Source organism: Oncorhynchus masou, chromosome 29 (assembly GCF_036934945.1).
Source record: "Oncorhynchus masou masou isolate Uvic2021 chromosome 29, UVic_Omas_1.1, whole genome shotgun sequence".
Taxonomy (NCBI): Eukaryota; Metazoa; Chordata; class Actinopteri; order Salmoniformes; family Salmonidae; genus Oncorhynchus; species Oncorhynchus masou.
Window position 1 is genome coordinate 85134306 of NC_088240.1, and position 58530 is coordinate 85192835.

Below are 58530 nucleotides of genomic sequence, written 5' to 3' on the forward strand. Positions count from 1 at the left end.
CATCATTAAACTGAAGATGACTCTTTATCAAAAATTCTCTGTAATTATTATTACGTGATTAAACTACTTAATCATGTAACTGTAATTAACTAGGAAATCGGGGCACCAAGGAAAATATTCAGATTACAAAGTTATAATATTCCTAATATAACTTTCAGATATTTTAATATCTGATCAATTAGTCTTCTGATTAATGAATTATTCTTTACCTCACATTGTCACGCCCTAAGCTTAGAGTCTCTTGTTTGGTTTGGTCAGGGTGTGATTTGGGTGGGCATTCTATGTTCCTTTTTCTAGGTTTTGTATTTCTTTGTTTTGGCCGGGTATGGTTCTCAATCAGGGACAGCTGTCTATCGTTGTCTCTGATTGGGAACCATACTTAGGTAGCTTTTTCCCACCATTGTTTTGTGGGTAGTTATTTTCTGTTTGGTGTTTTCTGCACCAGGCAGGACTGTTTTGTTTATTTCTCTATATTATTTTGTTATAGTGTTCAGCTACAATAAAAAGGCATGAACACTTACCACGCTGCGCTTTGGTCCGATTCCTTGTCATGCAGTCAATATGCTGTTCTGACCTTGTGTGCAAAGTCAAATGGCACGGACAAATCAATACGAAAATAGATATGTTCTTTCAGTAAATTGTTGGTTATCTGCACGAACCCAGTCTTCACCATGAGTCATCCATACATCAATCGTCTTAAAATCATGAAAACTAATTCACAGAAATGCATAACACAAAGAAAGTAGACATGGTTACAAAGAAATGATAGGGGAGTGTGCCCTAGTGGGCTAAACCGGCATGGGGGCTTGTTAGACAGAGGGACTGATAAGGGCGCGAAAGATAAGAGACACTATAAAGTTGATCATTATAACAATTGAAATGCCAATCCTTTGCACATGAACGCTCACTCATTTAGGAAATAATTGCAATCACTATATATATTTACGCTCAGTGTGTCGTCGGGATCTCTGTTGGAAAGTTTGTTTCTGTTGGAGAGTTTGTCTTCCCTCTCTCTCTCTCTCTCTCTCTCTCTCTCTCTCTCTCTCTCTCTCTCTCTCTCTCTCTGTCTCTCATTTACATTACATTTACATTTAAGTCATTTAGCAGAAGCTCTTATCCAGAGCGACTTACAAATTGGTGAGTTCACCTTCTGACATCCAGTGGAACAGCCACTTTACAATAGTGCATCTAAATCATTACGGGGGAGGGGGGGGGGGGTGAGAAGGATTACTTATCCTATCCTAGGTATTCCTTGAAGAGGTGGGGTTTCAGGTGTCTCCGGAAGGTGGTGATTGACTCCGCTGTCCTGGCGTCGTGAGGGAGTTTGTTCCACCATTGGGGGGCCAGAGCAGCGAACAGTTTTGACTGGGCTGAGCGGGAACTGTACTTCCTCAGTGGTAGGGAGGCGAGCAGGCCAGAGGTGGATGAACGCAGTGCCCTTGTTTGGGTGTAGGGCCTGATCAGAGCCTGGAGGTACTGCGGTGCCGTTCCCCTCACAGCTCCGTAGGCAAGCACCATGGTCTTGTAGCGGATGCGAGCTTCAACTGGAAGCCAGTGGAGAGAGCGGAGGAGCGGGGTGACGTGAGAGAACTTGGGAAGGTTGAACACCAGACGGGCTGCGGCGTTCTGGATGAGTTGTAGGGGTTTGATGGCACAGGCAGGGAGCCCAGCCAACAGCGAGTTGCAGTAATCCAGACGGGAGATGACAAGTGCCTGGATTAGGACCTGCGCCGCTTCCTGTGTGAGGCAGGGGCGTACTCTGCGGATGTTGTAGAGCATGAACCTACAGGAACGGGCCACCGCCTTGATGTTAGTTGAGAACGACAGGGTGTTGTCCAGGATCACGCCAAGGTTCTTAGCGCTCTGGGAGGAGGAAACAATGGAGTTGTCAACCGTGATGGCGAGATCATGGAACGGGCAGTCCTTCCCCGGGAGGAAGAGCAGCTCCGTCTTGCCGAGGTTCAGCTTGAGGTGGTGATCCGTCATCCACACTGATATGTCTGCCAGACATGCAGAGATGCGATTCGCCACCTGGTCATCAGAAGGGGGAAAGGAGAAGATTAATTGTGTGTCGTCTGCATAGCAATGATAGGAGAGACCATGTGAGGTTATGACAGAGCCAAGTGACTTGGTGTATAGCGAGAATAGGAGAGGGCCTAGAACAGAGCCCTAGGGGACACCAGTGGTGAGAGCGCGTGGCGAGGAGACAGATTCTCGCCACGCCACCTGGTAGGAGCGACCTGTCAGGTAGGACGCAATCCAAGCGTGGGCCGCGCCGGAGATGCCCAACTCGGAGAGGGTGGAGAGGAGGATCTGATGGTTCACAGTGTCGAAGGCAGCCGATAGGTCTAGAAGGATGAGAGCAGAAGAGAGAGAGTTAGCTTTAGCAGTGCGGAGCGCCTCCGTGATACAGAGAAGAGCAGTCTCAGTTGAATGACTAGTCTTGAAACCTGACTGATTTGGATCAAGAAGGTCATTCTGAGAGAGATAGCGGGAGAGCTGGCCAAGGACGGCACGTTCAAGAGTTTTGGAGAGAAAAGAAAGAAGGGATACTGGTCTGTAGTTGTTGACATCGGAGGGATCGAGTGTAGGTTTTTTCAGAAGGGGTGCAACTCTCGCTCTCTTGAAGACGGAAGGGACGTAGCCAGCGGTCAGGGATGAGTTGATGAGCGAGGTGAGGTAAGGGAGAAGGTCTCCGGAAATGGTCTGGAGAAGAGAGGAGGGGATAGGGTCAAGCGGGCAGGTTGTTGGGCGGCCGGCCGTCACAAGAAGCGAGATTTCATCTGGAGAGAGAGGGGAGAAAGAGGTCAGAGCACAGGGTAGGGCAGTGTGAGCAGAACCAGCGGTGTCGTTTGACTTAGCAAACGAGGATCGGATGTCGTCGACCTTCTTTTCAAAATGGTTGACGAAGTCATCTGCAGAGAGGGAGGAGGGGGGGGAGGGGGAGGAGGATTCAGGAGGGAGGAGAAGGTGGCAAAGAGCTTCCTAGAGGCAGATGCTTGGAAGAGGCAGATTAGAGGCAGATGCTTGGAATTTAGAGTGGAAGAAAGTGGCTTTAGCAGCAGAGACAGAGGAGGAAAATGTAGAGAGGAGGGAGTGAAAGGATGCCAGGTCCGCAGGGAGGCGAGTTTTCCTCCATTTCCGCTCGGCTGCCCGGAGCACTGTTCTCTCACGTGGTTAGAATGGATAGTTCAGAGTGACGATGTTTCTGCGGTTGTCGGCTCAATGATACCGAATTCCTAGCTGCAGACTAGTATTTAATATCAAAGAGTTGTTCTTATTCTGTCCGTATCGATAGTCTAAGAGTTTAACCACGTGGGATGGTTAAAAGATTCAGCAATCTGTGCCCCTGGAGGCACGGACAGGTGAAACTTTAAACAGAAATACAATTCTCTCACATTAACATCATTACATAGCATCACATCATTTCACAAATAGTATCATCTTTACTCATTCATCTTATACAACAATTAGATGTAATCCTCATAACTGAGGCTATTGTATAAACAGCGTTGTGGTAATGTGGCCGTATTGTCTCCCGTGAGTTTCACAAAATTGTACCAAACGGACCAGTTCGTAGCTGGATTCTTCATCGATCTTTTATACATTCTCCAGGACATAAATATTGTTCGGACCTCCCATTCTGTGAGGTGGAAGAAATTCCTTTGTTCTCTCTATGAAAACTCACTCTCTCTATACTGTCTGGCCCTGAGGCAGGATTCTCCTCCAGGAATTTACAACCTCTCTCACCACAGCAGCCTGGGTGTGGGAGACAGAGGTAGGGGGGTGGTGCAGAGGTAGGGGGAATAGCTTGCACATTATTAGAACATTTGAAAGGAAAAATGTTTTTCCTAATTTTCCAAAGTTTGGTTTTGGAATATGTTGGGAGCTGCAAAGACGATTTTAAAAAATGTTATTATTTAACATTTTTACCCCCTTTTCTCCCCAATTGTTATTAATTAGTAATCATCGTTACAACTCCCGTACGGGCTTGGAAGAGATGAAGGTCACACTGCTTCCTAACACAGCGCACCTCCAACCCAGAAGCACCAATGTCAGAGGAAACACTGTGCACCTGGCCACCTTGGTTAGCGCGCACTGCGCCCAGCCCGCCACAGGAGACAAGGATATCCCTACCTACCAGCCAAACCCTCCCTAACCCGGACGACGCTAGGCCAACCCCAGAGTCGAACCCAGAGTCTCTGGTGGCACAGCTAGCACTGTGATGCAGCGTCCTAGACCACTGTGCCACCTGAGAGGCCCCACAAAGATGATTTTAATCTATACATAGACATTAATGAACCATCAGTACTGGACAATTTGATTAATCATACCTGGGAATTAAACTTTAAATTAACCTGGGAAGTTGGTTCATCTAGGTTACAATTGCAAAGTTTAAGATGTACAATTTAATTGGAAGAACCTAGAAAAGTATGTTCAACAATTTAAATAAATAAATTGAATGAGACGATGATACCCAAGCAATTTAGATTGCTGGATTATCATAAAGGTAATGTTAGGTCCATTCACCACTATGGTTCACTTTCCCCTCAGGCCATTTACCACTATGGTTCACTTTCCCCTCAGGCCATTCACCCCTATGGTTCACTTTCCCCTCAGGCCATTCACCACTATGGTTCACTTTCCCCTCAGGCCATTTACCACTATTGTTCACTTTCCCCTCAGGCCACAGCCATATGGGATTCCCACTGGGGACGGGACTGATTGATTGTGCTTCGCAAAAGCAGATTTTACTGATTGATCAAATCTAATGAATAATCAAACCTGTATAGGCCATCTGGGAATTAAACTTTAAATTAACCTGAGAGCTTTGCTTCATCTAAGTTAATGTGGAAAAAAATCATATTGTCTCATTGTAGAAGCCCAATCAATTTGGATATTATTTAAAATATCCACTTAAATCAGGCAATTTCACTTGTTAGTTAAATTGTATGAGACGTCGATATTCAGTCAATTGCGATTGGCTGGATGTCTTAACGTGATCCAAGTTTGGATTTCCCCTACTTCTTTTAAGAGATGTACTTGCGATTCTTCACCACCAGTGATGCAGAATGCTGAAATCAAACGGAAGTACAAAGGGCGGGACTTCCGTTGCGCAAGGCGGAGAAATTTAAACGGGACACAGGAAGAGAAAATATTGTTTCCTTTTTTTAGCTTAGCCTCTCGTGCAAACTAATCCTACTTTGTTCAGAAATATCACTTCCAAGGACAAAATTGGGTTAATGTGAGAAGACCCTTTCGGCATACTTTGCTAGCGCCAGCGTCTTGTTACTGAAGGTAAGAGACTGATGGGGTTTCCTTCTCTTGTTGTGCTTATTGTCTGATGTTATGGGGGAGGATTATTGAATGACACCTCGCTCTACAGCTCAAAAGAACCGACAGAATCTACCTGTGAATCCACTCTAAATTCCTGTCAATCATGGTAAGTTCTTTCTATCATTGCATGTTATGTATGAGGAATTATAAATTACTTTAGGTTATTTTATTATCCAGAGATCTAGAGGGTTAATGACCTATCACCTCCACATGTTAAAATGTGTCAGTTCACTTTGCTAGTTCTTCATATTTAATGTTTAGACGGTTTGATGAAAGGCCTATGTTTTATTGCCCTCGGTCTGTGTCTATGTATCCTGTGTGTGTATATTCTCTTCATTGTGGTCAGAAAGTACTGTAAATGTAGCCTACTTGGAGAATAAAGGTGCTTCTGATAACATATGCTCTTTTCTTCTTTCTCCCCGGGAAGAGGTCCTTGGCTGTAGCTGTAATGCTGTGTGCACTGCTGCCACTGTTCCATGCTGGCTGCTGGTTTGAACAAGCTAAACCAGGTAAAGGACAAAGATAACCAGCTGTTAACACACACACACACACAACCATAGGGCTCTGGGCAAAAGTAGTTGGTGTTGTACCGCACACACACACACACACACACACCCCTGTACATTTATCAATTTAATAAAATAACCACTTGTACCAAATCATTATGTGATTTTAGTGTTTTATATTTGTATTTTATGACCTGTAAAGAGCATATAATTTCATATTGTTATGCAATTATGTTTCTAAACACTTGAATCTCATTGAAAAGACAACAAACACAGTGATATCTTATATTGTTTCCTTGTTTAGGCATGAGGCAGTGTCTCTACGACAAGGATGGGACGTGGCATGATATCGGGTCCCGCTGGAGGACCAGTGATTGCATGAACTGCTATTGTCAAGCCAACGGGGACATGCAATGCTGCCAGGCGTGAGAACCATACACAGCTTTTTTTATTCTAGCACCCACTAAATGTCTGGTCAATAAAACCCTCAGCCTTCCCAGTCTGTACCACCACACTGGTTCATATAACCCTCAGCCTTCCCAGTCTGTACCACCACACTGGTTCATATAACCCTCAGCCTTCCCAGTCTGTACCACCACACTGGTTCATATAACCCTCAGCCTTCCCAGTCTGTACCACCACATTGGTCAATAAAACCCTCAGCCTTCCCAGTCTGTACCACCACACTGGTCAATAAAACCCTCAGCCTTCCCAGTCTGTACCACCACACTGGTTCATATAACCCTCAGCCTTCCCAGTCTGTACCACCACACTGGTCAATATAACCCTCAGCCTTCCCAGTCTGTACCACCACACTGGTTCATATAACCCTCAGCCTTCCCAGTCTGTACCACCACACTGGTTCATATAACCCTCAGCCTTCCCAGTCTGTACCACCACACTGGTTCATATAACCCTCAGCCTTCCCAGTCTGTACCACCACACTGGTTCATAAAACCCTCAGCCTTCCCAGTCTGTACCACCACACTGGTCAATAAAACCCTCAGCCTTCCCAGTCTGTACCACCACACTGGTTCATATAACCCTCAGCCTTCCCAGTCTGTACCACCACACTGGTTCATATAACCCTCAGCCTTCCCAGTCTGTACCACCACACTGGTCAATAAAACCCTCAGCCTTCCCAGTCTGTACCACCACACTGGTTCATATAACCCTCAGCCTTCCCAGTCTGTACCACCACACTGGTTCATATAACCCTCAGCCTTCCCAGTCTGTACCACCACACTGGTTCATATAACCCTCAGCCTTCCCAGTCTGTACCACCACACTGGTTCATATAACCCTCAGCCTTCCCAGTCTGTACCACCACACTGGTTCATAAAACCCTCAGCCTTCCCAGTCTGTACCACCACACTGGTTCATATAACCCTCAGCCTTCCCAGTCTGTACCACCACACTGGTTCATATAACCCTCAGCCTTCCCAGTCTGTACCACCACACTGGTTCATATAACTATCCCTCAGCCTTCCCAGTCTGTACCACCACACTGGTCAATAAAACCCTCAGCCTTCCCAGTCTGTACCACCACACTGGTCAATATAACCCCAGCCTTCCCAGTCTGTACCACCACACTGGTCAATATAAGCCTCAGACCTTCCCAGTCTGTACCACCACACTGGTTCATATAACCCTCAGCCTTCCCAGTCTGTACCACCACACTGGTTCATATAACCTCAGCCTTCCCAGTCTGTACCACCACACTGGTTCATATAACCCTCAGCCTTCCCAGTCTGTACCACCACACTGGTTCATAAAACCCTCAGCCTTCCCAGTCTGTACCACCACACTGGTTCATATAACCCTCAGCCTTCCCAGTCTGTACCACCACACTGGTTCATATAACCCTCAGACAGTTCCCAGTCTGTACCACCACACTGGTTCATATAACCCTCAGCCTTCCCAGTCTGTACCACCACACTGGTTCATATAACCCTCAGCCTTCCCAGTCTGTACCACCACATTGGTCAATAAAACCCTCAGCCTTCCCAGTCTGTACCACCACACTGGTCAATATAACCCTCAGCCTTCCCAGTCTGTACCACCACACTGGTTCATAAAACCCTCAGCCTTCCCAGTCTGTACCACCACACTGGTTCATATAACCCTCAGCCTTCCCAGTCTGTACCACCACACTGGTTCATATAACCCTCAGCCTTCCCAGTCTGTACCACCACACTGGTTCATATAACCCTCAGCCTTCCCAGTCTGTACCACCACACTGGTCAATATAACTATCACAGTGCTCATTATTTCCATCTCTACGAGCAGTGGTTTAAGTCTTCACTGACATTTTCAACCTCTAACTGACCCAGTCAGTCTGTAATACCTCCATGTTTCAAGCAGACCACCATAATCCCTGTGCCCAAGACCGCCAAAGTAACCTGTCTAAATGACTATCGACCCATAGCGCTCACATCTGTAGTGTTCTCCATGAAGTGCTTTGAAAGGCTGGTCATGACTCACATCAACACTATCATCCCAGAAAGCCTAGACCCACTCCTCTCCCTCAACATGAACAAGACAAAGGAGCTGATCGTGGACTACAGGAAAAGGAGGGCCGAACAGGCCCCCATTCACATCGACGGGGCTGTGGTGGAGCTCGAGAGCTTCCAGTGTCCACATCACCAACAAACTATCATGGTCCAAACACACCAAGACAGTCGTGATGACTATTCCCCCCAGGAGATGGAAAAGATTTGGCATGGGTCCTCAGATCCTCAAGTAGATACAGCTGCACCATCGAGAGCATCTTGACTGTCTGCATCACCGCTTGGTATGGCAACTGCTCGGCCTCTGACTAAAATGCGCTACAGAGGGTGGTGCGTACGGCCCAGCAAGCTCCCTGCGATCCGAGACCTCTATACCAGGCCGTGTCAGAGGCCCAAATTTGTTTTCAAAGACTCCAGCCACCCAAATCATTGACTATTCTCTCTGCTATCGCACGGCAAGTGGTACCAGAACGCCAAGTCTAGGTCCAAAAGGCTCCTTAACAGCTTCTACCCCAAAACCATAAGTCTCCTGAACAATTAATCAAATGGAGGCCCGAACGGTGTTTAATCTATGCATAGTCACTTTTCCTCCACATACAGTGCCTTGCGAAAGTATTTGGCCCCCTTGAACTTTGCGACCTTTTGCCACATTTCAGGCTTCAAACATAAAGATATAAAACTGTATTTTTTTTGTGAAGAATTAACAACAAGTGGGACACAATCATGAAGTGGAACGACATTTATTGGATATTTCAAACTTTTTTAACAAATCAAAACTGAAAAATTGGGCGTGCAAAATTATTCAGCCCCCTTAAGTTAACAGCTACATCTGAATTCGAGAGCACATGACAAATAATATTTGATTTGAGAATGAGTGAGTGAGTGATAGTCCATACATTTTTTACCAAAGCATTTGCTGATGTTGATTGTTTGATTGCAGGTATTCTGAGCCCACAAGATTTCCTGATGATTGCATGAAGGAGTTTGACCAAAAGGCATGTAAATACAACGTGTTCAAGAAGACTGACCGCTCCACTCCATGCCCTATCTACGGCGGTAAGGGGAAGTGAAGGCTTTTCTTCCCTGTGCTCTCAGAGAATGAAAGGGAAAATGACAGTAATTGTTTTATAGATTTAATTAACATAATTGTTAGCTTAGCTCAGCCGTACTGTCGGGTAACATTCTGTTACTTTAATGATTGAAAAGCCATACTGTAATGTGTCTATCATTGAAGATCTGTTATCATCTGCGCTGACTGTGTCATGAGAAGAACCTGGGTTCAAATACTATCTGAAACTGTGAGCGTTTGATCTGTCCTGCCTGGAGTGCCAGATGGGCGGAGTTTGTTATTTTGGGACAATTCTATTGGTTCACAAAGCCAGTGTTTCCTGACCCTGGACCTCCAGTACCCCCAACAGTACAAATGTTTACTGTAAACCTGGACAAGCACACTTGATTCAACTTGTTAACTAATCATAAAGCCTTCAACGAGTTGACTGAGGTGTGTTTGTCCAGGGCTACAGTTATGTGTTCTGTTGGGGGTACTGGAGGACCAGGGGTGGGCTGTTGGGGGTACTGGAGGACCAGGGGTGGGCTGTTGGGGGTACTGGAGGACCAGGGGTGGGCTGATGGGGGTACTGGAGGACCAGGGGTGGGCTGTTGGGGGTACTGGAGGACCAGGGGTGGGCTGTTGGGGGGGGGTACTGGAGGACCAGGGGTGGGGGGGTACTGGAGGACCAGGGGTGGGCTGTTGAGGGGGGTACTGGAGGACCAGGGGTGGGCTGTTGAGGGGGGTACTGGAGGACCAGGGGTGGGGGGGTACTGGAGGACCAGGGGTGGGCTGTTGGGGGGGGGTACTGGAGGACCAGGGGTGGGCTGTTGGGGGGGTACTGGAGGAGGACCAGGTCAATTAAGATGAAATGATTTCAAATAGTATTTGAACCCAGGTCTGTTAAAGACACACAGGCTGCATAATGTACATGCAGTGTTGATATATAACCGTGAATAATAATACTGTTTGTCAATGCTTTCTTATTAGTCCATAGCCATAACAGTGGATATTGATATGCTGTTTCTCCTATGGTTCCCGACCCACAATGCAGTTGCTTTGGATACATTCTGTCATTTAATGTCAATAAATCTATACAATCAAGGTTGTCTTGTCCTTGGGGCTTATGTGTAGAAACTCCAAAACCCTGGTCACATGACATAGGAGCTGACTTCCCCTTCCTCTGTGGTGTCACATGGAGTAGTTCACTCTGAGCAGGTTTGGTGAAATATTGCAGGCTCAGTTGAACATTTCCTGAATTAACTAAGGGGTCATTATTATGGTTAACTACTACTAACTAGGGCCACCAATGGGGCCAACCACCAACCACACTCCAGTTAGCTCTACTACATGTATTTGCATCACAGGAGGTTGGTGGCACCTTAATTGGGGAGGGTGGGCTCATGGTAATGGCTGGAGTGGAATTAGTGGAATGGTATTAAATACATCAAACATTCCATTAGTTCCGTTCCAGCCATTATTATGAGCCTTCCTTCACTCAGCAGCCTCCTGTGATTTATACGTGAGTCACCCTGCCTGCCCCCTGTGTTTCTGAATCTGTGCTACATGTCCGGACATGTCTACAACTGGGTTTAGGGAGAGTTAATGGTGCGGTTCTGCTGGGAGTAGACTGTTAATTAAGAGGAGAGTTAAAGGTAATGTCCTGCTGGGAGTAGACTGTTAAGAGGAGATTTAAAGGTGCTTTCCTGCTGGGAGTAGACTGTTAATTAAGAGGAGAGTTAAAGGTAATGTCCTGCTGGGAGTAGACTGTTAATTAAGAGGAGATTTAAAGGTAATGTCCTGCTGGGAGTAGACTGTTAATTAAGAGGAGAGTTAAAGGTAATGTCCTGCTGGGAGTGGACTGTTAAGAGGAGAGTTAAAGGTAATGTCCTGCTGGGAGTAGACTGTTAATTAAGAGGAGATTTAAAGGTGCTGTCCTGCTGGGAGTAGACTGTTAATTAAGAGGAGATTTAAAGGTAATGTCCAGCAGTGTGTGCATATATTGCAGTGTGGTGCAGGGAGTAGACTGTTAATTAAGAGGAGAGTTAAAGGTAATGTCCTGCTGGGAGTGGACTGTTAAGAGGAGATTTAAAGGTAATGTCCTGCTGGGAGTGGACTGTTAAGAGGAGATTTAAAGGTAATGTCCTGCTGGGAGTGGACTGTTAATTAAGAGGAGAGTTAAAGGTAATGTCCTGCTGGGAGTAGACTGTTAATTAAGAGGAGATTTAAAGGTAATGTCCTGCTGGGAGTAGACTGTTAATTAAGAGGAGAGTTAAAGGTAATGTCCTGCTGGGAGTAGACTTATATTCAGACAGGAGATTTAAAGGTGCTGTCCTGACAGGACAGACTGTTAATTAAGACAGGACAGAGTTAAAGGTAATGTCCTGCTGGGAGTGGACTGTTAAGAGGAGATTTAAAGGTAATGTCCTGCTGGGAGTAGACTGTTAATTAAGAGGAGAGTTAAAGGTGCTGTCCTGCTGGGAGTAGACTGTTAATTAACAGGAGAGTTAAAGGTAATCAGGACAGACAGTGTGGTGTCCTTGTGCATATATTCAGACAGGGAGTAGACTGTTAAGAGGAGAGTTAAAGGTAATGTCCTGCTGGGAGTAGACTGTTAATTAAGAGGAGAGTTAAAGGTAATGTCCTGCTGGGAGTAGACTGTTAAGAGGAGATTTAAAGGTGCTGTCCTGCTGGGAGTAGACTGTTAATTAAGAGGAGAGTTAAAGGTGCTGTCCTGCTGGGAGTAGACTGTTAATTAAGAGGAGAGTTAAAGGTAATGTCCTGCTGGGAGTATTCAGACAGGACAGACCGTGTGGTGCATATATTCAGACAGGACAGTGTGGTGCATATATTCAGACAGGACAGACAGTGTGGTGCATATATTCAGACAGGACAGACAGTGTGGTGCATATATTCAGACAGGACAGACAGTGTGGTGCATATATTCAGACAGGACAGACAGTGTGGTGCATATATTCAGACAGGACAGACAGTGTGGTGCATATATTCAGACAGGACAGTGTGGTGCATATATTCAGACAGGACAGACAGTGTGGTGCATATATTCAGACAGGACAGACCGTGTGGTGCATATATTCAGACAGGACAGACAGTGTGGTGCATATATTCAGACAGGACAGTGTGGTGCATATATTCAGACAGGACAGACAGACAGTGTGGTGCATATATTGTGGTGCATATATTCAGACAGGACAGACAGTGTGGTGCATATATTCAGACAGGACAGACAGTGTGGTGCATATATTCAGACAGGACAGACAGTGTGGTGCATATATTCAGACAGGACAGACCGTGTGGTGCATATATTCAGACAGGACAGACAGTGTGGTGCATATATTCAGACAGGACAGACAGTGTGGTGCATATATTCAGACAGGACAGACCGTGTGGTGCATATATTCAGACAGGACAGACAGTGTGGTGCATATATTCAGACAGGACAGACAGTGTGGTGCATATACAGACAGTGTGGTGCATATATTCAGACAGGACAGACAGTGTGGTGCATATATTCAGACAGGACAGACAGTGTGGTGCATATATTGCATATATTCAGACAGGACAGACAGTGTGGTGCATATATTCAGACAGAGGACAGACAGACAGTGTGGTGCATGTATTCAGACAGGACAGACAGTGTGGTGCATATATTCAGACAGGACAGACAGTGTGGTGCATATATTCAGACAGGACAGACAGTGTGGTGCATATATTCAGACAGGACAGACAGTGTGGTGCATATATTCAGACAGGACAGACCGTGTGGTGCATATATTCAGACAGGACAGTGTGTGGTGCATATATTCAGACAGGACAGAGTGTGGTGCATATATTCAGACAGGACAGACCGTGTGGTGCATGGCAAGTTCCTATATAATAACAGGTTTTATTCTATAGTATTTCAGGAATGTAGTACTGAAATCATCTCTGCTTCTCATGTCTCACTGCTGTTTGAACTTTAAAGGTTAAGGAGAAGACACCACGCGGTATTTCCTTTGAGGAAACTGGTCACTTTGGAGCGACTGATCTGTTCTCAACGTGGAGAAGACATATCACAGTTTTACACACTTAAGGTGAGTTGAATACCTAAATGTGAGATACCTCAAAGCGTCCCAAATGACAACCTATTCCCTATGTAGTGCGTTACATTTGACCAGAAGCCCGCCCTAGAGGGTATTATTTAGGACACAACCCATTAATGCCACTTAAGGCCAGAGTGGAAAAAAACAAAGTGTTGGGGATTAAATTCTATTATTTTGTGATGGAGTTCTCTCAGTTCCGGGAGGAGGTGGGTCTGTCTATATGCCCTATTAGTGATGGAGTTCTCTCAGTTCCGGGAGGAGGTGGGTCTGTCTATATGCCTTATTAGTGATGGAGTTCTCTCAGTTCCGGGAGGAGGCGGGTCTGTCTAGATGCCCTATTAGTGATGGAGTTCTCTCAGTTCCGGGAGGAGGCGGGTCTGTCTAGATGCCCTATTAGTGATGGAGTTCTCTCAGTTCCGGGAGGAGGTGGGTCTGTCTATATGCCCTATTAGTGATGGAGTTCTCTCAGTTCCGGGAGGAGGTGGGTCTGTCTATATGCCCTATTAGTGATGGAGTTCTCTCAGTTCCGGGAGGAGGTGGGTCTGTCTATATGCCCTATTAGTGATGGAGTTCTCTCAGTTCCGGGAGGAGGTGGGTCTGTCTATATGCCCTATTAGTGATGGAGTTCTCTCAGTTCCGGGAGGAGGTGGGTCTGTCTATATGCCCTATTAGTGATGGAGTTCTCTCAGTTCCGGGAGGAGATGGGTCTGTCTAGATGCCCTATTAGTGATGGAGTTCTCTCAGTTCCGGGAGGAGATGGGTCTGTCTAGATGCCCTATTAGTGATGGAGTTCTCTCAGTTCCGGGAGGAGGTGGGTCTGTCTATATGCCCTATTAGTGATGGAGTTCTCTCAGTTCCGAGAGGAGATGGGTCTGTCTAGATGCCCTATTAGTGATGGAGTTCTCTCAGTTCCGGGAGGAGATGGGTCTGTCTAGATGCCTTATTAGTGATGGAGTTTCTCTAGTTCCGGGAGGAGGTGGGTCTGTCTAGATGCCTTATTAGTGATGGAGTTCTCTCAGTTCCGGGAGGAGGTGGGTCTGTCTAGATGCCCTATTAGTGATGGAGTTCTCTCAGTTCCGGGAGGAGGTGGGTCTGTCTAGATGCCTTATTAGTGATGGAGTTCTCTCAGTTCCGGGAGGAGGTGGGTCTGTCTAGATGCCTTATTAGTGATGGAGTTCTCTCAGTTCCGGGAGGAGATGGGTCTGTCTAGATGCCTTATTAGTGATGGAGTTCTCTCAGTTCCGGGAGGAGATGGGTCTGTCTATATGCCCTATTAATGATGGAGTTCTCTCAGTTCCGGGAGGAGGTGGGTCTGTCTAGATGCCCTATTAGTGATGGAGTTCTCTCAGTTCCGGGAGGAGGTGGGTCTGTCTAGATGCCCTATTAGTGATGGAGTTCTCTCAGTTCCGGGAGGAGATGGGTCTGTCTATATGCCCTATTAGTGATGGAGTTCTCTCAGTTCCGGGAGGAGATGGGTCTGTCTAGATGCCCTATTAGTGATGGAGTTCTCTCAGTTCCGGGAGGAGATGGGTCTGTCTATATGCCCTATTAGTGATGGAGTTCTCTCAGTTCCGGGAGGAGGCGGGTCTGTCTAGATGCCTTATTAGTGATGGAGTTCTCTCAGTTCCGGGAGGAGGTGGGTCTGTCTAGATGCCCTATTAGTGATGGAGTTCTCTCAGTTCCGGGAGGAGGTGGGTCTGTCTAGATGCCTTATTAGTGATGGAGTTCTCTCAGTTCCGGGAGGAGGTGGGTCTGTCTAGATGCCTTATTAGTGATGGAGTTCTCTCAGTTCCGGGAGGAGGTGGGTCTGTCTAGATGCCCTATTAGTGATGGAGTTCTCTCAGTTCCGGGAGGAGGTGGGTCTGTCTAGATGCCTTATTAGTGATGGAGTTCTCTCAGTTCCGGGAGGAGGTGGGTCTGTCTAGATGCCTTATTAGTGATGGAGTTCTCTCAGTTCCGGGAGGAGATGGGTCTGTCTAGATGCCTTATTAGTGATGGAGTTCTCTCAGTTCCGGGAGGAGATGGGTCTGTCTATATGCCCTATTAGTGATGGAGTTCTCTCAGTTCCAGGAGGAGGTGGGTCTGTCTATATGCCCTATTAGTGATGGAGTTCTCTCAGTTCCGGGAGGAGGTGGGTCTGTCTATATGCCCTATTAGTGATGGAGTTCTCTCAGTTCCGGAGGAGGCGGGTCTGTCTATATGCCCTATTAATGATGGAGTTCTCTCAGTTCCGGGAGGAGGTGGGTCTGTCTAGATGCCCTATTAGTGATGGAGTTCTCTCAGTTCCGGGAGGAGGTGGGTCTGTCTAGATGCCCTATTAGTGATGGAGTTCTCTCAGTTCCGGGAGGAGATGGGTCTGTCTAGATGCCCTATTAGTGATGGAGTTCTCTCAGTTCCGGGAGGAGATGGGTCTGTCTAGATGCCCTATTAGTGATGGAGTTCTCTCAGTTCCGGGAGGAGATGGGTCTGTCTATATGCCCTATTAGTGATGGAGTTCTCTCAGTTCCGGGAGGAGGCGGGTCTGTCTAGATGCCCTATTAGTGATGGAGTTCTCTCAGTTCCGGGAGGAGATGGGTCTGTCTATATGCCCTATTAGTGATGGAGTTCTCTCAGTTCCGGGAGGAGGCGGGTCTGTCTAGATGCCCTATTAGTGATGGAGTTCTCTCAGTTCCGGGAGGAGGCGGGTCTGTCTAGATGCAATATTAGTGATGGAGTTCTCTCAGTTCCGGGAGGAGGCGGGTCTGTCTAGATATATTAAAGGTAAAGTTGTGTAACATGCCACAACAAAACAGCCATGGTTCTCCCGGTGATGACGAGGTGAAAGGTGTGAAAAAGGAAATGAGAAAATGTGAAAATAAAGTATTCATGGTGATTGTATATATATATGTGTGTGTGTATGTATAGAGAGAGAGAGAGAGATGACTAGCTAGGCCTTGAAATAGAAGAATAGCCCACGTCACAGAAAGGCTGCGTAGATACGGAACAGGGAAGGAAATGCTTGTTGACAGACCATTTTTATGTCCACAGTAACTGGTTCAACTGTGCCCGTCGTTGGACATAGTCCCATGTTAGTTTAGAGGTCATTAAAGATCCCATGGCACTTATCATAGGAGTAGGGGTGTTAACCCTGGTGTCCTGGCTAAATTCCCAAATCTGGCCCTCAAACCATCACGGTCGCCTAATGATCCCCAGTTTGTCACAAGCTCTCTCTCTCTCTCTCTCTCTCTCTCTCTCTCTCACTCTCTCACTCTCTCACTCTCTCACTCTCACACACACCTACCTTTCTCATGGTAACAATGATGAATTTTCTGTGAACATCATCCACAGACAGATCCAAGTCACCCTTGTTCACACATGTTGCCTGGTAAAGTCCGTACATATGTAGTTTGACCCTGCAGGAGCCATAGAAGTTGCTATTGTAGCAGCTACAGTAGACCTTTTAGTATAGCAACGTCCCCAATGGCATCCTATTCCCTGTATACTGTAGGGCACTACTTTGGACCAGAGCACTATAGGCCTATAATGGGAAAGGCACCATTTAGGACACAGATGTGTTTTAGTGAAAATATTCAACCCTCATAACATTTGTGGCTGTGGGATGTCAGGGGTGTGTGTGTTAGGGTGCTGAGGAGGGTGTATGTGTGTGGGGGGGGTATGGGTGTTTGTGGGGGGGTATGGGTGTGTGTGGGGGGGGTATGGGTGTGTATGTGGGGGGGGTATGGGTGTGTGTGTGGGGGGGGGGGTATGGGTGTGTGCATGATTGAAAGGTACATCTACAATCCCCATACATGGACATGGAGGAAAGATATGGGAGGTCTGGGGAGAGCTAGGGGAGGTCTGGGGAGAGCTAGGGGAGGTCTGAGGAGAGCTAGGGGAGGTCTGGGGAGAGCTAGGGGAGGTCTGGGGTAGAGCTAGGGGAGGTCTGGGGAGAGCTAGGGGAGGTCTGGGGTAGAGCTAGGGGAGGTCTGGGGTAGAGCTAGGGGAGGTCTGGGGAGAGCTAGGGGGTCTGGGGAGAGCTAGGGGAGGTCTGGGGGAGATCTAGAGGAGGTCTGGGGGAGAGCTAGGGGAGGCCTGGGGAGAGCTAGGGGAGGTCTGCGGAGAGCTAGGGGAGGCCTGGGGAGAGCTAGGGGAGGTCTGGGGGAGATCTAGAGGTGGTCTGGGGAGAGCTAGGGGAGGCCTGGGGAGAGCTAGGGGAGGTCTGCGGAGAGCTAGGGGAGGCCTGGGGGAGAGCTAGGGGAGGTCTGGGGAGAGCTAGGGGAGGTCTGGGGAGAGCTAGGGGAGGCCTGGGGAGAGATGCCCTCTTATCCCCTCCCCCCTCTCTTCCTTCCTTCTCTCCTGGTCTGGGGAGAGCTAGGGGAGGTCTGGAGGAGAGCTAGGGGAGGCCTGGGGGAGAGCTAGGGGAGGTCTGGGGAGAGCTAGGGGAGGTCTGGGGAGAGCTAGGGGAGGCCTGGGGAGAGATGCCCTCTCTCTCCCTCCTCCCTCCTTCGTGTGTGAGCGTAGTCTGGTGTGTGTGTGTGTGTGTGTGTGTGTGTGTGTGTGTGTCTGTCTGTACAAGCTATTCACTTACTTTCTATCTTCCACCCATCCCTCTTTTATCCCCTCCCCCTCTCTTCCTTCCTTCTCTCTCTGTCTCCTCCCCCCTCTCTCCCTCCTCCCTTCTCTCTGCCTCCTCCCTCTCTCCCTCTCTTCCTCCCTTCTCTCTCTGTCTCCTCCCTCTCTTCCTCCCTTCTCTCTCTGTCTCCTCCCTCTCTTCCTCCCTTCTCTCTCTGCCTCCTCCCTCTCTCCCTCTCTTCCTCCCTTCTCTCTCTGCCTCCTCCCTCTCTTCCTCCTTTCTCTCTCTGCCTCCTCCCTCTCTCCCTCTCTTCCTCCCTTCTCTATCTGTCTCCTCCCTCTCTTCCTCCCTTCTCTCTCTGCCTCCTCCCTCTCTCCCTCTCTTCTCTCTCTGCCTCCTCCCCCTCTCTCTACCTCCTCCCTTCTCTGTGTGTGAGCGTAGTCTGGGCGCTCAGCCAAGTAGAATGTGTTTTTGAATGAATATCTGATGCGGCTGGCTGTGGGAGGAGCTATGTTACTGGAGTACTGGGAGAAAAGGAGGGAGGGAGCGTGGGAGAGAGAGAGAGAGACAGACCGAATGAGAGAGAGATGGAGTGAGAGAGGGAGAAAGGGAGAGACAGAGAGAGAGAAAGGGAGAGACAGAGAGAGAGAAAGGGAGAGACAGAGAGAGAGAAAGGGAGAGAAAGGGAGAGACAGAGAGAGAGAAAGGGAGAGACAGAGAGAGACAGAGAGAGACAGAGAGAGAGAAAGGGAGAGACAGAGAGAGAGACAGAGAGAGACAGAGAGAGAGAAAGGGAGAGACAGAGAGGGAGAAAGGGAGAGACAGAGAGAGAGGGCTGACTGCCTTGCATAACACACGTTGGAGCAGCTTTGCACGCAGGACTTCATGTGATTCTTCAACCAGGGGGACTTCCTCTATCGCTGGCTCATCACAGAGCCTTACGGCTGGGTGTACATGTTCACCCGCTCTCCCGGACGGACCCTACCTGGAGCCTGGAGGAAAGCAGGGCTGGCTCTGAAAAATAGACCTGCACAAAGGAGACGTAGAGAAAGAGGATTTCCCTATAGGAACACGTAGTGTAGAAGCTACACAGGCAAGAGGAAGTCTGACAATGCTCTGCCAGCTGTGGCTGTGTACAGCCTGGTAAGCTTTTCCCCTCTCCCTCGGCAAAGGCAGTGTTTCTTCTCGTTTCTTCTTGATTTGTGGCATAGTATTTTGGACCCTGGTCCTCTCCACTCATGCGTTCATCACCACTGTCATTCCCTCATCCAGTAATGCCCCTAGAGGCTACAGAACGTACACTGCATCTGGTTGGCTTTGGATCGCATTACGATAAATACATTTACAAAAGAGCCAAGTCATACAGGTTTTGTAGATAGAGGTGTTTGCTTGTTTACATGGGAATTCCTGACCTCTCTGTTTGTCTCTGCCTCTCTGTCTGCGTCTGTCTGTCGTCTAACATTGTGTGAGCTAGCTTAGTGAGGAGATGAGTGATGCAGGACGCTGGAGTCATTGTGAAAAGAAGACAAACAGCCAGCTAGCCACAGCTCTCTCTCTCTCTCTCTCTCTCACGCTAATACTGCGTTCATAACTAAATGGGAATTTACCACATACGACTGGGAAAAATCCAGTTGAACGGCCCTCCAACCGGTAATTACTAGTGTAAAACTCATCTGTCATCCTGAGCTGCCACTTCACCCACATGCTGACCTCTGACGTCACCTACCAAGGAAGTGACCTTCATAACAGCATTTTGGGTATTTAACTGCAACAACAAAACTTTTCAAAAATAAAAATCAATCTGTTAATATGTTGTTGTTTTTTAACACTATAATTTGTTTATAAGCGCGATAGCTGTACTTTTAGTTCATGGTTTACGCAGCTTGTTGGTCATTAGCCAATCGACTTTCTTTAAACTTGTTTAAAGTATGTGAATGCATCCAACTTTGTAAATTCCCACCTCCCACTTGGTGACGAACACAGCATTAGAATCCCCTTTCCACTCCTGGTCCGCCTTTTAAAGGGAGAGTCAGTCAGGGAATGGAGGAGTTTATTTGGAGCATTTAAACTCGTAGCCCAACAGACACACACAGATGGTTAACCTTGTGTTTGGTACATTTATAGGAGATTTGTGGGGGAAAGATAATATCTGATGGAGAGTGTAGACAGTCAGTTAGTCATTGTCAGTCAGCCTGTCATTCAGTCAACCAGTCAGTCATTCAGCCAGTCAGCCAATCATTCAGCCAGTCAACCAGTCAGTCAGCCAGTCAACCAGTCAGTCAGCCAGTCAACCAGTCAGTCAGCCAGTCAATCATTCAGCCAGTCAACCAGTCAGTCAGCCAGTCAGACAGCAAGCCAGCCAGTCATTGTCAGTCAGCCAGCCAGTCATTAATTCATTCAGTCAACGAGCCAGTTAGTCAGTCATTCATTAATTCAGTCATTCAGCCAGCCAGTCTATCAGTCAGTTAGCCAGCCAGTCATTCAGTCAATCAGTCAGTCAGTAAGCCAGTCAGTCATCCATTCAGTCAGGTAGTCAGCCAGCCAGCCATTCAGTCAGTCAATCAGTCAGTCAGTCATCCATTCAGTCAGTCAGTCAGGTAGTCAGCCAGCCAGCCAGCCATTCAGTCAGTCATATGTAGTGTAGTCTCTGTGACAACAACAGAGTCAGGTGACAGAAACACAGCAAGGCAACATGTTGTTTCATCGTCAATGTTTGGTTGTTTGGTTGTTATTTGGTCATCAAAGCTCATTTCTGGGAATAATGTACATAATGTGACCATGGCCCATAAGGTCAAGTGCACTATATAGGGAATAGGGTGCCATACGCAACTCGTCCCTCTCCAGATCTGCCTAGCCAAAGGACCCAAAGAGCTTCCTGTATTTGTGGACTGTGGTTTAGTACATGAGCGTTCTCATCAGTGTTATCTTACTGGCCGTGTGTTTGTTGGTCTCAAGGTTATAATAATAACTGTGGGAAATGGAGAAGGTTTCCTCCTTGGTTTCTGTGCTGCTTGCTATCCATGTCAGTGAGTGCCTGCATCCCAAATGCCATCATATAGATACACTACATGACCAAAAGTATGTGGACACCTGCTCTTCGAACATCTCCTTCCAAAATCATGGGCATTCATATGGAGTTGGTCCCCCCTTTGCTGCTATAGCAGCCTCCCGTCTTCTGGGAAGGCTTTCCACTAGATGTTGGAACATTACTGCTATAACAGTCTCCACTCTTCTGGGAAGGCTTTCCACTAGATGTTGGAACATTACTGCAGGAGCTTGCTTCTATTCAGCCACAAGAGCATTAGTGAGGTCAGGCACTGATGTTAGACGATTAGGTCTGGCTCGCAGTCGGCGTTCCAATTCATCCCAAAGGTGATCGATAGGGTACAGGTCAGGTCTTTGTGCAGGCCAGTCAACATTTTCCACACTGATCATGACAAACCATTTCTGTACAGACCTCGCTTTGTGCACAGGGGCATTGTCATGCTGAAACAGGAAAGAGCCTTCCCCAAACTGTTGCCACAAAGTTGGAAGCACAGAATCGTCTGGAATGTCATTGTATGCTGTAGTGTTAAGATTTCCCTTCATTGGAACTAAAGGGCACAAACCATGAAAAACAGCCCCAGTCCATTATTCCTCCTCCACCAAACTTGGAGCAGGTAGTGTTGTCCTGGCATCCACCAAACCCAGATTTAGGACATAGCCAGTCATTGGTAGTGAGTGAGGTAGGTGAGATGAGGTAGGTGAGATGAGGTGAGGTGATGTAGGTGAGATGATGTAGGTGAGGTGACGTAGGTGAGGTGAAGTAGGTGAGGTAGGTGAGATGAGTTGAGGGAGGTGAGGTAGGTGAGTTGAGGTGAGATGAGGTGAGGTAGGTGAGTTGAGGTGAGATGAGGTGAGGTGAAGTAGGTGAGGTAGGTGAGTTGAGGTGAGGTAGGTGAGTTGAGGTAAGGTGAGATGTGATGAGGTGAGGTAGGTGAGTTGAGGTGAGGTGAGGTGAAGTAGGTGAGGTAGGTGAGTTGAGGTGAGGTAGGTGAGGTGAGGTGAGGTGAGGTGAAGTAGGTGAGGTAGGTGAGTTGAGGTGAGGTAGGTGAGGTGAGTTGAGGTGAGATGAGATGAGTTGAGGTGAAGTAGGTGAGGTAGGTGAGTTGAGGTGAGGTAGGTGAGGTGAGTTGAGGTGAGATGAGATGAGATGAGTTGAGGTGAAGTAGGTGAGGTAGGTGAGTTGAGGTGAGGTAGGTGAGGTGAGGTAAGGTGAGTGGTATTGAATGGAACAATGCTTGTTCCCATTCAGGATGTGTCTGCTGCCTCTGGGGCATGTGAGGAGAGACTCTTCATATAGCTGAGCACAGGAGAGTTGTCCAAAGGTGCTGGGATCCTCTGGTTGTCTTTAGCATTGTGGGGCAGTGTGTGTGTGCGTGTGCGTGTGTGTGTGCGTGTGTGTGTGTTGGACTGTAAACAGATGACTATTTTTACACCAGTGGAAAGTGGGACATGGTGTCTCCGTGTTGTGACTCTCCTGTAACCATGCCTCAGAGATTGTTTTTGTGTTACCGCAGTGTTCATTGTCAAGGCCCGGGTTGTCGTGGTGTTGTCCTCGTGGTGTTATCATGGGATTGCTATGGTGATGGGGTTGTGCTGTAGCAGTGTCGTAGCGTGTGTGTCTGTGTGGAGCTAATCGACAATGTCTGCGTGAAGTGGAGGCGATATGGTTCTCTGATGCTACAGGCACCGCTTAATGTGGGTCAGGAAAAGCAGCTCTCTCTCTCCCTCTCTCTCTCTCTCTCCCTCCCCTCTCTCTTTCTCTCTCTCTCTCTTTCTCTCTCCTTCTCCCATCCTCTGCCACTTTCTGTTTTTCCTCTCTCCCTCCCTCTCGCTTTGTTTTTCTCTCTTTTTTTCCCCTCCCTCTTTCTCTGTCACTCCATGTTTTTCGCTGCATCTCTCCCTCCCTGCCTGCCATCATGCTTTCTGTCTTCCTGCCTCTCTGTTTATCTCCTCTCCTTCTCCCTTTCTTCCTGCCTCTGTTTATCTCCCCTCCTTCTCCCTTTCTTCCTGCCTCTCTGTTTATCTCCTCTCCTTCTCCCCTTCTTCCTGCCTCTCTGTTTATCTCCTCTCCTTCTCCCTTTCTTCCTGCCTCTCTGTTTATCTCCTCTCTTGCCTCTCAGCTGCACCTCTCCTTTGTTACCTCTGGTACATCTAGCAGGCTTTATCAGGCTGTTCTGTTATAGGTATAGAATGGTACATCTAGCAGGCTTTATCAGGCTGTTCTGTTATAGATATAGAATGGTACATCTAGCAGGCTTTATCAGGCTGTTCTGTTATAGATATAGAATGGTACATCTAGCAGGCTTTAGCAGGCTGTTCTGTTATAGATATAGAATGGTACATCTAGCAGGCTTTATCAGGCTGTTCTGTTATAGGTATAGAATGGTACATCTAGCAGGCTTTATCAGGCTGTTCTGTTATAGATACAGAATGGTACATGTAGAAGGCTTTATTCAGCTGTTCTGTTATAGAATGGTACATCTAGCAGGCTTTATCAGGCTGTTCTGTTATAGATACAGAATGGTACATGTAGAAGGCTTTATTCAGCTGTTCTGTTATAGAATGGTACATCTAGCAGGCTTTATCAGGCTGTTCTGTTATAGATACAGAATGGTACATGTAGAAGGCTTTATTCAGCTGTTCTGTTATAGAATGGTACATCTAGCAGGCTTTATCAGGCTGTTCTGTTATAGATATAGAATGGTACATCTAGCAGGCTTTATCAGGCACACATGGGGTTTCACTGAGGTCTTCAGTCCGGTTGCCTGTATGCTTATTGTTAAATGTGTAGATGATGTAGATGTGAGGCAGGGGGTAATATACACAATACAACATGACTTCCTAGAACATCATGATGTGATTGTCAAATTATCATTTCAATGAGGAGTGACTTGGGTGAAATGGATGGACACGCACGCACATAAATACACACACACAGGCCTCCCGAGTGGCACAGTGGTCTAAGAGGTACTGCATCACTAGCTTTGCCACTAGAGATTCTGGGTTCGAGTCCAGGCTCTGTCGCAGTCGGCCGCGACCGGGAGACCCATGGGGGGTACACAATTGGCACAGCGTCGTCCGGGTTAGGGGAGGGTTTGGCCGGCAGGGATGTCCTTGACCCATCGCGCACTAGCGACACCTGTGGTGGACCGGGCGCAGTACACGCTGACAAGGTCGTCAGGTGTACGGTGTTTCCTCTGACACATTGGTGCGGCTGGCTTCCGGGTTAAGTGGGCATTGTGTCAAGAAGCAGTGCGGCTTGGTTGGGTCGTGTTTTGGAGGACGCATGGCTCTTGACCTTCGTCTCCCGAGTCCGTAGGGGAGTTGCAGCGATGAGACAAGACTGTAACTACTAATTGGAAACCAGGATATTGGGGAGAAAAAGGGCAAAAAAAAATGGATATAAATACACACAGAACAACAACCAGGATGTCATTGGATCTGGTGTCTGGCTTGATTTTCACACCTACCTTTTTCCACTCAGTCATTGAAGCAGGGGTTGGTACCAGTTCAGGAAACAGAGCCAAAAACTGTGAAAAAACAACAAAAATTCAAGTAACAGAAATAGAACCAGCAACTAAAGAGATCTCTAGTGTTCCGGAACAGAACTGTTATTTTCAAATCTTGAGAATCTGTCAGGACCCGGTTACGAACCTGGGTCTCTGGAGTGAGAAACAGTCACTTAACCAACTGAGCCACGAATAGTCAGCAGAACCCAGAAGATGAGGCAGACACAGCAGTACTTAAGACGGTGTATTTAATAAAGTAAAAAGGAGAAGTCCTTCAATACAAAAATAGTAAATCCAAAGGATGGTAGGAATAGCACAAAAAAGCCTTAAGAGATCCTCAAAAACAAAAACAGAATTCCACAAGAGCATCCACCGGAATCGACAAGAATACACAGAACACTAGGGCTGGGTGCTAACATACAAACACAGAGCACAGAACTGAGGGAAACTAAGGGTTTAAATACAATCAGGGGAAACGAGGCACAGGTGCAAATAATAATGGGGAACAAGGGAAAAAACATAAGGTCAAAAAGCACAATGGGGGCATCTAGTGACCAAAACCCGGAACAACCCTGGCCAAATCCTGACAGAATCAGTTAATAATGTTATTGTTTTGTTCCTGAAAGTATTCTGTGTTTAAGTAAAGGTCTGATGCTAGTAACAGCCTAAACTCATGGTGTTCAGCGCTTCAAGCCCGTTACATGTCCACCCCTCTTTCTCACTCTCTACTCACCCGCATCTCATGCCTGCAGGGGCGCACGTTAAAATATGGAATGTGATGATTGCATATATCCTTTGACGTGTGTCATGCACAGAGAGTAAGCATGTTGGAAATGTACAGCCATCATTCTTCTCTGTTGTTTCTACATGCTAGAACATAACAATTGTGTTTCTTCTTCCTCTGTCTCCAGATTTACAGCTGGCGGACGTTGTGGAGGCTGGTGGTTAGTCAGAGATGATTCCTCATGAAGTCCATGGAGTCGTCCTCTCTGTCGCCTGGCGGGCGTCACTCTGCCCTCTCTAGACTACTGAGTCCAGGACACACAGTCACACAGTGAAGACCTGAAAGAGACCTGATAGAGCCCACGACAACACTGAGAGAGAGAGATGTTTCACATGCCAATAAAGCCCTTAAATTGAATTGAAATTGAAAGAGAAACAGAGATAGGGACAAAGAGAGAGAGAAACAGTAGGTTCAAAAAACCTATATGAGAGACAAACAAAGAGTGAAAACCAACCATGAAATCCAACCAGGAGAGGAGCCATGGCTGTCTACCTCCAAAGAAGCGTGAGATCCTGGCCCTGGAGCAGAGGCCTGTGGTGGTACCAGCAGCAGCTGAGATCCTGGCCCTGGAGCAGAGGCCTGTGGTGGTACCAGCAGCAGCTGAGATCCTGGCCCTGGAGCAGAGGCCTGTGGTGGTACCAGCAGCAGCTGAGATCCTGGCCCTGGAGCAGAGGCCTGTGGTGGTACCAGCAGCAGCTGAGATCCTGGCCCTGGAGCAGAGGCCTGTGGTGGTAACAGCAGCAGCTGAGATCCTGGCTCTGGAGCAGAGGCCTGTGGTGGTAACAGCAGCAGCTGAGATCCTAGCTCTGGAGCAGAGGCCTGTGGTGGTACCAGCAGCAGCTGAGATCCAGCTGGAGCAGAGGATCCTGAGATCCTGGCTCTGGAGCAGAGGCCTGTGGTGGTACCAGCAGCAGCTGAGATCCTGGCTCTGGAGCAGAGGCCTGTGGTGGTACCAGCAGCAGCCTCAGCAGACACTACCTTACACACAGAGAACCTGGCTTGGCTGGCCAATGTAGCCAGCGAACGCTGCAGATCCACAGAAACTCCCAGCCCCAGGTTTCATGTCTCCTCGTCCTCCTCTTCATCCCCCTCTGCTCTCCCCCTGTCCTCTCTCTCCACGATCTACCCCACTGGGGTGGGGCTCAGCCAACAGGGCGGGACAATCCAGTACGCCCAGCTGGCCCCTAACCTCCAGTTCATTAGCTCGGGGCCGTACACTGGCTACATCTCCTCTCAGATCATCCAGTCCACTGCCACCAGTGTAGCCGCCTCCACAGGGCAACAGCGCCACCATCTGGACGGCCACTGCTACACCACCGCCCTCATCTCCCAGGCCACCAAGGTGTGTGTCTATTGTGTATGCATTCAGAAAGTATTCAGAACCCTTGAATTTTTCCACATTTTGTTACGTTATAGCCTTATTCTAAAATATATAAAATTGTTTTTTTTCCCCCTCATCAATCTACACACAATAAGGTATTTTTTTACATGTATTTTTATACATTTACCAAAATGTAGAAAAACCTGGTTTTGCTTTGTCATTGTGTTCACTGTGTTCAGATTGATCAGATTTTTATGTATTTCATCCATTGTGGAAAAAGTCAAGGGGTCTGAATACTTTCCAAAGGCACCGTATATCGGTGTTGGGAGTAGTGAACTACATGTAGTCAATTAGTAAGTTAAACTACCAGCAATATATTGCAAAATGTAGTTTAACTAAATTATGGGAAGACAATTTGTGTCAGACCTGCCCAATTCTCACTTAAAACATAATTTGTGTGTATAATAGACTAGATTGTGATCTGTTTTTGCAATTTCTAGACTATGACATTTCAGATTTCAATATGATAATGCATCATTAAAGTAGTCAACTACTTTTTCAAGTAAACTATAACTATATTTTCTTAAGGCTAGATTTAATGTAGCGTAACTTCTTCCAGAGTGAAGTAATTGTTAGCTTGATAAACTATACTTTCATATTAGCTTCCCCAACACTGGTATTTATTGTGTAATTATTTAGTAGTATTATTTTTATACAGTGGGGCAAAAAAGTATTTAGTCAGCCACCACTTGTGCAAGTTCTCCCACTTAAAAATATGAGAGAGGCCTGTAATTTTCACCATAGGTACACTTCAACTATGACAGACAAAATGAGAAAAAAAATCCAGAAAATCACATTGTAGGATTTTTAATGAATTTATTTGCAAATTATGGTGGAAAATAAGTATTTGGTCAATAACAAAAGTTTATCTCAATACTTTGTTATATACCCTTTGTTGGCAATGACAGAGGTCAAACGTTTTTTGTAAATCTTCACAAGGTTTTCACACACTGTTGCTGGTATTTTGGCCCATTCCTCCATTCTGATCTCCTCTAGAGCAGTGATGTTTTGGGGCTGTTGCTGGGCAACACGGACCTTCAACTCCCTCCAAATATTTTCTATGGGTTGAGATCTAGAGACTGGCTAGGCCACTCCAGGATCTTGAAATGCTTCTTACGAAGCCACTCCTTCATTGCCTGGGCGGTGTGTTTGGGATCATTGTCATGCTGAAAGACCCAGCCACGTTTCATCTTCAATGCCCTTGCTGATGGAAGGAGGTTTTCACTCAAAATCTCACGATACATGGCCCCATTCATTCTTTCCTTTACACAGATCAGTCGTCCTGGTCCCTTTGCAGAAAAACAGCCCCAAAGCATGATGTTTCCACCCCCATGCTTCACAGTAGGTATGGTGTTCTTTGAATGCAACTCAGCATTCTTTGTCCTCCAAACACGATAGTTTAATTGTTAACCAAAAAGTTATATTTTGGTTTCACCTGACCATATGACATTCTCCCAATCTTCTTCTGGATCATCCAAATGCTCTCTAGCAAACTTCAGACGGGCCTGGACATGGTACTGGCTTAAGCAGGGGGACACGTCTGGCACTGCAGGATTTGAGTCCCTGGCGGCGTAGTGTGTTACTGATGGTAGGCTTTGTTACTTTGGTCCCAGCTCTCTGCAGGTCATTCACTAGGTCCCCCCGTGTGGTTCTGGGATTTTTGCTCACTGTTCTTGTGATCATTTTGTCCCCACGGGGTGAGATCTTGTGTGGAGCCCCAGATCGAGGGAGATTATCAGTGGTCTTGTATGTCTTCCATTTCCTAATAATTGCTCCCACAGTTGATTTCTTCAAACCAAGCTGCTTACCTATTGCATATTCAGTCTTCCCAGCATGGTGCAGGTCTACAATTTTGTTTCTGGTGTCCTTTGACAGCTCTTTGGTCTTGGCCATAGTGGAGTTTGGAGTGTGACTGTTTGAGGTTGTGGACAGGTGTCTTTTATACTGATAACAAGTTCAAACAGGTGCCATTAATACAGGTAACGAGTGGAGGACAGAGGAGCCTCTTAAAGAAGTTACAGGTCTGTGAGAGCCAGAAATCTTGCTTGTTTGTAGGTAACCAAATACTTATTTTCCACCATAATTTGCAAATAAATTCATAAAAAATCCTACAATGTGATTTACTGGATTTTTTTTCTCATTTTGTCTGTCATAGTTGAAGTGTACCTATGATGCAAATTACAGGCCTCTCTCATTTTTTTAAGTGGGAGAACTTGCACAATTGGTGGCTGACTAAATACTTTTTTTGCCCCACTGTATAATTATGAGTGTTTTTTATGTTTTGGTTGGTGCGAACAAATATCCCCTTTGGGGCGATTAATGAAATACTCTGTTATGTTAAGGTTGGGGACCAGCAGAACCAGGTCCAGATAGGTCTGCCATCTGACCTGGCTGTTATGTTAAGGTTGGGGACCAGCAGAACCAGGTCCAGATAGGTCTGCCATCTGACCTGGCTGTTATGTTATGTTAAGGTTGGGGACCAGCAGAACCAGGTCCAGATAGGTCTGCCGTCTGACCTGGCTGTTATGTTATGTTAAGGTTGGGGACCAGCAGAACCAGGTCCAGATAGGTCTGCCGTCTGACCTGGCTGTTATGTTATGTTAAGGTTGGGGACCAGCAGAACCAGGTCCAGATAGGTCTGCCGTCTGACCTGGCTGTTATGTTATGTTAAGGTTGGGGACCAGCAGAACCAGGTCCAGATAGGTCTGCCGTCTGACCTGGCTGTTATGTTATGTTAAGGTTGGGGACCAGCAGAACCAGGTCCAGATAGGTCTGCCGTCTGACCTGGCTGTGTCTGTTGGAGGGACCCACTTCACCACTACCCACCAGTACATCCAGCTGGACAGCAGCAGCCCTCTGACCGTCACCTCCCCTACCCAGGGTCACCTCCAGCCTCTCCAGCTCCACACCCACCCTGGGGTGGGCCTCCTCCCCCACACCCTCACCCTCGCCCCCTCCCAGGTGCTGGTCCAGTATGCGGATGGGTTAGGGGTCAACAGAGCTGAGGGCGGACACACCAAGGTATTTACATCGGTTTCTATTGAAGACATTTTTAGATGTTGAACTGTTTGCGAGGAGAGCTTGTGGGTAAGCATGTCATTGTACAGTGTAGACTACACTGTATCCTGTGGATATGGCAAATAAAGATTGATTTGATTTGAAGGTGGTGCAGCTGAATGGAGAGCTGGAGAGGAGTTTCGGTAAACAGAGCTGTGCTGGCATCAATGGAAACTCCTACTCTAACCAGAACAATCAGCAGGTTCACCATGGATATGAAGCTCGACACATCCTCATTCCCGCAGACTACACTACCCAGGATTCCACAGGACTACAAACCTCCCTGGTGCTGGTAGCAAACGCCCAGCCCAACCCCCACCCCCACCCTCACCCTACCAGTGGTGCTGAGCAGGACACGGTCCAGGTCCACCCATCACGAATACACAGTGAGGGAGGAGGCATCTGTCTAAGGAAACCTGTCTCCAGAACCTCCTCTTTCACCTCCCTCAACTCCTCTGAGGCTCTGAAGCTCTCTTCTGTCCCTCACACGGTTATCCAGACCACCCACCACTCTGACGAGCATGTACACAGCCTGTACTCCACCACCCAGGCACCAATCATCGGCTACATCGCCAGGGCAGGTAACCAGCATGGCGTCAGCTACGCCACCCTGCCGCAGCACCTGGTCATCCCGGACGGACAGTCCCTCCAGTCTCTCCTGGTACCCGTTAATGGAGTTACCACCACTACGGACCTCGAGGCTGCCTGCTCGGTGACCGCCAGGACGGCCAGCACCACCGCCTCTCAGCTGGCTCCAGCTACCGCATCCCTCCCCCGCCACACCTACCTCACCGCGTCCCTGTCCAAGTGTGAGATGCTGGGGTCGGACAGCCACCACCAGTCCCCTGCTGTACTCCAGGCCCAAGTACTACCCATCCAACACATCCAAATCCCGTCTAACACACCTGCTAATGTGGTGGCGTCCCCAGCCCTAGCTCCAGGACCTGTCCAGGCCTCCCCCTCTCTCTCCTCTTCCCCCTCCCCTGCCCCAGCCCAGCTCCAGGACCTGTCCAGGCCTCCCCCTCTCTCTCCTCTTCCCCTTCCCCAGCCCCAGCCCTAGCTCCAGGACCTGTCCAGGCCTCCCCCTCTCTCTCCTCTTCCCTCTCTTCCACTCCAGCTCCTGTCCAGGCCACCCCCACTCTCTCCTCTTCCCCTGCCCCAGCCCTAGCTCCAGCCCCTGTCCAGGCCTCCCCCTCACTCTCCTCCTCTCCAACCACGCTCCCTCCGTTCTTCATGCGTGGCTCCATCATCCAGCTGGCAGATGGGGAGCTGAAGCGAGTGGAGGACCTGAAGACGGAGGACTTTATCCAGAGTGCTGAGATCAGCAGTGAGCTGAAGATTGACTCCAGCACTGTGGAACGCATCGACACGGGCCAGACACCCAACGCTGTCATCATACAGTTCGGTGTCGGGGAACACAAAGCACAGGTAAGCTTGCGATGCTTGTTGTTGTCTCCATTCCCCTAGACTCAGTCTGTTGCCAGTCTGTTTGTACTACCCTGCCAACGCCTTGTCACTCATTCTCACACCGCAATGGTGTTGAAAAGAGCCCCACCAGATCTAAGACCAGGCTACCATAACCCCATCCTAATGTCAATGTTTATGCCAATAACAGTTTATTGTGTATCCTTTGTGTGTTGTATTCCTCTGCAGGTGTGTGTGGAGGTGCTGTTAGAGTACCCGTTCTTTGTGTTCGGCCAGGGCTGGTCGTCCTGCTGCCCTGGCCGGACCACTCAGCTGTTGGAGCTGAGCTGTGCCAAGCTGTGTGTTGGGGACGTGTGTGTCTCCCTGACCCTCAGGAGCCTGAGGGGCAGCGGTGGCTCTTTGTCTGGGAGGAGCCACAACAGCCAGGGTCACGAGGTCAAGCTGAGGCACAGCCACAACACTGGGGACATCACACAGGGGTCTCACCGCCAGGGGAACAGTCAGGGGAACAGGCAGAGTAATGGTCAGAGAGACGGTCAGAGAGACGGTCAGAGTATGGACAAGGACTTTAGGAACAGTTTGAATGCTGCAGGCTGCAACAGTGTCTTCCTGGTGCAAGTGGCCAAAACAGACAGGTTGAATAAGGAGGACAGGGACGTCCCCCGCTGTGTGGACCAGGTGACAGGATCTGGACTGAGACCCGGATCTGGACCAGGGGTCTACGGAACTGGAGTTGGACCCTGGAGCACCTCGGACCTGCAGGCTGTCTCAGGGAATGGAGAGATGATAGGGAGAGACAATGGAGAGATGAGAGAGAGAGAACAGAATAGCCCCATGCTCCCTCCGCCCCTCAAGACAGAAGTGGGTGAGGCAGACAGAGAAAAACCCTGGGGTCGTAAGAGGAGGTGGTCTGCTCCAGAGAGAGATCAGACGGAGAGGGCGGACGAGGAACCCCCTTTGACTCTGCCAAAACCCTCTTTTATAACTCAGCAGGTCAAACTCTCCATCGAGGGAAGGTCAAATGTTAGTCGTTGAGGGAAGTGGAGTGTTGTGCAGGAGGGAGGGAGCATAGTTGTATATGTTTGTAGCGTTGTTGGTGCTGTTTGGTTTCATCTGTCTATCCACATTAATGGAAAGGATTCATTTACCTGGTATATACATGTTTTATGATTCTATTTCTATGGAAGGAACATTGTTGTCTCTGTGTTTGGCCCACTGCCTGGGAGGCCAGTCTCTCTCCAGAACACAGTGAGTGGCCCACTGCCTGGGAGGCCAGTCTCTCTCCAGAACACAATTAGTGGCCCACTGTCTGGGAGGCCAGTCTCTCTCCAGAACACAGTGAGTGGCCCACTGCCTGGGAGGCCAGTCTCTCTCCAGAACACAGTTAGTGGCCCACTGCCTGGGAGGCCAGTCTCTCTCCAGAACACAATTAGTGGCCCACTGCCTGGGAGGCCAGTCTCTCTCCAGAACACAATTAGTGGCCCACTGCCTGGGAGGCCAGTCTCCCCCAGAACACAGTTAGTGGACCACTTGGGAGTGGCCCACTGTCTGCCTGGGAGGCCAGTCTCTCTCCAGAACACAGTTAGTGGCCCACTGTCTGGGAGGCCAGTCTCTCTCCAGAACACAGTTAGTGGCCCACTGCCTGGGAGGCCAGTCTCCTCCAGAACACAGTTAGTGGCCCACTGTCTGGGAGGCCAGTCTCTCTCCAGAACACAGTGAGTGGCCCACTGCCTGGGAGGCCAATCTCTCTCCAGAACACAGTGGATACTGTAGCTAGCAGATGGTTGACCTGGAAAGGCTTGAATTTACTAAACCATGAGATTTGTCCTCTATATTGACCTATAAAGTGAATTATGCATGTGTGAGTTATATCAATTGATAATTTCTGCCTTGTTAAAATACAACCCTCCACTGCTCATCGTTACCCTCAGTCATCAGAACCCCCACCCCCATACATTTGAGGACATTGTTTTATGTGATGAAATGTAGTTTTCATTTTGCTGCCTCAGGACAACGTTGTGCAGTTAGGCTACTTTAAAGGGAAATACAATGCTGAATGACAGACATGTAGATTCCCAGACAATTAACCCAGGGACATTCTAAGGGCCAAAGCAGCCTAATTGAGCAGTTAAGATCATACCCTCTGATTGTGAGGACAGTCCCAGCGAGGAAGAATGGACCTCAGAATCAGGTTTGAGAGGCAGTGAAATACTAGTTTAGGGAAAAGCTTTCACTATCAGCTTTTCCATGGTGTTATAGTATTAGTAGTGGCACAGAGTGCCTAAATCTACCCCCCCCTCCCACAAAAATAGAATGGAATATTTGTTTCAATGAAAAACCGTATACAGTGCATTCCTGAAGTATTCAGACCCCTTGACTTTTCATACATTTTGTTACGTTACAGCCTTATTCTGAAATAGATTTTTCTTTTAAATCTTTATCAATCTACACACAATACCACATAATGACAGTGAAAAGTTTTTTTTTTAAACATTTTTAACCCCTAAAAAACAGTAATACCTTATCTACGTAAGTATTCAAACCCTTTGCTATGAGACTCGAAATTGAGCTCAGGTGCATCATCCTTGAGACTCTTCCCAGAGCTGGCCGCCCGGCCAGAAACAACTCTCTCACCGTTGCCGCTTGCTATAGACCACCCTCTGCCCCCAGCTGTGCCCTGGACACCATATGTGAATTGATTTGTCCCCCATCTATCTTCAGAGCTCGTGTTGCTAGGTTGCTAGGTGACCTGAACTGGAACATGCTTAACACCCCGGCCATCCTACAATCTAAGCTTGATGCCCTCAATCTCACACAAATGATCAATGAACCTACCAGGTACAATCCCAAATCTGTAAACACGGGCACCCTCATAGATATCATCCTAACCAACCTGCCCTCCAAATACACCTCTGCTGTTTTAACCAAGATCTCAGCGATCACTGCCTCATTGCTTGCATCCATTATGGGTCTGCGGTCAAACGACCACCCCTCCACTGTCAAACGCTCCCTAAAACACTTCAGTGAACAGGCCTTTCTAATTGACCTGGTCGGGGTATCTTGGAATGACACATCCCGTCAGTAGAAGATGCCTGGTTATTCTTTAAAAGTGCCTTCCTCACCATCTTAAATAAGCATGCTCCATTCAAACAAAATGTAGAACCAGGAACAGATATAGCCCTTGGTTCACTCCAGACCTGACTGCCCTTGACAAGCACAAAAACATCCTGTGGTGTTCTGCATTAGCATCGAATAGCCCCCGTGATATGCAACTTTTCAGTGAAGTTAGGAACCAATATACACAAGCAGTTAGGAAAGCTAAGGCTAGCTTTTTCAAACAAAAATTTGCACAAACTCAAAAAAGTTCTGGGACACTGTAAAATCCATGGAGTATAAGAGAACCTCCTCCCAGCTGTCCACTGCACTTAGGCTAGGAAACACTGTCACCACCGATAAATCCACTATAATTGATAATTTTAATAAGCATTTTTCTAAGGCTGGCCATGCTTTCCACCTGGCTACCCCTACCCCGGTCAACTGCCCGGCACCCCCCACAGCAACTCGCCCAAGCCTCCCCATTTCTCCTTCACCCAAATCCAGATAGCTGATGTTCTGTAAGAGCGGCAAAATCTGGACCCCTACAAATCAGCCGGGCTAGACAATCTGGACCCTCTCTTTCTAAAATTATCTGCTGAAATTGTTGCAACACCTATTACTAGCCTGTTCAACCTTTCTTTCGTATCCTCTGAGATTCCCAAAGATTGAAAGCTGCCGCGATCATCCCCCTCTTCAAAGGGGGAGACACTCTAGACCCAAACTGCTACAAACCTATATCTATCCTACCCTGCATTTCTAAGGTCTTTGAAAGCCAAGTTAAGAAACAGATCACCGACCATTTCGAATCCCACCGTACCTTCTCCGCTGGTCATGAGTGCACCTCAGCCACACTCAAGGTACTAAACGATACCATAACCGCCATCGATAAGAGACATTACTGTGCAGCCATATTCATCGACCTGGCCAAGGCTTTCGACTCTGTCAATCACCACATTCTTATTGGCAGACTAAACAGCCTTGGTTTCTCAAATGACTGCCTCGCCTGGCTCACCAACTACTTCTCAGATAGAGTCAGCGTGTCAAATCGGACGGCCTGTTGTCTCGACCTCTCTATGGAGGTGCCACAGGGTTCAATTCTAGGCCCGACTCTCTTCTCTGTATATATCAATAATGTTGCTCTTGCTGCTGGTGATTCTCCATCCACCTCTATGCTGACGACACCATTCTGTATACTTCTGGCCCTTCTTTGGACACTGTGTTAACTAACCTCCAGATGAGCTTCAATGTCATACAACTCTCCTCCAATTGCTCTTAAATGCAAGTAAAACTAAATGCATGCTCTTTAACCGATCGCTGACCGCACCTGCCCGCCCATCCAGCATCACTACTCTGGACGGTTCCGACTTAGAATATGTGGACAACTACAAATACCTAGGTGTCTGGTTAGACTGTAAACTCTCCTTTCAGGCTCACATTAAGCATCTCCGATCCAAAATTAAATCTAAAATTAAATCTAGAATCGGCTTCCTATTTCGCAACAAAGCATCCTTCACTCATGCTGCCAAACATACCCTCGTAAAACTCACCATCCTACCGATCCTCGACTTCGGCGATGTCATTTACAAAATAGCCTCCAACACTCTACTCAACAAATTGGGTGCAGTCTATCACAGTGCCACCCGTTTTGTCATCAAAGCCCCATATACTACTCACCATTGCGACCTGTATACTCTCGTTGGCTGGCCCTCGCTTCATACTCGTCGCCAAACCCACTGGCTCCAGGTCATCTACAAGTCTCTGCTAGGTAAAGCCCCGCCTTTATCTCAGCTCACTGGTCACTATAGCAGCACCCACCCGTAGCACGCGCTCCAGTAGGTATATCTCACTAGTCACCCCCAAAGCCAATTCCTCCTTTGGCCGCCTTTCAAGTTCTCTGCTACCAATGACTGGAACGAACTGCAAAAATCACTGAAGCTGGAGACTAATATCTCCCTCACTAGCTTTAAGCATCAGCTGTCAGAGCAGCTCACAGATCACTGCACCTGTACATAGCCCATCTGTAATATCGCCCATGCAACTACCTCATCCCCATACTGCATTTATTTATTTATCTTGCTCCTTTGCTCCCCAGTATCTCTACTTGCACATTCATCTTCTGCACATCAATCACTCCAGTGTTTAATTGGTATGTTGTAATTACTTCACCACCATGGCCTATTTATTGCCTTACCTCTCTTATCTTACCTCATTTTACACACACTGTATAAAGACGTTTTCTACTGTATTATTGACTGTATGTTTGTTTATTCCATGTGTAACTCTGTGTTGTGTCAAATTGCTTTGCTTTATTCTTGGCCAGGTCGCAATTGTAAATGAGAACTTGTTCTCAACTAGTCTACCTGGTTAAATAAAGGTGAAATAAAAAAAACCTGATGGTCACTCTGTCAGAGCTCCAGAGTTCCTCTGTGCAGATGGGAGAACCTTCCAGAAGGACATCCATCTCTGCAGCACTCCACCAATCAGGCCTTTATGGTAGGGTGGCCAGATAGAAGCCACTGCTCAGTAAAAGGCACATGACAGCCCGCTTGGAGCTCGCCAAAAGGCACCTAAATGACTCTGACCATGAGAAACAAGATTATCTGGTCTGATGAAACCAAGATTAAACTTGTTGGACTGAATGCTAAGCATCACGTCTGGAGGAAACTTGGTACCATCCCTATGGTGAAGCATGGTGGTGGCAGCATCATGCTGTGGGGATGTTTTTCAACAGCAGGGACTGGGAGGCTAGTCAGGATCGAGGGAAAGATGAACGTAGCAAAGTACAGTGAGATCTTTGATGAAAACCTGCTCCAGAGCACTCAGGACCTCAGATTGGGGCGAAGGGTCACCTTCTAACAGGACAACAACCCTAAGCACACAGCCAAGACAACGCAGGAGTGGCTTCGGGACAAGTCTCTGAATGTCCTTGAGTGGCCCAGCCAGAGCCTGGACTTAAACCCGATCGAACATCTCTGGAGGGACCTGAAAATAGCTGTGCAGCGACACTCCCCATCCAACCTGACAGAGCTTGAGAGGATCCGCAGAGAAGAATGGGAGAAGCTCCCCAAATACAGGTGTACCAAGCTTGTAGCGTCTTACCCAAGAAGACTCGAAGCTGTAATCGCTTCCAAAGGTGCTTCAACAAAGTACTGAGTAAAGGGTCTGAATACTTATGAAAATGTGATATTTCAGTTTTGTATTTTTATAAATTAGCAAAAAAACTAAAAACAGTTTTGCTTTGTCATTATGGCGTGTTGTATGTAGATTGATGAGGGAAAAAAACAATTGAATACATTTTAGAATAAGGCTGTAACGTAACAAAATGTGGAAAAAGTCAAGGGGTCTGAATACTTTTCAAAGGCACTGTATGTTGCAATCATGTTAGTTTACAGAAATGTGGGTGTGTATAATTTAGTTATAGGCCATATTCCAGAAAGTCAATTCAATGAGTAACCATATTGATTTGAACATCAACCAATGTCTACAGGACAGGGTTAGTAGTATCGTTGTTGCTAGGTTGTGTCCCAAATGGCACCTTTTTCCTATAAAGTGCACTAATTTTGGACTATGGTCAGATGTAGTGCACTATAAAGCGATGAGGGTGCCATTTGGGAAGCATTCTTTGTGATTTAATGTCCTCATTCCTTTCTTGTTTTAGATATACTGTAGTAAGTTACCTGATAGCTTCTCATGCAGTGAGTTGTACTTCACCTTTTATCGGTGGCTTTCTGTGGTTCTTCTGGACGTTATACAACGTTTTACAGTGGTTCTTCTGGACGTTATACAACGTTTTGACGTTATACAACGTTTTACAGTGGTTCTTCTGGACGTTATACAACGTTTTGCAGTGGTTCTTCTGGACGTTATACAACGTTTTACAGTGGTTATTCTGGATATTATACAACGTTTTACATTGGTTCTTCTGGATGTTATACAACATTTTACACTGTAAAAGGTGGTGGAGGGAGAGCCACTGACATTGAACTACAGGTATAGTGAACCTGTCCATTTAACTTAGTTGTAATTGTGTTGTATGTGCAATACCTGAATTATAGGTTTGTGTTTTTCCATGTTAAATCATTACAGCCAATGACCCTCTAAAATGTCTCTGATTCACTTTCATCAGTTCTTTGTATGAATGACGTCCCATGTAAAACTCAAACCTCAACTTGCAATATGTCACCTAAGAACACATTGTATCTTCACGTGACATGAATCATTCAAATGTATATTTTCATACTTTTAATTCAGGCAAATCAGAGTAATCATGGTACTATCAAGTGAAAAAGCTAGAGTCAAGATCATCAGTGAATATGGACCAGTGCCATAGGTTCAACAGTAGAGGAACCTGTGCACATGCATGTGGACATTTCTCTCCATTCTGTAACTACCTGGCCTCACTACCCACTCGTGTACCCAACTTACTTTAGACTGAATTCTCACAGGTGTCTCTCTTTTCTTTCAGTTTAAAATTATACTATTTATAATTTTTCTTACAGCCAAAATAAAGTATTTACTACAAAGTCAGGAATGGTGTGTGTGTGTGTGTGTGATTATCATAAAACTGTTTATCATCACAGAAAGCAATTGGATATTTTCAAATTCATTGAGAGAGAGAGAGCGAGAGAGGAGGGAGAGAGAGAGCAAGAGTGGAGGTAGAGTGAGAGAAAGAGAGGAGGGAGAGCGAGGGAGAGGAGAGAGAATAGAATGAATAGAGATTAGACTGTTGTTTGCATCTTGCCAATAATCAGGTGAACAGAGAAACAGACACCGACTATTGACTGTTTTTCCCTGAGATATGTATGTGCTAAAATATAAACATTGTTGTAGATATTATACAAAATAGGATCATTGTTATTATTGTACCATCTGTGATTTAAAAAATGTTCATGCATTGGTCCGCAAACCCCCCAAAAGGTTGTGAAATAACTTTGTGTACCTCATATGTAAGATACATTTATATACAACAGGAAACAGGAAACAAGAGGAATTGAAGACTTCAAAGTTGCTTTTCTAACTGTGGTATTACGGTTTAATTTGTAGGATATACTCCAATCTGTTCTGTATGATCTATGGTCTCTTTCTTAGAGAGTTTTTGCAGGTTAATGGACAAAATATTTCAGTGGTCATTTTTTAAACATTTCATTTAGATTTCAACAAATTTGTTTAAAGAAACACAAAAGAACATTAACAAATGTATTGTCTCTGTATACTCAGAATAATAAATAACAGAGTCAACTGAAATTCTGTCATTTGTCTTTCAAGAGGAGCAACTGAGCAGCTGCTTACTCTAGCACTCTGTTTTTCCAGCCTGGTCTCATAGACTACACGTAACATACTCTAGCACTCTGTTTTTCCAGCCTGGTCTCATAGACTACACGTAACATACTCTAGCACTCTGTTTTTCCAGCCTGGTCTCATAGACTACACGTAACATACTCTAGCACTCTGTTTTTCCAGCCTGGTCTCATAGACTACACTTAACATACTCTAGCGCTCTGTTTTTCCAGCCTGGTCTCATAGACTACATGTAACATACTCTAGCACTCTGTTTTTCCAGCCTGGTCTCATAGACTACACTTAACATACTCTAGCACTCTGTTTTTCCAGCCTGGTCTCATACACTACATGTAACATACTCTAGCACTCTGTTTTTCCAGCCTGGTCTCATAGACTACACTTAACATACTCTAGCACTCTGTTTTTCCAGCCTGGTCTCATAGAATACACGTAACATAATAAATGTAAATCCAGATTTCGAAACACTCAATTTATTATAATATGTTACATAAGACAGAAGGTTACTTAAGACAAAAAAACACAAGTAGAGTGGTTGGTTAGGTTGGGTAGGTGTAAAACATGAACATCAAGCAACCCAAAGGCTGTGTGTATGAATAACATCACACACAATTTTAGAATTTTATCTAAGTAGCAACTTTGGAACTACTTACCAATTTTTTCCAACTTTGCAACTACTTAGCATGTTAGCTAACCCTTCCCCTAACCTTATTAACCTAACTCCTAACCTTAAAACCTAACCTGGCTAACATTAGCGTTAGCCACCTCGATAACTTTAGCCTCAACAAATTAGAATTCATAACATATCATACGTTTTGCAAAATCGTAACATATTGTACGAAATGGAAGATGGACATCCACAAATGAATAGCATGCCAAACGTTACATATCATACTATTTGGAGTGTCATGGATATAAGTTTACTATGTTACGTCTACCCCTGAGTCCAGGTTGGTATTTCATTCTGTTTTTTTCTCTTTCTGTTTACTGTGTACAGGCAAAAAAAAAGCATGCATTCACATAAATATTGTTGTAGATTCACACTTTTACATTTTAAGTTAAATCAGCACAATTGAAACAAGAAAGATCATTTGTCCGTCCGTCTATTTACTACTATGTGAACATGTGGCTGGCCTGCTGTGTGATTCTGACAAAGGTGGTCCTGCGACTGAGCTCCTTCAGTTTGGCAGCTCCTACGTAGGTGCAGGTGGAGCGCAGACCACCCAGAATGTCCCTGATGGTGGCCTCTACATCCCCCTTGTACGGTACCTCCACTGTCCTGCCCTCTGACGCTCTGCAGGAGGAGAGGGGTATGGAGGGATTGAGGAAGAGGGGAAAACTTGTCAATAAATCTATGGTCTTTCCATTGGGTTGATCAGGCACATTGATTTCTTAGTCTTCGACATCATCAACAGTTTTGAACTAAACAGACCAGAGCTAACTACTAAATGAACATTTTGTGAAGAAAATGTGTGTGCTTGCTTGTAAGTTACTGTAAGAAAAACTGAAAGGATACTGTATTTATATAGTGTGGGCGGAAGGTAGGCTAGTGCAGGGGTTCCCAACCAGGGGTACAAGGACCCCCAGGGGTCCTTGAGGAGACTCATGAGACCATAGGCCTTCTGGTAAAATGCACAAAGGGGTACGTCAGGGGTACTCCAGGCAGAGCTAAATTCACTTGGTGGTACAGTAACCGAAGAAGGCTGGGAACCACTGGCCTAGCGGTGAGATCACTGGGCCATTAACCGTAAGGTTGCTACTTTGAATCCCCACCCCGGCAAGGTGAAAACAATCTGTTGAAGTGCCCTTGAGCAAGACACTTAACACTCGTTTCTCCAGGGCCCTGGCTTTGACCTCGCTCTCCGAGGGCGTCTCAGGGAGAACGGGATATGCCCAGTTCCCATGTGTAAGACAGGACAGATAAAAGCACCCACCTAATGAGTATTGTTTACCTGTACTCTGCCACTCCCCCTACATGTTTCTTCATGGCCGTGTCAGAGCTCATCCCATAAAACAGCTGAACCTTTCTGCCATTCTTCTCAATGACCTCCCCGCCACACTGGTCGTGGCCAGCCAGCATGCCCCCCAGCATCACAAAATCAGCTCCAGCGCCTAGAATCACACACACACAACCCTGTTGAGAGAGGGGCAGGCAAGGCAGTATTTTTGAGTGACACAACACAATGCATGCGTTCCAAATGCATCCTATTACCAATATAGTGCACTACAATGACCAGGCACCATAAAGAATAGGACACACACACAATGTCACTATGATAGTATGATTTACCAAACCAGGACTCACCAAATGCCTTAGCCACATCCCCAGGACAGCTGCATCCGCCATCCTGGTGAGATAAAACAAAACATATTGAGACATTAAACCACGTTCAGTGGTTTAATGTCTCAAAGGGAAAGCCAGGTGTAACCCGAGCACCAGCACCTTTAACCCCTGGGTTCGTTCAGATAGAAATGTTGTGTAGATACATGTATTGTGCAAGTGCGTTGCACCCTCCTGAATCTGACCCAAGAGGTCAGATTGTCAGAAGTTTCTTGAGGTCAGAGGTCACTCACTGAGATGATGTGAGCCTTCAGGCCGTGGGCGGAGTCTGCACACTCTATGACAGCACTGAGCTGGGGGTATCCCACTCCCGTCTTAATGCGCGTCGTACACACAGAACCTAGAGGGGAATCATGACGTGGCAGTTTGTCAGGAGCTGAATGCACTCAGCTGAAGTATTGTTCTCTCTTGAAGGGAGCCCTGGTGAACTCATGACTCCATATAGTGCTCTACCTATAGTGCACTATGTAGGGAAGAGGGTGCTAGAGTAACAGACAGAGTAACCTAGAGTAACATGGTAACAAACAGGGTAACAGACAGAGTAACAGAGTAACAGACAGAGTAACAGAGTAACAGACAGAGTAACAGAGTAACAGACAGAGTACCAGGCAGAGTACCAAAGTGCAGAGTAACAGGCAGAGTACCAGGCAGAGTACCAAAGTGCCAGACAGGGTAACAGAGCAACAGACAGAGTAACAGAGTACCAGGCAGAGTACCAAAGTGCCAGACAGGGTAACAGAGCAACAGACAGAGTAACAGAGTAACAGATGGAGTACCAGAGTAACAGATGGGGTACCAGAGTACCAGACAGAGTACCAGAGTACCAGACAGGGTAACAGAGTAACAGATGGAGTACCAGAGTAACAGACAGAGTAACAGAGTAACAGACAGAGTAACAGAGTAACAGACAGAGTACCAGAGTAATAGACCCACCTGGCCCAATACCCACTTTAATGATGTCAGCTCCTGCCAGGATCAGCTCTTCCACCATCTCTCCTGTCACCACGTTGCCAGCCTGACCACAGTTAGAGACACACAGACAGACACACAGACAGACACAGTCATAGCATTCAGAATCCCTATACAGCTACCAAACCAACTAACTACCAAACAGGTGATAGTTTAACATTGCATGGCACATCACATTGCACATGTAAGAATATTTGCAGTAATTAAAACGACATAAGCAAATGAAGTCTTGGAAAGCTGTTCAGCTGTGTTAACTTGATGGAACGGCCTCACCATGATAGTGTGTTGGGGAAACCTCCCCCTGACGGTTTTGACAAACTCCACAAAGTGTTCAGAGTAGCCGTTGGCAACGTCCAGACAGACGAATCTGATGTCAGAGATGGCCTCCAGGACGCCGCACAGCTTCTCCAGGTCGGCTTGACCGCTGCCTGAACTGACCGCTACGTGCTGAGGGGGACGGGGACAGGGCGGCAGTGTGAGAGAACAACCAGGGTTGGAAGGATGGAGGTGCTACCGTAGAAATAGAATCATTAGAACAGGTCTGGAGCCTCTGATTTGACTGGTAAACTCATGGAGGAAACTCAAAATGGCTACCAGTTATGGCATCATTGACTTGTAAAGGGATGGCCTTTCTAGCGATTATATTTCTATGGGTGCTACTATAAGCACTCCCATATCAAATCAGAGCACTAGTCCTTATAAGCGTTAGAAACATAACCATGGGCCACCCACTATTTCCATAACAACTCCTGAATTCAATACATTATTCAAACCCTGGGGACACCACTGTTGCACGAGGTCATGAAAATGCTGTATGAAGACAATTCTAGCTGTCCTCCAAACATTGTTGTCTGGGATTATTACAAACCTCCAAACATTGTTGTCTGGGATTATTACAAACCTCCAAACATTGTTGTCTGGGATTATTACAAACCTCCAAACATTGTTGTCTGGGATTATTACAAACCTCCAAACATTCTGGAAACTTGGCTGCAAAAGCCTTCCACTCCTCCACAGTGTAGTGCTTCTGCATGGCGGTGAAGAGAGTTTGCTAGAGAAGAATGTAGAGAAACAAGAAGAACGGAAATTCAGAGCGTTACTTAGTCCTCTGGCAACTGACCTTCACAGGTCATCACCCTGGTAACCCTTTTACAGGTCATCACCCTGGCTCCCCTTTCACAGGTCATCACCCTGGCAACCCTTTCACAGGTCATCACCCTGGCTCCCCTTTCACAGGTCATCACCCTGGCAACCCTTTCACAGTACATCACCCTGGCAACCCTTTTACAGGTCATCACCCTGGCTCCCCTTTCACAGTACATCACCCTGGCAACCCTTTCACAGGTCATCACCCTGGCAACCCTTTCACAGTACATCACCCTGGCAACCCTTTCACAGGTCATCACCCTGGCTACTCTTTCACAGGTCATCACCCTGGCTTCCCTTTCACAGGTCATCACCCTGGCAACCTTTTACAGGTCATCACCCTGGCAACCCTTTCACAGGTCATCACCCTGGCAACCCTTTCACAGGTCATCAGGTTGTCAAGACTTCAATGAAGCAGACCTGGGGATGACTGGACTTGTTGTTGTTGTTGATAGAGAAACAACAGAACCACTGGAGTTTTTCCTGGTATGATCACGTGGTCAGTAGAAACTCCCTGACCCTTACCGTGGCATGTGTCCAGCAGTGTTTCTGATGACCACACCAGGTGTGTGTCTCATATGGCACCCTACTGCCTATAAAGTGCACTACTATAGAATTAGTGCATGAAGAATTAACAGTGATGGCGCCAGAGGGGAAGGCTCTTATCGGCTCTTAACCAAACATGGCATTTAAAATTAAAAAAATCCTGTTGTTCGTAACTTGTTTTGTACATAATGTTGCTGCTACCATCTCTTTTAAGACCGAAAAGAACTTCTGGGCATCAGAACTGCAATTTCTCACCTCAAACTGGATGAAGAGTTTTTCTTCAATGAGTCGGACGGTAGAGATATTATACAGATCCCCGACCAGGCCCAGATCCCCGTTATTCGCTGGAGAAGGAAACTGAGATTTCGCGGAAAGAGATCAGGGTGCCTTGTGAGGATCGGGTGACGAGTGGCTCATCTGCCCTTGCCTTCCATCCTGCTAGCTAAGGTTCAATCGCTGCAAAATAAATGTGACGAACTGAAAGCATGTTTGTCCTTCCAACAGGACATTAAAAACTGTAATTTCTTATGTTTCACCGAATCTTTGCTGAATGACGACATGAAGAACATACAGCTGGCGGGTTATACACTCGTTCGGAAGGACAGAACAGCCTCTGGTAAGACAGGGGCCGGGGGCCTATACAGTTATGTAAACAACAGCTGGTGCACAATATCTAAGGAAGTCTCTAGGTTTTGCTCGCCTGGGGTAGAGTATCTCATGATAAGCTGTAAACCTCACTCAATGAGCTGTATTCCGCCATAAGCAAACAGGAAAACACTCATCCAGAGGCGGCGCTCCTAGTGGCTGGGGACTTTAATGCAGGGAAACTTAAATCAGTTTTACCAAATTTCTATCAGCATGTTAATTGTGCATCTAGAGCTCTCCCTCATCCTCCATTTGGCAAATCTGACTATAATTCTATCCTCATGATTCCGGCTTACAGACAAAAATTAAAGCAGGAAGCAGCAGTGACTCAGTCTATAAAAAAAGTGGTCAGATGAAACAAATGCTAAACTACAGGACTGCTTTGCTATCACAGACTGGAACATGTTCCGGGATTCTTCCGATGGCATTGAGGAATACACCACATCAGTCACTGGCTTCATCAATAAGTGCATCGAGGACGTTGTCCCAACAGTGACTGTACGTACATACCCCAACCAGAAGCCATGGGTTACAGGCAATATTCGCACTGAGCTAAAGGGTAGAGCTTTCACTTTCAAGGAGCGAGACTCTAACCCGGAAGCTTATAAGAAATCCCGCTATGCCCTCCGTCGAACCATCAAACAGGAAAAACGTCAAAACAGGACTAAGATCGAATTGCGTCTGCTAAATGACTTAAATGTAAATGTAAATGAACTACATCGGCTCCGACGCTCGTCGGATGTGGCAGGGCCTGCAAACTATTACAGACTACAAAAAAAAACTTCCGGTTCCGGGTTGGAGCGAGTGGTCGCATCTACACTTCGGTCCGCAGGTAGTATAACTTTTCATTACATTTTCATTACATTTCATTATAGTACAACGGTTTGATTTGTCTAATCTTAGCAATTTCTTCTTAGCTAGCTACATAGCCGTCTTTGTATCAAAGATAATTGCGTAATTATCGTATTTCGTCGTCCTAACGTAGTCTACACTGCTATCTGCCCAGCAGCTAGCTAACGTCCACCGTCTACTAGCACTGTAGAAACTATTACACTCAACTGAACGACTCGATTAGTGTAGTGTTAGCTAGCTACATAGTTGTCTTTGCTGTCTTCGTATCCAAGATAATTGTGTAGTTTAGAGTGTGTAGACTTAGAGTGATTATCTTAATTTACCGAGGTTAGCTAGCCAGCTATTTGTCGTCCTTAACGTAGGAGATACTGCTAGCTAGCTAGCCAACAGCTAGCCAATGTCTACCGAATTGAACTTCAACTACCGGTCAACATTCCGCTTCGCTCCACAGGTAGTATCACATTTTCATTTCACTTCATTACAGTACAACGGTTTGATTTGTTTGATCGTAGCTAGCTAGCTACATAGCCGTCTTTGTATCTAAGACAATTGTGTAGTCTAGAGCGATTTTCTAGGTTAGCTAGCCAGCTATTGTCGTTCTTTTAACGTAACGTAACGTAATCAACACTGCTAGCTAGCCAGCTAGCCCCGAATAGCAGCACTGTAGAAACTATTACACTCGACGGAACGACTTGATTAGTGTAGTGTCAACAACGCAGCCACTGCCAGCTAGCCTACAAAGTCAACAACGCAGCCACTGCCAGCTAGCCTACTCCAGCAGTACTGTATCATTTCAATCATTTTAGTCAATAAGATTCTTGCTACGTAAGCTTAACTTTCTGAACATTCGAGACGTGTAGTCCACTTGTCATTCCAATCTCCTTTGCATTAGCGTAGCCTCTTCTGTAGCCTGTCAACTATGTGTCTATCTGTCCCTGTTCTCTCCTCTCTGCACAGACCATACAAACGCTCCACACCGCGTGGCCGCGGCCACCTAATCTGGTGGTCCCTGCGCGCACGACCCACGTGGAGTTCCAGGTCTCCGGTAGCCTCTGGAACTGCCGATCTGCGGCCAACAAGGCAGAGTTCATCTCAGCCTATGCCTCCCTCCAGTCCCTCGACTTCTTGGCACTGACGGAAACATGGATCACCACAGATAACACTGCTACTCCTACTGCTCTCTCTTCGTCCGCCCACGTGTTCTCGCACACCCCGAGAGCTTCTGGTCAGCGGGGTGGTGGCACCGGGATCCTCATCTCTCCCAAGTGGTCATTCTCTCTTTCTCCCCTTACCCATCTGTCTATCGCCTCCTTTGAATTCCATGCTGTCACAGTTACCAGCCCTTTCAAGCTTAACATCCTTATCATTTATCGCCCTCCAGGTTCCCTCGGAGAGCTCATCAATGAGCTTGATGCCTTGATAAGCTCCTTTCCTGAGGACGGCTCACCTCTCACAGTCCTGGGCGACTTTAACCTCCCCACGTCTACCTTTGACTCCTTCCTCTCTGCCTCCTTCTTTCCACTCCTCTCCTCTTTTGACCTCACCCTCTCACCTTCCCCCCCTACTAACAAGGCAGGCAATACGCTCGACCTCATCTTTACTAGATTCTGTTCTTCCACTAACCTCATTGCAACTCCCCTCCAAGTCTCCGACCACTACCTTGTATCCTTTTCCCTCTCGCTCTCATCCAACACTTCCCACACTGCCCCTACTCGGATGGTATCGCGCCGTCCCAACCTTCGCTCTCTCTCCCCCGCTACTCTCTCCTCTTCCATCCTATCATCTCTTCCCTCTGCTCATACCTTCTCCAACCTATCTCCTGATTCTGTCTCCTCAACCCTCCTCTCTTCCCTTTCTGCATCCTTTGACTCTCTATGTCCCCTATCCTCCAGGCCGGCTCGGTCCTCCCCTCCCGCTCCGTGGCTCGACGACTCATTGCGAGCTCACAGAACAGTGCTCCGGGCAGCCGAGCGGAAATGGGGGAAAACTCGCCTCCCTGCGGACCTGGCATCCTTTCACTCCCTCCTCTCTACATTTTCCTCCTCTGTCTCTGCTGCTAAAGCCACTTTCTACCACACTAAATTCCAAGCATCTGCCTCTAACCCTAGGAAGCTCTTTGCCACCTTCTCCTCCCTCCTGAATCCTCCTCCCCCTCCCCCCCCCCCTCCCTCTCTGCAGATGACTTCGTCAACCATTTTGAAAAGAAGGTCGACGACATCCGATCCTCGTTTGCCAAGTCAAACGACACCGCTGGTTCTGCTCACACTGCCCTACCCTGTGCTCTGACCTCTTTCTCCCCTCTCTCTCCAGATGAAATCTCGCTTCTTGTGACGGCCGGCCGCCCAACAACCTGCCCGCTTGACCCTATCCCCTCCTCTCTTCTCCAGACCATTTCCGGAGACCTTCTCCCTTACCTCACCTCGCTCATCAACTCATCCCTGACCGCTGGCTACGTCCCTTCCGTCTTCAAGAGAGCGAGAGTTGCACCCCTTCTGAAAAAACCTACACTCGATCCCTCCAATGTCAACAACTACAGACCAGTATCCCTTCTTTCTTTTCTCTCCAAAACTCTTGAACGTGCCGTCCTTGGCCAGCTCTCCCACTATCTCTCTCAGAATGACCTTCTTGATCCAAATCAGTCAGGTTTCAAGACTAGTCATTCAACTGAGACTGCTCTTCTCTGTATCACGGAGGCGCTCCGCACTGCTAAAGCTAACTCTCTCTCCTCTGCTCTCATCCTTCTAGACCTATCGGCTGCCTTCGATACTGTGAACCATCAGATCCTCCTCTCCACCCTCTCCGAGTTGGGCATCTCCGGCGTGGCCCACGCTTGGATTGCGTCCTACCTGACAGGTCGCTCCTACCAGGTGGCGTGGCGAGAATCTGTCTCCTCGCCACGCGCTCTCACCACTGCTGTCCCCCAGGGCTCTGTTCTAGGCCCTCTCCTATTCTCGCTATACACCAAGTCACTTGGCTCTGTCATAACCTCACATGGTCTCTCCTATCATTGCTATGCAGACGACACACAATTAATCTTCTCCTTTCCCCCTTCTGATGACCAGGTGAATCGCATCTCTGCATGTCTGGCAGACATATCAGTGTGGATGACGGATCACCACCTCAAGCTGAACCTCGGCAAGACGGAGCTGCTCTTCCTCCCGGGGAAGGACTGCCCGTTCCATGATCTCGCCATCACGGTTGACAACTCCATTGTGTCCTCCTCCCAGAGCGCTAAGAACCTTGGCGTGATCCTGGACAACACCCTGTCGTTCTCAACTAACATCAAGGCGGTGGCCCGTTCCTGTAGGTTCATGCTCTACAACATCCGCAGAGTACGACCCTGCCTCACACAGGAAGCGGCGCAGGTCCTAATCCAGGCACTTGTCATCTCCCGTCTGGATTACTGCAACTCGCTGTTGGCTGGGCTCCCTGCCTGTGCCATTAAACCCCTACAACTCATCCAGAACGCCGCAGCCCGTCTGGTGTTCAACCTTCCCAAGTTCTCTCACGTCACCCCGCTCCTCCGCTCTCTCCACTGGCTTCCAGTTGAAGCTCGCATCCGCTACAAGACCATGGTGCTTGCCTACGGAGCTGTGAGGGGAACGGCACCGCAGTACCTCCAGGCTCTGATCAGGCCCTACACCCAAACAAGGGCACTGCGTTCATCCACCTCTGGCCTGCTCGCCTCCCTACCACTGAGGAAGTACAGTTCCCGCTCAGCCCAGTCAAAACTGTTCGCTGCTCTGGCCCCCAATGGTGGAACAAACTCCCTCACGACGCCAGGACAGCGGAGTCAATCACCACCTTCCGGAGACACCTGAAACCCCACCTCTTCAAGGAATACCTAGGATAGGATAAAGTAATCCTTCTCACCCCCCCTTAAATGATTTAGATGTACTATTGTAAAGTGGCTGTTCCACTGGATGTCAGAAGGTGAATTCACCAATTTGTAAGTCGCTCTGGATAAGAGCGTCTGCTAAATGACTTAAATGTAAATGTAAATGTAACAAAGGGAAGCACAACCGAGAGCTGCCCAGTGACACAAGCCTACCAGACGAGATAAATAACTTCTATGCTCGCTTCGAGGCAAGTAACACTGAAACATGCATGAGGACATCAGCTGTTCCAGATGACTGTGTGATCACTCTCTCCTCAGCCAAAGTGAGTAAGACCTTTTTTAAATATTTTTTAACCTTTATTTAACTAGGCAAGTCAGTTAAGAACAAATTCTTATTTTCAGTGACGGCCTAGGAACAGTGGGTTAACTGCCTGTTCAGGGCAGAACGACAGATGTACCTTGTCAGCTCGTGGGTCTGTAGCCATGAAATGTTTTGAAAGGCTGGTCATGGCTCATATCAACACCATTATCCCAGAAACCCTAGACCCACTCCAATTTGCATACCACACCAACAGATCCACAGATGCAATCTCTATTGCACTCCACACTACCCTTTCACACCTAGACAAAAGGAACACCTATGTGGGAATGCTACTCATTGACTACAGCTCAGCGTTCAACACTATAGTCTCAAAGCTCATCGCTAAGCTAAGGACCCTGGGACAAAACACCTCCCTTTAAAACTGGATCATGGACTTCCTGACGGGCCGCCCCCAGGTGGTAAGGGTATGTCACAACACATCCAACACGCTGATCCTCAACACGGGGGCCCCTCAGGGGTGTGTGCTCAGTGCCCTCCTGTACTCCCTGCTCACTCATGACTGCATGGCCAGGCACGACTCCAACACCATCATTAAGTTTGCTGATGACACAACAGTGGTTGGCCTGATCACCAACAACGATGAGACAGCCTATAGGGAAGAGGTCAGAGACCTGACCATGTGGTGCAAGGACAACAGCTTCTCCCTCAACGTGATCAAGACAAAGGAGATGATTGTGGACTACAGGAAAAGGAGGACTGAGCACGCCCCCATTCTCATCAACAGGGCTGTAGTGGAGCAGGTTGAGAGCTTCAAGTTCCTTGGCATCATCACCAACAAACTAACATGGTCCAAGCACACCAAGACAGTTGTGAAGAGGGCACGACAAACCTATTCCCCCTCAGGAGACTGAAAAGATTTGGCATGGGTCCTCAGATCCTCAAAAGGTTTTACGGGTTGCATTTTACGGGTTGCATCATACGGCAGGGTAGCCTAGTGGTTAGAGCGTTGGAGTAGTAACCGGAAGGTTGCAAGTTCAAAACCCCCGAGCCCCGAGCTGACAAGGTAAAAATCTGTCGTTCTGCCCCTGAACAGGCAGTTAACCCACTGTTCCCAGGCCGTCATTGAAAATAAGAATGTGTTCTTAAATGACTTGCCTGGTTAAATAAAGGTAAAATAAAAAAAATAAAAAATGAAAAAAAATACCTTGTATGGCAACTGCTCGGCTTCAGACCGCAAGGCACTACAGGGGGTAGTGCGTACGGCCCAGTATATCACCGGGGCCAAGCTTCCTGACATTCAGGACCTCTATACCAGGTGGTGTCAGAGGAAGGCCCTAAAAATTGTCAAAGACTCCAGCCACCCTAGTCATAGACTGTTCTCTCTGCTACCGCACGGCAAGCGGTACCGGAGCGCAAAGTCTAGGTCCAAGCGGCTCCTAAATAGCTTCTACCCCCAAGCCATGAGACTCCTGAACAGCTAATCAAATGGCTACCCAGACTATTTGCAAATCAATTTAATTTGATTTGACTATTGACCAGAGCCCTGTGGGAATAGGGTGCCATATTGGAAAAGGGTGCCATTTTGGGAATAGGGTGCCATTTTGGAAAAGGGTGCCATTTTGGGAATAGGGTGCCACTTGGGAATAGAGTGCCATTTGGAATGCACAATCCCAAACGGTACAGTGCTAACCTTGCTGAGGACCTGTGCCATCTCAAAGGTGCCCGTGGTGTCCATGTTGGCAGCGATGATGGGGATGCCATGGTAACTCTGTTTGGAATTACGGAACGTGAACGTCCTCTGTAGGTCCACCTGTGAGGATAAATAAATAAATAGATAAATAAATAATAATAATGCTAGTGTATCCCAAATGGGACCCTATTCCCTATATAGTGCACTACTCCTGACCAGAGCCCTATGAGCACTACATAGAGAACAGAGGGTGCCATTTGGGATGCAAGCCAATAAATCACACATGTTATTAATGAACGCTTATCAAAACACCAAAAGGTACAAATGCACATCATAAAAAGTAAGCCTTAAATGGGTCCATCATGAATCAGCCTGAGCCTCAGCGTGCCTGGGTTAATCAGAATCAGCCTGAATCAGCCTGTCTGGGTTCCCCATGAATCAGCCTGAATCAGCCTGTCTGGGTTAATCAGTAATCAGTCTGAATCAGCCTGTCTGGGTTAATCAGTAATCAGCCTGAATCAGCCTGTCTGGGTTAATCAGTAATCAGTCTGAATCAGCCTGTCTGGGTTAATCAGTAATCAGTCTGAATCAGCCTGTCTGGGTTAATCAGTAATCAGTCTGAACCTCAACCTGTCTGGGTTCATTGTTAATCACCCTGAATCAGCCCGTCTGGGTTCACCCTGAATCACCCTGAATCAGCCCGTCTGGGTTCACCCTGAATCACCCTGAATCAGCCCGTTGTGAATCACCCTGAATTAGCCCGTCTGGGTTCACCCTGAATCAGCCCGTTGTGAATCACCCTGAATTAGCCCGTCTGGGTTCACCCTGAATCAGCCCGTTGTGAATCACCCTGAATCAGCCCGTCTGGGTTCTCCCTGAATCAGCCTGTCTGGGTTCTCCCTGAATCAGCCTGTCTGGGTTCTCCCTGAATCAGCCTGTCTGGGTTCACCCTGAATCAGCCCGTCTGGGTTCACCCTGAATCAGCCTGTCTGGGTTCACCCTGATTCAGCCTGTCTGGGTTCTCCCTGATTCAGCCTGTCTGGGTTCTCCCTGAATCAGCCTGTCTGGGTTCTCCCTGAATCAGCCTGTCTGGGTTCACCCTGAATCAGCCTGTCTGGGTTCACCCTGAATCAGCCTGTCTGGGTTCACCCTGAATCAGCCTGTCTGGGTTCTCCCTGAATCAGCCTGTCTGGGTTCTCCCTGAATCAGCCTGTCTGGGTTCACCCTGAATCAGCCTGTCTGGGTTCACCCTGAATCAGCCTGTCTGGGTTCACCCTGAATCAGCCTGTCTGGGTTCACCCTGAATCAGCCTGTCTGGGTTCACCCTGAATCAGCCTGTCTGGGTTCACCCTGAATCAGCCTGTCTGGGTTCACCCTGAATCAGCCTGTCTGGGTTCACCCTGAATCAGACTGTCTGGGTTCTCCCTGAATCAGCCTGTCTGGGTTCACCCTGAATCAGCCCGCCTGGGTTCACCCTGAATCAGCCTGTCTGGGTTCACCCTGAATCAGCCTGTCTGGGTTCACCCTGAATCAGCCTGTCTGGGTTCACCCTGAATCAGCCCGTCTGGGTTCACCCTGAATCAGCCTGTCTGGGTTCACCCTGAATCAGCCTGTCTGGGTTCACCCTGAATCAGCCTGTCTGGGTTCACTGTGAATCAGCCTGTCTGGGTTCACCCTGAATCAGCCTGTCTGGGTTCTGTCTGGGTTCACCCTGAATCAGCCTGTCTGGGTTCACCCTGAATCATTCACCCCGAATCAGCCTGTCTGGGTTCACCCTGAATCAGTTCACCCTGAATCAGCCTGTTCACCCTGAATCAGCCTGTCTGGGTTCACCCTGAATCAGCCTGTCTGGGTTCACCCTGAATCAGCCCGTCTGGGTTCACCCTGAATCAGCCTGTCTGGGTTCACCCTGAATCAGCCTGTCTGATTCAGTATAATAAGCAAATAGAACTTCAGATGTAGGACAGAACAGATTAACAGTGTCTCTGTCTACGTCCCAAATGGCACCCTATTCCCTATATAGTACTCTACATTTGAGAGCCCTATGGTGCATTATATAGGGAATAGGGTGCCACTCAGTGTCACACTCACTGTCCCCTATGGGCCCTGGTCAAAATAAGTGAACTATATAGGGAATATAGTACCATATGGGAATAAGGTGCAATCCTGACTCTCTCATGTCATGTACTGTAAAAAAACAAAAAAACAAACAACAAATCTAGTTGTTTCAACCAATCCTTATTCAGTAACTGGTACCAAAGCCTTGTTTAAGTTTACTCAACTCTTCGGTCAAAGTGTTACCTGAACTTTTTTAGTAGGCCCAACAATATTTCTAATATGAGAAAACGCAGGAAAAGAATTCAGCCAACTTAAAGGGATGGGTTTTCTCTATTTGTCTCATATGTTCATTCAACTATAAATTATTTTTTTTTGGTATTTTACCTGAAAAAAAGGCTGTGGACACACACACACACACACACACACACACACACACACACACACACACACACACACACACACACACACACACACACACACACACAAATGTCCTAATAACAGCCTGTGGATTGTTGTCAACAATGAGGCATATTCCATTTAGTTAGCGTTTAACTCAGTGTCATGTCTCATATCACGCCGTGTCACGTCTCATGTCTCGCCGTGTCACGTCTCATATCACGGCGTATCATATCACGCCGTGTCACGTCTCATATCACGCCGTGTCACGTCTCATATCACGCCGTGTCACGTCTCATATCACGCCGTATCATATCACGCCGTGTCACGTCTCATATCACGCCGTGTCACGTCTCATATCCCGCCGTGTCACGTCTCATATCCCGCCGTGTCACGTCTCATATCACGCCGTGTCACGTCTCATATCACGCCGTGTCACGTCTCATATCCCGCCGTGTCACGTCTCATATCCCGCCGTGTCACGTCTCATATCCCGCCGTGTCATGTCTCGCCGTGTCATGTCTCATATCACGCCGTGTCACGTCTCATATCCCGCCGTGTCACGTCTCATATCCCGCCGTGTCACGTCTCATATCCCGCCGTGTCACGTCTCATATCCCGCCGTGTCATGTCTCGCCGTGTCACGTCTCATATCCCGCCGTGTCACGTCTCATATCCCGCCGTGTCACGTCTCATATCCCGCCGTGTCACGTCTCATATCCCGCCGTGTCACGTCTCATATCCGCCGTGTCACGTCTCATATCCCGCCGTGTCACGTCTCATATCACGCCGTGTCACGTCTCATATCCCGCCGTGTCATGTCTCATATCCCGCCGTGTCATGTCTCGCCGTGTCATGTCTCATATCACGCCGTGTCATGTGTCATATCACGCCGTGTCATGTCTCATATCCCGCCGTGTCACGTCTCATATCCCGCCGTGTCACGTCTCATATCCCGCCGTGTCACGTCTCATATCCCGCCGTGTCACGTCTCATATCACGCCGTGTCACGTCTCATATCCCGCCGTGTCATGTCTCATATCACGCCGTGTCATGTCTCATATCCCGCCGTGTCATGTCTCATATCCCGCCGTGTCATGTCTCGCCGTGTCATGTCTCATATCACGCTGTGTCATGTGTCATATCACGCCGTGTCATGTCTCATATCACGCCGTGTCACGTCTCATATCCCGCCGTGTCACGTCTCATATCCCGCCGTGTCACGTCTCATATCCCGCCGTGTCACGTCTCATATCCCGCCGTGTCATGTCTCATATCACGCCGTGTCACGTCTCATATCCCCGCGTGTCATGTCTCATATGTCATTACATAGAGGTATAGGTGTTGACAGGCGCTAGCCAGGCAGAACATTGTGAACTCTGTGCCAGGCAGGCAGTGGGAGAAGGCACAAATATACACACACATTGACATATGCACACACACACACACACAAAGACCAACATTCAGCGTCAACACACACACACACACACACACACACACACACACACACACACACGCCCATACAAGCCCCGCTTATGGGAATGTGACCTCCACACACAGGGAAGGTTACTGTGTTCTACTGTAGCAAGCTAAGGAACCATAGAGTATGTTCTACACAGATATCCTCTACATCACCAGTTCTATATGGAATCCTATGGTATCTTTCATCACTGACCCTCCACAACTGACCCACCCAACACAGCTGGCTTGGGCTAGTTAGTATGTCATTTGTGATTCAACGCAGATTTGAACATAAGACTTGCTGCTCTTGGCCCCCTTGGGAGTCCACCATGGCTCCACCTTTCTCGTTTCTGTGCTGACAAGGCAAAACACATTAGACATGTACAACAGCAGCTATAAAGGCTGGTTTATAACACCTTACCTCTGACCTGCTCTTCAGGCTGCTTCTCTTGGGTCTGAACAGGACATCTTTAAAGTCCAGCTTCACATCCACGTCTATCCGAGGCATGATGGCCTGTCACCTCCGGGATGGTCCAATCCCTGTCCCAGTCCAATAAATCAATAATTCTATGAATCACTAGATCAACATAGAGCCTGTGATGTGGTCTGCTCAGACCCAGACAGTAGCCAACCCTGAACCTCCAGATGCATCAAATATTTATAGAATGCCAACAGGCTCTCCTCTCCCAGCAGCACACGCACCTATGTCTTTATTTGGTCTCTCTCTCTCTCTCTCTCATAATTGAGAGCAGTGCAGAGGGAGGCAGCCGCAGTTGAAGTGGTATTGTCACTGGCCATCTGACACACATTCATGTCAGATGGACCTATCACTGCAGAGAACAGCACAGCTGCTGACAGAACCAGGAAGTACTGGAGTCAGTCAACATCCTCACGAGGGGATGGGGTGAGGTATTTATATAATAAAACAATCACAATGTGGGAAACCCCAAATGCTTTTTTAATGGGTCACTGAAGGCCAAATTCTGTGCATTACTTTCCATTAATTCTATGTGTTATTATACTATGGATAAAATTATCATAATTATCCTCTTCATTGTATCATTCTATTCATCATCCTCAACTATATAATCAAAATAGTTTCTCAAATATTGAGAAAACGGAACCTGAATCACATAATGAAATAGGGTGTATTACCCAACCACACCACTAGGCGGGGAAAGGGAGTTTCTTTTCATGAGGAAACAGCTGAAATACAAACTGTTCCAAAGTCCCACAAAGAAATGTCCTAATAACTGCGGAATGTATTCAACAATGAGACATTTTCCATTTAGTTAGTATTTAACACAAATGATCACCTTAACAAATTATGATATCTTCACCCTGCATCCCATAGGCTACCCTAACTTTGAGGAATTCAACAAAAAGTTATTCAAATGAGCAGTACATTGTTTACATTGTGTGTAGCCTAAGGTTTTTAAAAACATTTTTTTTTAATCATTAATATTTTATTTCTCCCATTTTAAAGTATTGAATTGGTTATCTTTCAAAATCAAATTGGATCAAATTGTTGAATATCCTAAACCTGACCATAAGTCTTCCCTTTCACTATCTATGTCCTCAAGTCTATACAGCAGGAGATGAAGACAACCCAGACTACCATCATCTATAGGTTCATTATATATTCTATCCTGGCAATGATTAACACGGTATACTTTGGATTTCAATCAATGAAAATCAGAAACCTGGCCCCCAGGGCTGCGGTACCTCCTGTGTCCCCTTTTTGGTTCTTGTGTTTTCGGTTTGTTTGTGGTTTGAATAACTTGCAACGATTTCAGATGTGTTCCTGAGCCAGAGAACAGTCACTGTAACTAGAAAGAGGAAAAGTAAACCTAATGGAACCATGACTATTAAATATCTATTAAATGGTTGAAATTTGCCTCTTTTTTTATGGTCTCAAATTCACTGAGCCAGCTCAACCCAGATCCAAAAGAACCCATCACTTTTCCACCATGTGACAGAAACATGGCTACATACTGACATGTCACTCTTGTAGTCTCTTGCTTGGTACATTGCCATGGCTGCTGGGTAGGGGGCAAAAGTAACACAGTGTTAAATGAGCCAAGCAGCCAGAGCAAGGCAGTTAACCCACTGTTCCCCCGGGCGCTGAAGACGTGGATGTTGATTAAGGCACCCCCCCCACACCTCTCTGATTCAGAGGGGTTGGGTTAAAATGCAGAAGACACATTTCAGTTGTACAACTGACTAGGTTTCCCCCCCTTTACCTAATGATAAAAACACGACTGGCCTACTTCAAGGGGTCTCTGAGCAAAATACACTTTTACAATTTCCCCCAGTCTCCCCTAATCATCGATGGAAGTTGTCACTCAGATATCTGTCTTTAGGTTATCAGTAACATCATTGCTCAGTGCAAACACAACTCCTTTAGGATCTCTATGACATCTTGAGACTAGTCCACAACTGATAGAAAATACTCACAAATGAAACATTAAGTACAAAATAAATATTTTATTAATACTTGAAAATAAATATGAAATCTTGGTTTAAATTTCAACTCATTAAAACATAGCTTTAAATACAGAACAGAACCTTAACTACAGAAATGATTGATCAACAAATTGAAATCCATTGTTCAG

General features: G+C 47.2%; 3 protein-coding genes across 4 annotated transcripts; 2 read left to right on the plus strand and 1 right to left on the minus strand.

The window, feature by feature from the left end:
- The first annotated feature begins 5112 nt into the window (after positions 1–5112).
- Positions 5113–9970, plus strand: LOC135520854 (beta-microseminoprotein E1-like). 2 transcript variants are annotated; one of them, XM_064946666.1, is made up of 5 exons: positions 5113–5298; positions 5387–5443; positions 5765–5846; positions 6148–6268; positions 9294–9969. In XM_064946666.1, the coding sequence occupies exons 2-5, from the start codon at positions 5441–5443 to the stop codon at positions 9421–9423; spliced, it is 336 nt and encodes a 111-aa protein (XP_064802738.1). In that variant the 5' UTR covers positions 5113–5298; positions 5387–5440; the 3' UTR covers positions 9424–9969. The 2 variants fall into 2 exon arrangements, with proteins under 2 accessions (XP_064802738.1, XP_064802739.1); XM_064946667.1 differs by lacking the exon at positions 5387–5443 and having other exon boundaries at positions 9294–9970.
- Positions 9971–18600: 8630 nt separating this feature from the next.
- Positions 18601–32749, plus strand: LOC135519799 (ataxin-1-like). Its single transcript, XM_064945011.1, is given in 8 exon segments — positions 18601–19199; positions 25522–26227; positions 26266–26736; positions 29247–29297; positions 29515–29796; positions 29939–30843; positions 30846–31260; positions 31486–32749. Coding segments are annotated over 7 exon segments (3309 nt in total). The 5' UTR covers positions 18601–19199; positions 25522–25849; the 3' UTR covers positions 32293–32749.
- A 7353-nt stretch (positions 32750–40102) lies between these two features.
- LOC135520855 (GMP reductase 1-like) lies at positions 40103–56746 on the minus strand. The gene is made up of 9 exons (XM_064946668.1): positions 56337–56746; positions 52001–52120; positions 43929–44012; positions 43235–43408; positions 42926–43007; positions 42226–42332; positions 41957–41999; positions 41604–41763; positions 40103–40945 (listed from the first exon to the last, which is right to left on the minus strand). Exons 1-9 carry the CDS (start codon positions 56421–56423, stop codon positions 40765–40767), a joined length of 1038 nt encoding a protein of 345 aa, XP_064802740.1. The 5' UTR covers positions 56424–56746; the 3' UTR covers positions 40103–40764.
- Between the last annotated feature and the right edge of the window lie 1784 nt (positions 56747–58530).

Bases quoted from the DNA above. Each gene is read 5' to 3' on its own strand.
- LOC135520855 (XM_064946668.1), bottom strand. From the start codon at position 56,423: ATGCCTCGGATAGACGTGGATGTGAAGCTGGACTTTAAAGATGTCCTG. The intron at 43,409-43,928 runs GTTTGTAATAAT...CGTCCCCCTCAG, and splicing joins AGTTTCCAGAATGTTTGGAG to CACGTAGCGGTCAGTTCAGG. The intron at 41,764-41,956 runs GTGAGTCCTGGT...GTGTGATTCTAG, and splicing joins GGATGTGGCTAAGGCATTTG to GCGCTGGAGCTGATTTTGTG.
- LOC135520854 (XM_064946666.1), top strand. The intron at 5,847-6,147 runs GTAAAGGACAAA...TTCCTTGTTTAG, and splicing joins GTTTGAACAAGCTAAACCAG to GCATGAGGCAGTGTCTCTAC. The intron at 6,269-9,293 runs GTGAGAACCATA...GTTTGATTGCAG, and splicing joins GACATGCAATGCTGCCAGGC to GTATTCTGAGCCCACAAGAT.